The following is a 56,247-nucleotide window of genomic DNA, read 5'->3' on the forward strand; positions in this document are numbered from 1 at the left end:
ATATTGCAAAAACAAATCAAAGATATCCGACATGGCGTTAGCGGTCGGTCATTACCGCTAATGCCATGTCGGCTACATGGATCTATTTATGACCAATTCTCTCTCCCGAGTTTTTTGGTTTTAACAGTTTTGGTAACGTGCGGTAACTAACGATGTTAATAGAAACAGGGAAAAACTTGTTTCTTCATTAAGGAGACCGAGTCACGTGACTGTATTCATAATATTATAATTGGTAGGTGAATTATACTTGTTTGTATAATAGTAAGATACTAAATCCTTCCACCGGAGAGGGACAGGCAATTCAAAATTATTTCACAGTAAACAAGCCAAAAGGGGTGCAGCTTTGCCGCCAGTTTGAAACAAACCCAATTACTTGGCGCGATGAAAGATGCCGATTATTTTATTCTGTATACAAAAGAAACCCATTCAGTGTACTAGGTTTGTCCTTTATCGCTTTTGCGAAGTACGAAGTTGGTCATTATCTTATTGTTAAGGTAAAAATATAGGCTGAGGTTATAAATACTTTCAACTGTGGTTTTGAGACATGAATATTTAGTATGTACATTGTGTTCCGAATGTGTTCGGTTAGTTGTTTTTTTAAAATAAAGTATATTGAGTTCGCACGTGTTGTTAGCTCGTACATATTAAACTCTCGTATTTTTACACCAACGGCTAACTTGTAAAATATTGTGAAAATTAAAAGAGTAAATTGACAAGTATCTTTTACTAAAAGGCATTTTAAAGGTATAAAATAGGAGTTCTCTCCTTAATGTTCTCCTCTAAAGTTAAGAAACATCCAGGCTGAACATAAAATATCATTTTCAATGCAGGAATACATTTAAAAACTAGTCTGTAGCCCGTGGAGAAATCCACGTGTTCGCCTGTTCTTTTTATATTGCATGGCGTGCATCTCGCTACTTGGGTGTGAAGTAAGGGGTGAAGTATTCCCCTCTAGTCTACTTGGAATCGGAGCTTTCATAGAGAAATGCGAGATGAAGCGTCTTGGCCCGGGATGCCGAGTATTGGAGCAAAGCATATCTTCCATATCTGGCTTCAGGATCGTACTAAGGGAAAATAGTGTTCAAGCACGTACAGTTTAAAATCATAAGCATAAGGAAGCTACTGCTAAGATGTTTACGATGATCAGACTGGTTGAGAAAGAAGAGATGTATATACGCTGGCAAGGACCGACAACCCATGTCTCTGGAGATATCTGACAATAGAAAAGAGAGCTAACGTGGAAGTGGGACCTTGGTGGTAAACGACTCGTTGAAGAGATGAGAAAGGGACAGAGACTCAAGAAAGGTGTGTGAAATTAATAAACCAGGTAGGCTTCTACAGTGGAAATTACGACATTACCTTGATCAAGCAGCAATGTGACGAGCAAATTGTGAAAGATGATGATAACAAGATCATAGTGCATATAAAAGACAACAAGTACACGTTCGTGACAACAACCAAATTTAAATTTCTTGATATCAAATATTTCCTGGTCCCAGAGATGAGCTACAATAAAGGGTGCAAGTCTCTAAAATGTAGCTTGGAGAAGCTAGTGTTTTCGTACAAATAATTAACGAGCCACGACAAGCTAAACCACGTCGGGCTACCTAACAGCAGTGTTAGCGGAAAAAACACGTTATCCTCTAAAGAGTACCAGGAATCTGAGAGGAGTTTTACAAGTGGGGTTGTCGACATGATGGATTGGTTACGAGAGTACAATTTGTCAGATTAAGAGCCGTTCATCGCAGCCGTAGACAGGACAAGGTCTTAGTACTAAAACGATGATATAGACATCTTGAAAGATGCGGTGAGTATCCTGGGCGTGTCGATGCGTTATTTGCTGACTAAACCTAAGATAGACCTATACGCACCACCTGTGGACACAAGACTTTTGTTTAAACAAGACATGCAAGGATTGTAATGTACAAATGTACAAAATATCAAGCTTACATGCTTTTGCAGACAAGGATGGTTGGTAGGCCTGCTAACATCTTCTGTAGGTATCACGTGAGAGTTATCACGGGTATAAGATGTCACATCTACAACGAAAAAAACCCTGCAAAACAGTTTTGGGGCTAGACACCAACATGATGTACCCTAATACCCTGATGCACGACTTCTAGTACGACTTCCTCGACAAGTATGTAGATTGTAGAGACTTTGAGTATATTTATATAGATTCGCATAGTGTGTATTTCACGATCCTTGGGAAAGAGCTTCGAGATGTAGTGCAACCTGAACTACTAGAGGAGTACAACAAAAACGTGAAAAGCCGGCAAGTAATGAAGTCGTACAGGAGGTCTGTTTAAATTTATAGGCTCTCTGATGATTGCTCTGGCAGGCAAGTGCTAATTCGTAAAAGATAAAGATGGCACCAAGTTCTCGTGCAAAGGCATGTCAAAAAAATAGAACGCTATGATTTGGCAGCGGTACACAAAGACTTTGGAAAAGGCGAACTGGATATTGGGAAAGACACAGGCTCCCGTGTACATGAGCTGAGAACTTACGACCAAAGCAAGCTAGGCCTATCCGCGTTTCAGGATAAACGTCGTGTTCTAGATGATGGTATGCACACAGAACACTTATAGTTGTAGCGTGTCCAACAGATTTGTTAGGCTCATACCTGGAAACATGAAGATGAAGATGTCCTGCTATTGTGAACACTTTTCTGGTGGAGATTGTTCGGGGTGGAGTTTGGTAAGCCAATTCAGGGGAAAGGAAAACTAAGGGTGAAGAAAATTGTAAATATTCAGACGTTACGGCGCGACGAAAATAACACTACTTTAACGTCAATATCCTATATTAAATTAATGAAGCCATTACAGTGCACCTAAAACTTTGAGGCTAAATAACTTGGAAACCAGTTGGTGACGTCAATGATTTTTCACTGCGTGGGTAACTAGGGACCACCTGGGACCAATTTGGGTAAGTTTCCCAAACCTAGGTCCCCAAATCTGTTTTGAACTGGACGGGTTGATGACGTCATCGAAAAACCTTCAAATCCTAATATCTCTGCAACCGTTTGTCAAAAATACGCGATCCTATACATTTTCTTGATAAGCGTTTTAAGACCTATACAATGAAGGCAGCAGGTATACAAATTTCTAAAAAAAAAATTTGGGGGGTTTGACTGGCCATTGCTGACATCAGCAAAATGTTAAAACCCTTATGTCTCATTAACTGCTTATCAAAAAGATATGATCATATACATTTTCTTGGTCAGCGTTTTAACATCTGCATAGTACAGGCAACGAATAAACTAAATTTCGCCAAATATTTTTGTAATTGCACTGCTGACGTCAGCAAAAAATCTAAAACAACCTACTTTTCCATTGTCCTTCTGCCTAAGTGGATTTTTCCACGGGCCTTATCGACTAGTTTATATAATAATACGCTAAGTGTGTCTGTCTGTGTGTCTGTGACAGGCAAAGTGGATGTGTTCATTTTCCTTTGATGTTGCCGAAAAATGCATGTCTAATATGCTAAATATTCAGACGTTACGGCGCGACGAAAATAACACTACTTTAACGTCAATATCCTATATTAAATTAATGAAGCCATTACAGTGCACCTAAAACTTTGAGGCCAAATAACTTGGAAACGAGGTGGTGACGTAAATGATTGTTCACTGCGTGGGTAACTAGGGACCACCTAGGGCAAATTTGGGTTATTTTCCCAAACCTGGGTCCCCAAATCCGTTTCTGAATGGACGGGTTGATGACGTCATCAAAAAACCTTTAAACCCTAATATCTCTGCAACCGTTTGTCAAAAGTATATGATCCTATACATTTTCTTGCTCAGCGTTTCAAGATCTATACGATGAAGGCAACAGGCATACACATTTCTGAAAAAAAACATTTTGTGTTCTGACATGTCTCTGTTGACGTCATCATAATTTAAATACCGGTTGTTTTTCTCTGTTATCCTGCCTAAGTGGATTTTTCCACGGGCCTTATCGACTATCTATATAATAATACGCCAGTTCCGTGTGTCTGTAACAGGCAAAGTGGATATGTTCATTTTCCTTTGATCTTACCGAAATTTTCTCTGAAGTAACCGAAAATGCATGTCTATTATGTTAAATTTTCTGACGTTACGGCGCGACGTCAATAACACTACTTTAACGTCAATATCCTATATTAAGTTACAGTGCACTTAAAACTTTGAGGCCAAATAACTTGGAAACGAGGTGGTGACGTCAATGATTTTTCACCGCGTGGGTAACTAGGGACCACCTAGTTACCCCAAACCTGGGTCCCCAAATCCGTTTCTGAATGGACGGGTTGATGACGTCATCAAAAAACCTTTAAACCCTAATATCTCTGCAACCGTTTGTCAAAAGTACATGATCCTATACATTTTCTTGCTCAGTAGTTTAAGCTCTACACAATAGAGGCAGCGTGAAAAAAGGTTCTTTTTTTTGTGAATGGGTTGCTGACGTCATCAAAATTGGAATGACGCTTATTTTTCATATTTATCCTGCCTCAGTGGATTTTTCCACGGGCTTTATCGACTAGTTATTATTAATCGAAAGTCGGCATCCATTACAGTTTCACGGAATTGGGATATGTTTATAGCATTAAAAAAGAATGAAAACCAGGGGCAGCGCCAGTAGGGGGCTTCAGCCTCCCCCACTCCCCCCAATTCGCCCCCCCCCACTCCCCCAATTTTTTTGCTAAGTAATAATTTTTTATTTTATGCCAATAAACAAAGCTTTTCTAAAGTCCAAGGTATAGCCGTTTTACGTGTTTTAGGACTCTAAAAATGCGTTGGTCCCATCAGTGGCCTACAGCGCCCCCTGGACCCCAGTTGTTTTGGCAACTTGCTTTGCTCGTTGATTGTTAATAAATCTTAAGATCTCCCACCTAACACCCCCCCCCCCCCACTTTGGAAATTGTGGCGCCGCCTCTGAAAACACCAAATATTATAAGTTTCTACCCGCGAAAGTATAACGCAATGACAGTCATTTTGAAATAAGCGCCTCATTTGGGAATGCTTGCCGTGCATAACATTGTGTTTAAATTGAATCACGTAACCTAGGAAGAGGGTATCAGTTCTTTAGGCAAAATGAATTTATCAGCCACCGTTTCTAAAGATACGTTGTCCCAGAAAAAAAAATAACGATGTGTTTAAAGCGGATAAAATTGGTTCCATTTATTTTGTGGGAAAAGGATGCGAAACAAATATTTTCATTTATCTTAAAATATTTATATTAACTATAAGAAAATGACAGATGTTTTTTTGGAAAGAAAAAAAAAATAATAAAGAAAATAACAAAGAACCTAAAATTGATGAGTGAATTCGTTTGGGTGGAGACGTTAAATTTTTAATTTTTTCTAGATAACAACGAATTCAGAAAAACAAAAAATAATAAACTGAGAGAAGAGGAAACAGCAAAGCAATATTAAAATATTTCGTTCTCACTTTTTACCCACCATTATTCAAAATCTAAAGAATCTTATCAAGTCGTTATGTTTTGTGAAAGAAACGTGGATGAACAGATGAGTGTTGAAAGTTCATTATTATCGTTTATTAACCGCGTAAACGATGCTTACATAGCTAGTCACTCTATTCACGATTTGATAAGCGATTCTGATTACCAGAAATTGACAATAAAACATGGACAAGCACATGGACAACCACTTGGAAATCGACATATATTGCCTGGGTACTGGTTTGGCGTTTTTGTGGCGCCTTACGAGTCTTTTAAACGCGTATTGGAAGCCCTGCGTATAGAAGATGAAAAACTCAAACAAACCAAGAAGAGACTTTTTGAAGATGGCGATAAAGAAACAATAAAAGACGAAATTTCTTTAGCAACAGAAAAATTTAAACATATAGCGGGACACAATCCGTTGCATCTCTTGATTGAGAAATTTCAAGCAGATATTGAATGTTTAGTTAGTAATATAGAAAAACTTGATCGAAAGGTAGATACCTTTCAAAACAAAAAACCTTTAAAAAGTATCACGAATGCTATTTCAACGGGTAGTTACGATTTTACTGAAGAGGACAACCTAACATGTACTTTTTATGAAAACGATCTTTTCTGTGGAAAACGATTTGAAACAAAGGTAAAAGTGGCCGATTTAAATCAATTCGCTATCGATTTTATGAAGCAGCTGGTCGAACATTTGCGGCCTATCGTTGAAAGTAACAAGAGAATAAAAAAAGAAGTAGCACAGATGTTTATAGGAGAAGTATTTCTTAAAGAACTTTGAGAATGTATAACTTTTTCTTTATTTGATGGAATGGCGCCATCTGTTTAGACGCCAATAACAATGCTGTGATGCTATTACAAGTTCGTTTATCTTTAAGCCCCGCATTAAGGATTAGGTGAAATATCAATGCGTTTTGCTTGGACAAAATTTCATTCTTAAATTGAATGTCCACTTAGCTTATATTTCTTCGGAACAGGGATCGGAATTTATTAAATTTTCAACGAACTTGATTGGTTCTTTTAGTAAGTAAGTAAAATGTATTTCAGGGTATCCATATTTTACAATGGCTCTTCAACCCGTTAAAAAATATAAAATAAATTCAAATGTTATCAACAATAAAATTTATATATATATATATATATATATCACATCGCAAAGAGAAAGTGGCAGTAGCTGCGAAATATGGACTGAAAGAGAAAACAAAATGAAAATAAAAATCGAAAAGGAAATAAAATGCGTGAAAAAAAAAAAGAATTGATTCGATAAACTATGAGAATAAACTATATCGGACAAGCAACGGACTTATCTAGTAGATATGATTTAATATTTCTAGAAAAAATATTAAAGAAATCAGCAGTACGAAGGTTAGCTGGTAGACTGCTGAACACTCGCGCTGCTTTATCTTGAAAGGTACCATCGATCGAGTGATGAAGGCTGAGTTCATGTTGGTTTCGGAGATTGTTTCGCTTTATACGTATATTTACTTCACAGGAACCTGATTGAATTTCCGCGCCCGAAGGCGTAGGAAATTCTTTAAAACCGTGTTTTTTTCTTTTGGAGCATTTTTTGAGAAAAAATCGACCCTGGGATTTTACGTTCCTCTGATTTTTTGTTACCTAAAGTCATTTTAGGCCAAAATTGCTTCAAAAATTAAAACTACCTTATTTTCGGCAAAATTTGGCACAGTTAACAAAGAAAGTATGCTGAACGTGATGGTGACATCAAAATTTTGGTTTTTGGCCACCTTAAATGTCATTTTAGGCCAAAATTGGTTTAAAAATCAAAACTACTTCATTTTCAACAAAAATTGCCAAAGTTAACAAGAAAAGTATGCTGAACATGATGGTGGCATCAAAATTTTGATTTTTTGTCAACTAAATGCCGTTTAAGACCATAAACGTTTCAATCGCAAGACTTTTAACCATAAATGATAGGCTGTATTTTTTGTTAGCAATTTCTTTTATAATGTGAGTTTATTATGACACGTTTCGTTTTGTTTGCGTTTGTTGTAAGATATAATGTCACTTGTGTGCTTTATCTTCAGAGCTTCATGCACCAAACCTCTTCGAATGTTTGGCACGATAACACAACGAATTATCAGGTTGTCATCAAATATTTTAGTAGCAAGCGGAAATTCTTAGAGCCCCCAGGGCTTCTTGTTTTGTTTTCTTTGGAAAGCAATGGAAAAAATTCAATTTAACTTTTACGCGGATCAAAAAGATCATGTTTTAATGTCTCCTGTGCACGCAAAAAATATTTAATATGTAAGTAAAAATTCACTTTTACAGAAAAAAAGAATCTTCAAAAAGAAATTCAAAATGTTTGCAAAATAGTGTTTACCGCACTCCGCTTTTTTGCTTAGTGGCGATGAATGAACCCTTAAGTGAAGTATAGTATATATAAGTATACATTTACGTTGTGATAAGTAGAAGCTTTTCTAGTCCAATTCAAGAACTTGTGTCTGCAACGAATCTTCAGACTAATCCTGTACTTCACGTAGCCAATCTTTTTTCATCATTAGATGTTTGTTTCATTTTCGTCGTCGGTAAAAGAACGGCAACACGTTGTATATCTATGGATACTATGTTAAAAAGACAACTGCAAGATATGTTGTTTGTCATCCTTGCGACATAAAATAGAAAAGTCGTTAATACGTTAAGTAACCAAAATGCACGAGACAGTACGAGCTTTAGTAAAACCTTGATGCGAACAGGCAATCGACTGGTTAATCAGGTAAAACTTCCATAATGGAGTTACATTAAATAGTACATGTGACTAATATTGTAACTAGTATGGCGAGTGCTGTGATCATAAACTAACACAAAACGAAGAAGATAAGATGAAACATCGTTAAACATGAAATTGAAAAATAAATACAACTATTCATATTTTAGCATTAGTCCTGACGTACTATTTCTAACTAAAGCTATAAAAGAAACGTCGCAGTTACAGCCTACGTCAAGTCATAAACGCTGCAAATTAACGTAACATGCCAGTCTATAAAAGTTTACATTTTCTTATCACTGAAGAGGCGTATAATCTGACTTTTTGGTTCGCCTTATTATTTATCTATTTAATTTTTATTATTCGCTTTCAGAAGTTCTTTTCTCGCGTTCTCACTTTCCAACCTCGCCTTTGTTAAGGTTTGTGCCTAAAAGAAACAAGTTAGAAATCATTAACGGGATATTTTTTTTGTCTACAAGCAAAAAATAAAATAAATAATAATAAATAAATAAATAAATAAATAAATAAAAACGAAATAAGACTACAGAAGAAAAAATGTGAAATTTGCCTCAAATTAAAAAACTTAATTTTCGCATCTTTTAAAGCCATGTTTTTCGGAATATTTATACTTCAGGATTTCAAGGTTACCAAGACTTAATTCAGATTTTTAAGATTTTCAAGGTTACCTAGAATTCGCATTTCTCATAATTCTCCAGGTCGGTGAATGTAGGCAGAATTAACTGAATTAATAAATTTCGCAAATTTTGGGGTTTGTGGGTTTGGGGTTTCTTCTTCCTGTCAGTCGGTTCACCAAAGACGGACCCATCGAAAATTAAAAGTTCGAGGAATTTTCCGTTCAGGAAGGTCTCACAAATCAATTTTGAAAAATAAGTGTGTAACAAATATTATTGCGTATCTGAATAGTAAAATATGTCGTGTCTAACTTCGTAACAAAAATCCCAATTTGATAGACAGCTTTTTGTAAACTTTATTCGCGAGGTTGTTTGCGTATATTATACGTCTTGTTCGTTTAGCATTCCTTCGCTTCGTTCATTCAGAATGCGTTTGTTTACTTCCCAGCTACGTCATACAAGAAGTAATTTACCGAACAGGCAGTCCTCATCGACAATGTCATAGCGGCGACCGTAGTACCACTTTGGTCTTAATTACCTCGAAAACCAAGGCTCACAAATATAAAAAAAATACACAGTTCTTATTCACACTATAATGAACAATTTAAGTCCAACTTCTAATCAATCGTTAGTTCTACTTTAAGTGACACTGACGCCTAACTGAAAAAAAGTATTGCTTGTTAAAAACGCGAGCACTACACTTTCATACCTTACCTTTTGTACAAGTGGCAACAATTCTTCCTTCTTTGCTAGCGTTTTTAACAGTTCCATAATGAAGGGTAAATAGTTATGTCTTCTTCTAACATTCTCCATCTAGGAATAAAACTAGGCGTAAACAATGATCAATAGACTTAATTTTCTAAGAATACTTTTGAAGGGGAAGTGGGAAGAAAACGTTTGAGATGATTCACTGCTGAATAATAAGAAAAAAATTATACAAGAAGCTTACTTTGTATTGCGCCATCTTTTCTGTTTCTTGCACAATTAGCGCTTGATATTTCGAAATTTCGTCGTTAATGTTTTGCATGATACCTTCATTTTCGTTCTAAAATGGAGACATCGCTTTTTGATTGTGCCCTTTTAGTGCCAGAATAAACAATTAAATAAGTTCTTAAAATAGTATTCACAAAAATATAGTTTTGAATTAGCTGGGTGACCACCGTGGCTGTGGTTTATTACAGATACACCTTACGCTGTACATCTATTAATTATTATTCGAAAAATATTTCCGCGGTAAAATAAAAACAACCTTTATAATTTTCCAATTAGTTCAAAAAATAATTTATTCAAATCGATCTTTATCCATAAAACAGTCACCGACATTTTTTACAGAATAAGTCATCTTTGGTTTAAATAAAAACACAAGTTAACTAGCTAAAACAGTAACCTAATTTTATTTTTGGCGAAATACCTTACCGGAAGTGAAGTTGTGGCGATTTAACAATCCGATTCGCAAAAATTTATTCAGGTCAAACATACAAGCCAGTCATTCGCGAAAATTAATATTTCATGCTTCGACTGACAACATTTTGCTTGCGCGCAAGACAAAATGCAGGTATTGCAACAGAGCCAATAACAATAACAATATATAATGCATTTGCTATTTTGTATCTGTAGCATAATTTTTTCCTTCGCGTCAGAAGGGAAAGAGGTATCATTATTATTATTATTACTAGCTGTTTCCCGTGGAAGAACCACTGTATTCCATTTAATTTATGTAGCAGATATATGTCCATCAAAAAACAAACAATACAGCAGTGCGCATCTTACATCTGCATTATTATATAAATGACCAAAAAAATTAAAGGTTTTCAACAACTGCAGTATTTATGTGACGTTTAAAATCTAAATCTACTAAAATTACTTGCTCTGACCATCTGACAAATGCGAAAATTATTCGGAAAGAAGTTTCCAAAAGCATTTCAACATACATCTCACCCATAAAATTTAAATCACTTAAAACGCCACATATATACAAAAAAGCTGATCAATGTCAAACACAAATCTCTCTCATTGTATATGTTAAAATCAGTTAGTTTATTGCAAACCCTGCCAAAGGTTGACACACAATGTGAAAAATAAACAATAAATTGTGCCTCTGACAGAATTTTTTATCTAAGGTGTAAAAAAAGGGATTTGCAAGGACAAATTATAATGCAATAAAACATTATTTGATATATTGCATACAGTCCCTCCTCACCAAACTTTAGACAAAATGCCAACAAAATAACGGTGTTTAAACCTAAAATTAATAAAGTCCTTTTAGCAATTTGCATGCTGTTTTACCATCAATAAAGTAAACAAAATTTCAAATCTCACATAGTATTCTGTCACAAATTTTCATAAAATATATATATAAGTCATAATGAGTCATGTTAAACAACAGCAATCAATCTGTATATAAGTTCATTTTATGTCAATTTTTGCACCAATTTTGCAACACAAAATACAAATTCTAAATAATACTAAAATCTCTTATTTTGGTCCTTCGCATACCGACGGTCTTCAACAAAAGTTTAATCAAAATGTAAAAAATGAGAGGTAACGACAAAATCAAAGTTTGCAAAATTTAACTATTTCAGTACATATATCTGCAACACAAAATACAAATTCTAAATAATACTAAAATCTCTTATTTTGGTCCTTCGCATACCGACGGTCTCCAACAAAAGTTTAATCAAAATGTAAAAAATGAGAGGTAATGACAAAATCAAAGTTTGCAAAATTTAACTATTTCAGTACATATATCTACTGCATATGCCCTCTAAAACAATATTTTAATCCAAAATGCCAAAGAAAAACAGTTTGCAACAAAAATCAGTTATTTCGATAATATTGATACACTCTTTCCTCACAAAAGCTTCACAAACTGTAAAAAAAAGAATGGTTGTAGGGAGTGCTTCTGATTCAACAAAAAAAGTTTTTTTGACATATTGCATCTAGCCCTTACCCATTAAATCTTACACAAAATTTCCAAAACTATATACGATTTAGAACACATCAAATTTAAATCGAGAAGGATCAGTCATTTCGATATATTGCACGGAGTCCTCCCCAGTAAGAATTTATACAAAATATAGAAAAACAAAGCTTGCAAGGTGTAAAATAGAATTCTTCTTCTGTGTATATATATATGGTCCTTCCTCGCAAAATTAACATAAAATGTCAAAAAGGTTCAGATATAACATCTAACACAACAAAAATCAGTTCTATCAGTATATGTCATGCCATTGTCTTCCACCAAATGTTCCCCTTAAAGTTTCACAGACACAGCCTGTAAATTAAAAACAACTAAGATCAGGTATTTTGGTCTATTTCATACCATTCTGTTCCAAATAACTTATAAAATGTAAAAATTGAGTGGTAAAACAGAAATGTCAAAAAGAAGAAAAAAATAGCTTACAAAGAGTATAAAATTGAAATCAACAAAGTAGCTCTTTTGGTGTATTAAATATAAGCCATATGCACAAAAGTTTACACTAATTGTAAGAAAATGGTTGTGTTTAGTAATTCTAAATTAAGAAAAGTCAGTTCTTTTAGCATGCTGATTAAGGTTTTTGCCCACAATTTGAAACAAATTAAATTTACATTTTAAAAATAAGTAATTTCTGAACTTTATTTTCAGAATATTTGGAGGAAAAGAACTTCGCAAACCAAAAAAACCCCAGGAAAATGTTTAAAATTTTCAGGGTTAAAAACGTTTGATGTGTTTTGTGGGAATATATATACTGGGAATCTTTAGTTTAAAGCTAGCATTAGCTATATATATATATATATATATATATATATATATATATATATATATATATATATATATATATATATATATATATATATATATATATATATATATATATATATATATATATATATATATATATATATATATATATATATATATATATATATATATATATATATATATATATATATTCCTAGCTAGCTAGCTAGTTGTTGGTTGTGGTTGGCTTTTTATGATGCTAGCTATAAAACATGTCTGGCAACAATAATATAATCAAAACTGAAAATAAAACATGAAAAAACCTTACAGAACCTTGCTATGATTAATTTATAAAACCATGCTCTTCTTCAAATGTTTTTTTAAAGATTTATTTTGAATGAAAGAGTAGCGAATACTCAAAAAGAACAGCCATCTTTTTCGTAAACACAATTTCCGTTTTATGCTAGGAACTTCATTTAACAGTCCGTATGCTTTGTGAATATCTAATACCGTTTCATATGTAGCGATACCTATATATATATGCTAACATAGAGTTTTTTGGCATAAGGGTATATATATTTATATCGTTATTAGCAGCGGGTTATATATTTACACCTTATGTGCGATTTCTATGCAGTACATCCCTATTTTTTTTAGTTAAATTTTAGCGTACGGCCACGTCATAAGAAAGTGACCCGTGATTTCCGTGTCGTGGACTCACAGTTTTACTCACGCAAGGGAATTAATATATAAGATTATTATTATTATTATTATCATTATTATTATTATTATTATTAGGAACATAACACTATTCATCCACACTGAAGCAAACTTTATATTACTTATCTCCAACTAATTATCATATAGAACTCGTATTTTAATGCTAACAGGTACTAACAGGAACAACAAATTTTCATCAATAATATTTAACAAAACTGTATGTAAACCTACCTGTTGTTGCGAACAATCTTTTTGCTGTTTAAGATTACTGATTTTTGTATCATACAATTGCTGGCGGTCCGAGACTACTGCCATCAAGTTAAATGTGATTTCCTCAGCACAATATCTGACCAGAACAACAACAAAAGACTGCAGAAACTGCTATTTGACATTTAGAAGCGTTGTTTACGGTGTCAAAGTCTACCTACTTTTGCATACGTCGTTCAATAACTGGTTTAACTTGATTTAACCATGTTTCAAATGGTACAACACCTAATAAAATCAGTAAATTGAACTATTAAAGGGCTGACTTAACAACTGTTATGTATAAATAACTTGTAAAAAAGATTCGCATAATAACCAACCTAAATCGATTGGTCCTTCTTTTAGCCCGTCCAGCTCATATAAGCGACCATTAATTGGCATGTAGGAAACAAAATGATACGAATCTTTGTCGTCACCAGTTGTGGAGTTATCAAACTCAAACATTTGTTGCCTAAACCGAAACATCCAACTACCATCACAGAGGAAAATAAGATTTGCTTTAGAGAATTTCCTGCCGATATGTCAGAATGATATTGGCTATGCGTTTACAATACCCCTTTTCGAAAATTCAGAGTGACGTAATTGTGTAAACACGAACATAAGGCAGGAAATGTTTACTTTATTCAAAACAAAGTAAGCCAAGAAATGCGCTGCCTGGGCATGCAATAGCAGGAATAGAGTTTGAACTTCATATATAATATGAACTTCATCTTATATATTAATTCCCTTGCGTGAGTATGCAAGTCCACGACACGCAAATCACGGGTCAATTTTTTATGACGTGGCCTTACGCCAAAATCTAATTAAAAAGTTACGATTGTACTTCATAGAAATCACATATAAGTTGTAACTATATAACCACAGCTAATTCGATATAAATATATATATCCTTGTGGCAAAAAATCTATATGAGCATACATAGGTATCGCTACATATGAGACGGTATTAGATATTCACAAAACATACGGACTGTTAAACGAAGTTCCTAGCATAAAACGGAAATTGTGTTTACAAAAAAGATGGCTGTTCTTTTTGAGTATTCTCTACTCTTTCCTTTAAAATAAATTTTTAAAAAAACATTTGAAGAAGAGCATGGTTATGTAAATTAATCATAGCAAGGTGTCTGTAAGGGACATGTTTGTTAGCTAGCATCATAAAAGCCAACCACCAACAACACACAAACTAGCTAGGAATTTATATATATGTAGCCATGTTTTTTATACCTAGCTAAATCTTCAGTTTATATTTAACTGACCAGCTATTAGCTGCTGTAGCTAGCTAATGTTGGCTTTAAACTAAAGATTTCCAGCACCTAGCTAGCTGAGTTTTATGTTGCTTTTACATGAAGCTAGCTACTGTAGTTATCTTAGTGTTCTTTTCTAGGAATATGGCTGTAACTTATTTGACTTACCTTTTAAGCCTATATAAGAAGATATAAGAAGTAAGAGAGTATTTATAATATTTAAGGATAGTTTAATGACTCTTTTTTATACAAATATATAATGTATTTTTCATATTTTGTGTAACTAAACTTACATCGGTTGCATGCAATATTACAAAAGCATTTTTATTTAACATGTAGTAATTTTGGTAGCTTAAGTGTGGTGATTTTTGTTGCTCTAGATGTTCTGACTCAAATGTTTTTGTTTATGACATAACTTTTTTAAGGGGGCACTACATGTTAACACCGAAAAACCCTTTTTTTAATTCTTATTTGACAGAGGTTTTTGACATTATGAGGATAATTTACGTAGTTTTTTTCACATTTGTTGATTTTGTTGCAGTTTTAATGTGTTTTGTAATGCTTTGGTAAACTTCTATCTGAATAATTTTTGCAATTGTCAGAGGGTCAGAGCAAGTAATTTTAGTAGAAGTAAATTTGAAATGTCACATATATACTGCAGTTGTTAGACATCTTCAATTTTTTCGGTCATTTATATAATAATGCAGATTGTAAGATTCGCACTGCTGTATTGTTTGTTTTTTGATGGACGCATATCTGTTAGATGAATTAAATGAGAAATACAGTGGATTCTGCCACGGGAAACAGCTTCTTCTTCTTCTTCTTCTTCTTCTTCTGCTTCTTCTGCTTCTTCTTTCTTCTTGTTTCTTCTTCTTTCTCATTTTAACCGATTGCCGTAACGCCACGACGTTAAAGTCCGACCTGACCCCGCGACCTACGCTACGCCGGCCGTGTGCGTATCTTGATATTCGTGAAATTGGCAAAAAGTAAAGACTCCGTTACGAATTTAATCACAAATATTGTTATAGACTGTTATTTTAATATTATTTGATGAGCTATGCTAGATACTTCTTCAAATTTTCGTTTCCAGTTATGTTTTTAACGAGCTCTAGGCGTTAAGGTACGAGTCGTTTCTTTCGAGGGACCGAGTTCAAGGACGCCATATTTGTTATACTCGTCTTCTTCACCAAGCTATGAATCAAAAAATTTTTGAAGGAAGAGGAATATTTGGTTCGGTCAGTATAATTATTTAACTGCCTAAATTTCAGTTCTATCAACGTTTAAGATATTCTCTTCATTGTTTCTATGTTTTCACATATTAAGATGAAAATATCATCACGTTTTTTAGCCATGTGTTAATCTGAAACAAAACAATTTCAAGATTTTAGCTAGCTAACGTAGATTTCAAGGCAGCATCCTGCTGAAGCCAGCTATCTGTATCTAGCCATATTTATTCTTATTATTTTAAAGTTTGGTTTATTATTATTTATTTTTATGTTGGGATTGTGGCTCTCTTCTAGCTAGCTCTTTAGCTACTTCTGGCTGAAGAGTAAAAGTAGCCAAATGCAGTTTGGCTAGCTACAACAAAATTCTTAATCAATATTTCTTATGCTAAATGCAGTTATTAGGTAGCGACACCTTTTATTAGTGTCATGAAAACTTACTCCGCAAAATAGAATTGCTGAGTGATTTTTTTAGCTGGACAAGGTAACGACAGGCTGTTTTTCCCGTGTTTTTATTTAAACTGAAGTTGCAATAAAGCTTTTTTGAAAAGGGTATTACGCCTAAACGCACTGACGACACAGTTTACCTGTACTAACCGCTCAGTCCAATGCTAATGATGGCTGTTTTCTGGTTTCTGGTTATCCGAAGTTACGATAAAGTTTTTTTTTAAAAAAAGGGTATTATGCCTATATGGATATGTCTCATTGTTTGCCTGTACTAATCCCTCAGCCCAGAGTATGTTTGAACTTTTAGCGGGAACGTTCTCTAAAAAATAAAAAAGGTTGGCCAACTGTTTTTGCTATAACAGGGGAGCAATGAGTTGTAAACTGTGTTTTTATTTCAGCTAAAGTTGTGAAAAGATATTTTTTTAAAAATATATTACACTAGAAGGATCATGTTGTGCGCCTATTTTTTTTTCAAAATATATTCCACCGGAAACACCATAATGTTTTGCGCCTCGCTCAATTTATGACATACTAAATGTGTGGCACAGTTAACACTTCTTATTAATCGCTCTTTCAGACGTTTAACACAAGGTAACACAGTTACATCATCATCATCATCATCCATCATCATCATCCATCATCATCCATCATCATCCATCATCATCCATCATCATCATCCATCATCATCCATCATCATCATCCATCATCATCCATCATCATCATCATCCATCATCATCCATCATCATCCATCATCATCATCATCATCCATCATCATCCATCATCATCCATCATCCATCATCATCCATCATCATCCATCATCCATCATCATCCATCATCCATCATCATCCATCATCATCCATCATCCATCATCATCCATCATCCATCATCATCCATCATCCATCATCATCCATCATCCATCATCATCCATCATCCATCATCATCCATCATCCATCATCATCCATCATCCATCATCATCCATCATCCATCATCATCATCCATCATCATCATCCATCATCATCATCCATCATCATCATCCATCATCATCATCCATCATCATCATCATCCATCATCATCATCATCCATCATCATCCATCATCATCCATCATCCATCATCCATCATCCATCATCCATCATCCATCATCCATCATCCATCATCATCCATCATCCATCATCATCCATCATCATCCATCATCCATCATCATCCATCATCCATCATCATCCATCATCCATCATCATCCATCATCCATCATCATCCATCATCATCCATCATCATCCATCATCATCCATCATCATCCATCATCATCCATCATCATCCATCATCATCCATCATCATCCATCATCATCCATCATCATCCATCATCATCCATCATCATCCATCATCATCCATCATCATCCATCATCATCCATCATCATCCATCATCCATCATCCATCATCCATCATCCATCATCCATCATCCATCATCCATCATCCATCATCCATCATCCATCATCCATCATCCATCATCCATCATCATCCATCATCCATCATCCATCATCCATCATCATCCATCATCATCCATCATCATCATCATCATCATCATCATCATCATCATCATCATCATCATCATCATCATCATCATCATCATCATCATATGCTAGCATGGGTTGGACAGGGTATATTAATGACCCTCTTCCAATCTGATCTAGACTGTGTTAGATCTAAACTCAACTTCCTCTGTATCAAGTCTGTCCTTATAACCTCCTGCCAAGTCTTTCTCGGTCTGCCTCTGGGCTTTGCCCCAGGAACTATCAAGTCTCTACACTTTCTTACCCAATTATCCTCCTCCATTCTTTCCAAGTGCCCCAGCCAATTCAATCTTCTTATCTGGATACCATCTTTAATTCTACGGATACTTAGCCTGCTTCTTAGCTCATCTGAACTCTTTCTGTCTCTCAGACTTGCGTTACACATCCACCTAACCATTCTCATATCATTCCTTTTGAAAACGGTCAAGATCTTCCTGCTTCACTGCCCATGTCTCACTACCGTACAACATAACACTTCTTACACAGGTCTCATACAACCTACCTATTACCTCAATTGACAAGACCCTGCTAGTCAACAAAAGAAATAACTCTATGGACTTTTTCCAAGCAGAACCTATCCTGCAAGTAACAATTCTTGCAACACCCCCTTCACTGCCCAACATATCACCTAAGTAACAGAAGTTCTCAACTATCTCTAACGAGCCACTGTTGTACATCATTAAAGCTGGAAATACTTTATTCTCTATAATCTCACCTTTGCAACGCTTGCATACAAACTGAATGTCAGCTCTTAACCTTCCACTAATACTAATGCACTTCTCATGTACCCAATGCTTGCAAGTCTGACAAAAAATTGAGTTACTACCAACCCCTATCCTGCAAACTCCACAAGGCCACTTTCCAACTACAAGGTCACATATGGCTGCAATGCTACTAATCATGACTTTAGACTTTGCTGTGTTCACCCTAGTCTAAGTATTAATACCACGGAATCACATTTTGGATTTAGTCTCTATTGTTAATTCTAAACCGGTGAACATAGTCTTACCCTTTTTATTTCTTTCGTCTACTTCTATTTCATTTTTTGTGTTTAAACTTGTAGGATCCAACTTTATGGTCAAATCTTAGATATCTTAAACTTGATAAAGATTTTAGTCATGTCACAGGTATAATAAAACATTTCCAAAAAATCGCTACACCACAAGCAATGATATTTAATAAATGGATATACTAAAACGTCTTCGTTTCTTTTTTATGAATAATGTTAAGTGTAGTATGTTAAGTGTAGTGCTGTATTGTTACAGTATTAATTTTCACAAATCACGTTTTGGACATTTTTACTACATGAAACGTTTTGCAAGTTCAAGATAATACCACGAGATAATACCTATTTATTTCAAATAATGGAACAACACTGTAGAAGTTCTGTACAAAACAGGCTACTGGCTACCTAGGTATAGGGAACAAAATTACACACGAACAAGAATCTGAAATCTTTTAGCCTGCAAGGGCTTTTCATTTGTTGTTTATTTTGAAAGCTGTAGGGGGGTCGTTATCGATAGAATAATTTAATTTTATTCCCGGTTTACCGTTTGCACGCCGTATCTCACAGAAACAAGTTGTTTATCAACTGAAAAAAGAAAACCGGAGCAAAGAAGGTTGTCTTTTTTTTAAATTAATCCTGAAAAAAGTTATTTAGACAATGTTTACTCATCATGAGGTTAGATTAAAGCTTATTTGTTCTTCTATATTTTCCATTTTTGCTGGGACCGAGGTTGCTTCCTTTTATAGAAAACCTATCGGATTCAAATATGAATGTAATTCGAAACCGAAATGTAAAAGGCAAACTGTTGTTGTCAAACGAAGTTGGTGTTGTTAGTTAGAAATATTTCTAATGCACCGATGATATATGTTTTATCATCGTATATTAGAAGAACTGATTGGAAATGTATCAGGCGATCGTAGCTATACATTTTCAATACGTTCTCTTTAGAATGAAGTTTAGTATTCGAAGTAAAAACTGATTGGAGTTTTATTGAGAGAACGTTAGCAAGCTTCCTACTGAGAAGCGAAAAAAAGCAGGTGTGTTATTTAGATTATTTGGTAGAGAAATGAATTTGGGTGTATAACGATTTTTTAGCCGTTTATTTCAAAGCTAAATTTACCATTTAAGGGTCCATTTTTTTAACTTAAAAAAAATACCACATGTGCAAACAACACTTACCAGGACTGAAAAAAACGATTGATATCTGGCCACGAAAACCAGCACATTAGTTCGCCATTTTGAAAATAGATAGGTCGAAAATAAAATAATTATTTCGTTGTCATTTGCATAAATTATCCGAATACATTAGTTTGTAAACAAACAATGGCCGAGTCACGCGCGAAAAAAGTCCAGGTTAGTTTAGCTATATGAGTACCACCACTACTATGTTTGCCTTGCTTCCCGAGGAAGGCAAAGAAATTCAGATACAAGTACCACAAAAGACTGAAAAAAATGAAAATTTCTGAAAATGATGGGATTTGTGGTATATATTTGTAGCCAGATATTTTTTTGAAGAAAATGGGCCCTAAGTTTCTTGTCGTGTTTTGAGCCGAAAAATATTTTCTTTAGGCACTCATTTTGTAAGAATATACTCTGAAACATGGGTCAGAAGTTTAGAATATTGTAAGAATATGTCTAAGCTTGATTGTTTGTTTAAATATGAACATTTTTATGACGCACAAAATTGATTAGAAGTTTACTTTTTTTATTGTATATCAAACGAACTAAACTTTTCTGTCCAAGCAATGGGCCGTTACATGTAGTAGAAATTGCCATTAGCTAGCTATAGTAACTTATAGCAGGATTTATTTTATTAAGGCATTATATATTTTTAGGATATAGTCATGCTAAGAATATATTGAGAGTAATAAGGATAGCATCAAAAAAGTTAAGAACACAGAGGCTGAAACTAAAACACACTATTCTTATAAAAACAGCGTGTATATCCTAGAGAAGAATTTACATAAACTGTAAAAAGTAATTTTTCGTTGTTACTGTTTTTAACACTTCAGACTGTGTAATTCAGTGTTGATATCGTTTTGAAAAACATAAGCATAAAACCTAAACTTGAATCAAAGTTTACATCTGTTACGTTACGATCGTTTGAAATATATTCGATTCTTAAATTCGAAAACGCTGCATTGTTATCTTCTTTGATTTTATGCGTGATTTTCTTAACTATAAGTTTGGGTCTGTTCTTTTAATATTTTGGATTGAAATATTTCGGTAGATATACAATATATCAAATTATTCAAGTTTTTATATTTCTCTTTTATGTGTTGTGAACTATTAATTTCTCATATTTTAAGTATAACTTTGAAAGAGTTGTCATATGCAATAGACTGAATAGCTGATTTTGTACGACTTAACGAAAAAAGTTGAATTTTGTTTTTAATGTTTGGTATACTTTTTTCCCCTGGTGCACTTCTGGCATGGCAAAGCAAGTATATAGTTTTAGCAGATTTAGCTTTTTACATAACCGTTGTTAGACACCTTCGATTTTGTTTGACATTTTGCATTTTTATTTTATTTTGTTGTTGCTTATATTCATATTTATAGTAAGGTTTGTTTCAGCAGGTATAAATATTGAATAATGCAGATTGTCAGCAACCTCAATCCCAGGGCTTTTTGCCGTCCTGTTATAAAAAAAAGTCAAGGAGCCCGGAGGTCAAGGTTGGATTATGCGTAATAAAAATTCAAATTACTGTATTGTATGTTTTTGTTTGGCATTCCTTACATGGATTCAATGAGAGATTCAGTGGATTTTTCCACGGAAATTCGGCAAGTCATATTTATTTACTAGTTTTTTTAAGTTTCTAAAAGATCCTGCTATGAGAAAGAAATAGTGTACTACAAAAAAAAGGGTGGATGGAAAGGACAGCATTCGTGTGACAAGCCATATAAATTATGTAAAAAACATTTTGCACCCTTTAGTGGAATTCTGAGGAGGTTAAAAAATTGCAAAGCCTGCATTATTCAAAAGTATATTAGTGGACGAATGAAGAAAGAGAAAGACGCCAATGGATAGAATCTCCCCAAGAAAAAAACATATAAATAATTTTTTAAAAGAAGAGCAACAACCTGTGGAAGTATTCGATGTGGAATTTTTGGTGATAAATATGCATCTAATGCAATTTGGAAAGAAAACAAGAAACTAAAAATTAATGTGTTTTCTACAAAGTGTAAATTTATCGAGCACGTACTGGTTGCCAATGTACTACCAACTGATTTTGTTTTAACAAGAATACTGACAATTTTAAATCCTTGTAATACTGGTGAAAATTTCATTTTGTACAACAATCAAAAAATTAAAGGGGTTCTTTAAGATGTAGACGATGTAGACTGTTGTTAACACTTTTGAGACAAGGAGAAACTTTTCAAGTTCCAGAAGTAATTCCACAAATACATACTAGCTTGGGTGAATTTTATGTATATAACCTTATTGTATGTTGCCCACTTACTAGCAAGTTATACTTAAACTTATGTATTCTGATTATAAAAAGTCACAGAACTGTTAAAATTTTGGTTTGGACTGCACAAGGTAATTGTTTCACATTTTTTGGTCAGCTTTTCCCTGGAAGCGTACGTGACAAAAAAATTGTAATTAAAAGTGGTCTTTTATATCCGGAATTATGGGAACCTAGAGATAAAATTATGGCAGATCGTCGTTTTTTAATTGCCGATTATGGTTAGCCGTTAGGTGTAGAACTTATCACACCATCTTTTCGACAGGACGTGAACAATTTACTGAAAGTTGGTTGCAGTCAATAGATAGCAGTCAAAAGGAATACATGTGTACAAAGTATATAAAGTAAATACATGTGTACATATACTACAAAGAGGATAGAGTGATTCCTGTGAATTTATAAGGATCACTGAATCAAATAATTTCAATATGTGCAATCTTGACTAATTTTTAAACAAAATCCCTAAAATCCCAAAATCAAAACAATTTCTGATGGTAAAAAATTGTGCCTTTAATTATTCAAAAATAAAATACTGAAAAAATAAATAATAAAAATGTCTACACCATTTTTTACAACTTTTTAAAAGAAGTAAATGTCAGTAATTTTTTGATGAAAAGTTTTTGATGTTGGGCGATTATGTATATATTACAGAGTTTATTAGTCATGATTTATCTCCAGAAATAATGTTGCAAGATTTCCCAAATTTATTGCATAGTAAGGCAGTGCATTTTTTTGGTGCCAAAAAAATTTGTGTGCTAGCTTCAATTGAAACCATGTCACAATATTACAAAAATTATCTGTTAAAAACAAGTTTATAAAGTTATTGACAATTCCCTTTTTTTCTCCTGATTTAAAATTTTGTTTGATCTCTTTTCCTGGTTGTCTCTTTGTTTATTTTCAACGGTGAATATTACAGACAGGTTGACGGTGCGGCCATGGGCTTTCCATTGGGACCGCCCCTTGCTAACGTATTTTTATGTCCCCACGAGCCAACCTGTCCATCTACATACAAGCCATCGCTATACAAGAGTCTTTTAGTTGTTTTTTTTGAACTCTAAACACTGTAACATATATTTTACCTTTGAGAGGAACATGATTCTTCTTTTTCCTTTTTGGATAACAAAATCGACAGGACTTGTGATACATTTTGTACTAGTGTTTATAGAAAGCCCACTTTTAGTGGCGTGTATACTAATTTTACTAGCTTCATACCGCTGTCATACAAATATAGTTTGGTATATTCTTTATTGTTCCTTTGTTTCCGTATCACTTCGGATTTTTCTAGATTTCACCTCGAAGTTAAGTTTCTTAAGGATACACTATCTAAGAATGGTTATTCTGTTATTTTCGTTGATACGTGTGTCAAAAGATTTCTTAACAAGCTATACGTTCCTCCTGCTCCTGCCTACTGTTTCGATATGCCTAAGAAAAAGGTTCTTATTGTTTTGCCTTACTTTGGTACAGTTTCCTTACAAGCTACAACACGCCTTACTTTTTCGTAAACAGCTACAATGCTGTTCATTACAGGTTGTTTTTAAGTCATCATTAGGTTTTCGTCTGTGTTTCGCTTCAAATATAAATTTCTTAGGTCTTTCCTTTCAAGTGTTGTATACAAATCTTCGTGTAGTGGCTGCAACGCTACTTATATTGGTAAGACAATACGGCACTTGAAAGTAAGATCTTGTGAACATCTAGGATTTTCGCATCTCACTGGTAAGAGGGTTGCTACGCAACAACCATCTGCGGTTAGCGAAAACTTACTTATGTCGTCACACAAGGCTGACGGCAATAATTTTACTGTTTTGTCATCTGATACACACCATTATTTACTTGAGATAAAGGAGAGCCTCTTTATACTTAAAGAGAAGCCTGTAATTAATGATTACATCTGCGCCTTTATATTTATTTAATTAATTTATCAGCAAGGGGATTGTCAATAACTTTATAAACTTGTTTTATACAGAAATTTTTGTAATATTGTGATCATGGCTCCAGAAGACCTGAAAGCTCAATATGTGAAGGAATATGTGAAGAAAATAATATTGTTATTTTTCTCAATGTTTGTTACATATTTAACGTTTCCATCACTTAGTTTTATTGAAACCATGTCATTTAAGTTTTTAGTTCTTCTGAATTTAAATTTTTTTAATTTCAATTATACGAATCTCTTTGGTATATCGGGTATTGCTGGAAATAAGAAGTATCTCTGCATGCTGATGGTGCATTAAAATCAAAAATACTACAATAAACAATAAATTCAGGAGGCGAATGATATGGAAGTTAACTAATTAAATTATTATTGAGAGTGCCTATCTCCACTATAATTCAACACACTTTTTGATATAAAGCCACACCGAGAGAAAATGTTTTAAAAAATTTAACAACTTCTGCCCCATTTTCATTTTTTTAAAAATTATTGGATCATAATTTTATAAAAAAGAATATTAATACAAAATGCAAGCCATACAAACCTTGCAAAACTGTTATGAACTTCTTTGATCGTATCGGAATTCGATAAACTTAAACCTTTCAGCTGTAAAAACAACAACAAATAAGTTAGAAGAGAGTCAGTACTTCCTACTATGACAATAGCACACATTGCAAGCTGGATTAAAAAAGCAGACTAATAAACGTTCTGCACCACATTATACACATATGCTGCCGGTACTTACTGCTGGGTCGAACTGCTTAGAGAATTCTTTAAATGATGACAAATTCTCGCCCAACTGCACATCAGCATGATTGGTGTTTAAAAGAATGCTAATAATGGCTTGTGTTGCACACGCATTGTTTATCACCTGAAGTGAAATTTATTTTAAACGTTAAATTACATTTTGGAAAGAAAAGTTGAGTGGAAATGTCATCATCTATATAATAATACGCCAATTCTGTCTGTCTGTCTGTCTGTGACTTTTGCAAAGTGGATTATATTCTTCACAATTTTCTTTAACAAATTTTATAAAACATCGCCTAAAAATTGTTCTGTAATTTACCAAACTTTAACGTTAGAATAGTACTGACGTCAAAGGAAAGTTAATTAGGATTAGTGAAGCCATTGCATTGCACTTTTAAAGTTAAGGCTAAATAACTTGGAAACGGGTGGAAATAACTTACGTCATCTCCTTACTGGGTAACTAGGGACTTACTGGAACCAACTTGGGTACGTTTTCCAAACCTGGGTCACCAAATCCGTTTCGGAATGGACGGGTTAATGACGTCAGCAAAAAACCTTCAAACTCTAATATATCTGCAACTGTTTGTCAAAAGTACATGATCCTATACATTTTCTTGACCAGCATTTCAAGATCTATACGAAGAATTTAAATGACGGTTGTTTTTCTCTGTTATCCTGCCTAAGTGGATTTTTCCACGGGCCTTATCGACTAGTCTCTGTAATAATACGCCAGTTCCGTCTGTCTGTCTGTCACTTTTGCAAACGCGATATTTTTTACCACCCGAATGCGCGAGTTTGTCAAGTTTTTTTTTTGTTTGCATTTGTCTCGCAATCGTTAGAAACCACTTGTTAGAAAATAAGCAATATGATTCGCTTGAATACGTACTTTCAAACGGAACGGAATTCGAATAGAAAGTTCCCTTGGCGTAAAAACAAACAAACATAAACATTTCTTGACAAAAGGCGAACTAAAGAATGGGATAAAAAATGTATGTCTGTATGTATAAGAGTGGATTAAAAAACAAATTTGGAACAGGGTTACCATCGACACACAAAACAGCAACAAAAGAACGGTCCCTTCGTCTTCAAAAAAGTGCAAAAAGTGATTCAGAGAAAGAAAAGTCTAAGTGAAAAAGCAGAAGTACAAAAGTAAAGTTAGAAGCCACGAGAAGTTACTTCGAAAGTAAAGAGTGGAGCTAGAAGTAGTAAAGAAAAGTTAGAAGTAGAAAATGAAAGCTTGGGTTTAAAGTCGATTTGGATTCACAAATAGTAAGAACTTTGATATTTTTAGACGTTATGTTGTATGTCGCTAGAGCTACGTGTCAGGCAGACTCGCATTTGCCAGGAAAAAGTCACTTAAAAGCTTCTTTATATTTTATATTTTACCGCGTTTTTTATAAAAAAGCTAGCATATCTTTTATACTTTTTTGCATAATTAATGTATCCCCTGGTGCGTAACTAACGTATTTGTCCTAAAATTCAAAATGCTACATAAAGCTGTTAGCTGGCTATCAAACAAATGTGCTAGCGAAACTTTTGGTTTGTTGACTTACTGCAAATGTCATAATTTTTATATTGACATTGTTTCTTTTTATATGTGTTTTACTAAGCATAAATAGGTAGCTGACTATATGTGTCTTCCCAGTTTAACTATATTTAACTGGATATCTGTTTTATCTAATGTTACCTTGAAGCTCCATAGCTAAACCTAGCTAGCTAACTGATGATTAATGTTGTTATTCCTCTTTTAGCTATTTATATCCACCTTAGTAGTCAAACTTAGGAATCTTATTTGAACACGATTTATGATGTAACAAGCCACAAAATCTTTTTCTCACGTTTTCTGCAAACATTACTTTAGGAGGAATGATTTTGTAAAACTAAAGTGTGTGCGTTATTGGGAGTAAGTTTTATTGTTGACATCCTGTTAAACTTCTGTTAACCCGCATGTAAAAACCAGGTTATATATTTTTACAAGGGTGGTGGTTGACATTTTTACAAAGTTTGTTGTCATTTTAGGGGACATTTACCTGGGGTTTTGACATTTGTGATTAAAATTTCTCAGCAGAGAAGAGTATGGTGTCTGTTTATATTGTTTGTGTTGCAAACTGCTGTTTTTTAAATGCTGTGTAAACTTTTGTGGAAAAAGACCACATGCAAAATACTGAAAGAATTGCACTGTTGACGTCAGCAAAAAATCTAAAACAACGTATTTTTCCATTGTCCTTCTGCCTAAGTGATTTCTCCACAGACCTTATCAACTAGTCTTTATAATAATACGCCAGTTCCGTCTGTCTGTCTGTGACTTTTACAAAGGCGATATTTTTCATCACTCGAATGCGCGAATTTTCTGAGTTTTTTTTGTTGTGTTCACATTTGTCTCGCAACCGATAGAAACCACATGATAGAAAATAAACAGTATGATTCGCTCAAATACGTACTTTCGAACAGGACGGAATTCGAATAGAAAGTTTCCTTCGTGCAAAAACAGACAAACACAAAAAATCTCTCGAGAAAGTTCTCGCCAAAAGTCGAACTAAAGAAGCGGATAAAAAATGTCTTATTTTCGACGATCCCTTAGTCATAAAAAAGTGCAGATATTAAGAGCAAGGAATGTCAAAGTAATGAAGTGAAGTGGATTAAAAAAGCATATAATTTGGAACAGGGTTAACATTGACACACAAAACAACAAAAGAACGGTCCCTTCGTCTTTAAAAAAGTGATTCAGAAAAAGAAAATGTTCAAGTAAAGAAGTAGAAGTAGAAAAATAAAGTTGAAAGCCACAAGGAGTTAAGAAAATGCATGTTAGAGTTTAAAGTGGATTGGAATTCAGAAAAAGTAAGAAATTTAATATATTTAGACGTTCTGTTTTTATGTCGCTGAAGCTACGTGTTTTTTATGTAGTACACTTAAAATTGTCAAGCAGAATCGCATTCTCAAAAAAATCCATTAAAGCTCCAAATTCTTAAAGTTAAAGTTTACCGCGTTTAAAAATAAAAAAGCTAGCCATATATGTTTACAATATTTTTGCATAATTAATGTGTCCCCTGGTAACTAATGTATTTGTCCTAAAATTCAAAATGCTACATAAAGCTGTTAGCTGGCTAACAAACTAATTTGCTACTTTGGTTTGTTGAACTCACTGTTATCATATTTACATTACTATTGTTTCTCTTTATAATGTCTTTTACTAAGCATGGATAGCTAGCTATAGACCCAGTTAAGTCTTCCCAATTTAAGCATATTTAACTGGGTGTCTTAGCTACTGTTATCTGATAGCTAATGTTAGCTTTAAGGCTCCATCCCAAGCTTAGCTAGCTCTTCTATCCTATCTCTTCTATCCTATCTCTTCTTTTTTGAACACGAATTATGATGTAACAAGCTAGCTACAAAATCTTTCTTGGACTTTTAGGATAGTGTGATACTAAAAAAACAAATTTTTGTAGAATCGGACTTCACTGTAAGCTGTTGTATAAGTTGATGTCTTTATATTTCGTAATATAAACTATTGTTGGAGAGAACTAACTGTATGTGATGTCATTTTTGTTGGAAGAAAATTCCATGGTTTCACGGTTTTGTTTTTCTTGAGAATTTTACAAAATTTTGTAGGGATAAATGTTTGCTGATGATAAAAAAATACTTGTATTATGTTCTGACTGAAACTGTTTTTGTTTTTTATATTTTGTAATCTAATGGACGATGACTGTATACACTAAAATGACCGATTTTTCTAAATTTTGATGTTTTATAACCTTTTCGTGGAAGATTAATGGGTAATGGCAATGTACGACATGCTGAATGAAATTATTTTTGTTGATTTATATGTGTTTCTCAAAAACCAATCTGTTTTACATTTTGTGTAACCGTATACAATGTTTCCAAAATAATGATCTTTTTTTACTCAAGCTTATTCTTTGCTTATTGATTTTTTGACATTTAGGTTAAAAATTGTTGGTAAAGGGCAGTATGGATCATCATAATAAAAAAGAAAATTTTTTGTGTTCTTAACTGGTCGATTTTTATATTTTGTGTAAATTTTTGTGGGAGAGGATATGAAACCGAAATGACTGATTTTTATATATTTAAATTTTATGTTTTCCAAACTATGGCTTTTTCATATTTTTGTATAAGTTTTTAAGGGAAAGACAATATTTAAAATGTGTAAAGAACTTATACACCTTTCCCGAAACCATGAGTCATACTTTTTTTAAACTCGTAAAATATGAATACCATATTTGAATTCAGCATAGTTTGTTTAATTTATGTGTAAAAGTTTACCTTGATACGCCAACAGAAAGTGCTATTTTGAGGAGATATATCACAGTTAAAGTCTTCTTAATGCTCAAGTTACCATGTCCCGCCTCGTTTTCAAAAAGAGGTTGGACATGCCACAAATCTTTAAATTAGAATAGCAGGTTGTTTACTTGCTGCATTGTTTCGAAATTTTCTTTGTTTATGACATTTTTGATAAGGAATTCAAATCTGTTGTCCGTTTTTCATAAAACTCAACAGAAAAAGTTGCGCCACATCAAAAGAATAAGTCTCGGGAAAGGTGTATTCTTGTTGATTTGTGTTAACTCTTGTGGGCCAACTTTTTGACATTTCATAATAAAATACTGAGGGTTTTCAACATAATCAATTATAAGATGTACATATTTGAGATGCGTTATTTCTGACATTGTTATTATCCGTGTTGTGACTGTCGGTGTTGTAACTTTCCTTGTTCTTACTGTCGGTTTTGTGAGTATTGATTTTGCACCTTTCAAGCTGTTCTTTTTCTATTTTGTGTAAGATTTGAAGAACATTTTTTTTTGTGTATGCACTGCTGAAGTTAGCAAAACATCTAAAGCAACCTATTTTTCAATAGCCTTTTGCCTAAGTGGATTTTTCCACGGGCCTTATCGACTAGTCTATATAATAATACGCCAGTTCCGTGTGTCTGTCTGTCACTTTTGCAAAGTGGATTATATTCTTCACAATTTTCTTTAACAAATTCTCTAAAACATCGCCTATAAAATTTTTCTGTAATTTACCAATTTTACCCTTAAAATAGTATTGACGTCAAAGGAAATATAATTAAGATTAGTGAAGCCATTACAGTGCGCTCAAAACTTTGAGGTCAAATAACTTGGAAAGGAGGTGGTGACGTCAATGATTTTTCACCGCGTATACGAGGAAGGCAACAGGTATATAAATTTCTAAAAATTTTTTTTCTGTTTTTACAGGCCTTTGCTGACGTCAGCAAAATCTTTAAACCTCTATATCTCATTAACCGTTCATCAAAAGCACATAATCATATATATTTTCTTGATCAGCGCTTTAGGCTCTACACAATAGAGGCATTGTGAAAAAAAGGTTCCTAAATTTCTTTTGGTGATGGGTTGCTGACAATTCATCAGAATTCAAACGACGCTTTTTTTTTCATTTCTAATCCTGCATCAGTGGATTTCTTCACGGGCTTTATCGGCTAGTCTCTATAATAATACACCAGTTCAGTGTGTCTGTCTGTCACTTTTGCAAAGTGGATAATTAAAGTCTGTAAAACATCACTTATAAATTTGTTCTGTAATTTACCAAACTTTAATGTTAAACTAATATTAACATCAAAGGAAAGTATATTAAATTAATGAAGCCATTACAGTGCACCTAAAACTTTGAGGCCAAATAACTTAGAAACGGGGTGGACGTCAATGATTTTTCACCGCCTGGGTAACTAGGGACCACCTAGGACCAATTTGGGCAATTTTCCCAAACCTGGGTCCCCAAATCCGTTTCGGAATGGACTGGTTGACGATGTCATCAAAAAACATTTAAACCCTAATATCTCTGCAACCGTTTGTCAAAAGTACATGATCCTATACATTTTCTTGATCAGCGTTTCAAGACCTATACGATTAAGGCAACGGTTATACAAATCTTTAAATAATTTTTTTAAGTTTTGACGGGCCATTGCTGATGTCAGCAAAATTTTTAAATCTTTATATCTTCTTAAACATTTGTCAATATCACATGATACTATACATTTTTCACATCAGCGTTTCCAGCTCTGCACATTACAGGCAACGAAAGAACTAATTTTTACCAAATGTTTTTTGTAATTGTACTGCTGACATCATAAAAAAGTATAAAATACCCAGACCTATCAATAGGGGGCAAGCGATTGATCTTGGGCACGCAAAGACTCGCCCAATTCTGAGAAATGGGATATTAGCTGAGTGATTTTAATATCCGTCTTGGTACTCTGAAATTTTTTTGTAATAATTTTTTTTTTATTTAGATAAACAAGAAAAATATTTTAGTTTCAAAATTAAAAAATAATGGCAACAATATATCTGCTCTGTTTGTAAGTACAATTATACAGATTTGATTAGATAGATCGAGTCGGTGGAATAGATAGAATGCACAGGTTGACATTGAATAAACTTTCATTAGTTAATTTCTTGACAACAGAAAAAAAAGATCTTAATAATGATCTTTGGTATATTCGCAATGATTTTGAAAGTAACAATCTTACAATCTTCAGGTTTAAAAACGTGATTTGGAGCGCTGGTACGATTGTCTTTTTGAAGAAAAAATAAATAAAAGTAAAAGATAAAAAAATCTTTGACAATAATAGAATATTATTTTAAATAATGATTTTCATGATCCATCGTCAGTGTTGTCATCATTAGCTGCCATTCAACTTTCCGTAAATAAATTTACATAATAAATATTGTAGTCTCAAAGTTTATTTAATTACTCGACTTACAACTTTTCGATGTCTGTGTTAAATATCCCAGCTGTGAACATTGCTTGAGCCTGCACTACGCTTGTTCCCCACACTAAAACAGCAACTCCCCTTGTGTCAACTTTTTTCGTAATTTTATATTTTAGGATCGCTCGCTTGGGGCTAAGGATTTATCGCGTGGATGCCTTCCTCCTATTCATAGGGTTGAATACTCTGTATAAACATTTTAAGAACTATGTACCTGTTTAGCGAAAAATATTTCGTCTAGCCGATTGTCTCTCACAATGGAACCATCATTCTCTTCTCCAGATCTCCATTTAAACAGAAATATCAAGCCATGCACTGGACTATTAATAAAGTAAATAAATTTTTCCTGTACTTTGCGTGTCAATATAACAGTAGAACTAAATCAAAATAGAAGTTGTTAAAATCAGTAGTAGTAGAAATATCATCTTTGTGGTGTATTCAAAAAAATTTATGACTTTTTATGTAAGGAAGTCTTCTACGCTCTACTACAGCTAGCGGTTTCTTTTGCATAATATATATTCTGGACCTAATGTAAGCTAAAACTATTTTCTCTGGGAGTTGCAAAAACTGTTTTGAGAAGACTTTTTTGTATGACTTTTTTGTATGTATTTTTCTGATTAAAATTTATGTTATTGATCTGAAAGTGATTTTATTTTCTCCCATTAATCAGTCACAGTGTTTACATTTTTGTTTTGTACTCCTTTTTAAAAAGAGTATTATTTTCTTTTTGTTATAATTCCTAAAACATGTGCTAAATATGATAAATTTCTATGCTATGACTTTTAAGTCAATGACTTTCAGCCTTTTTAGGTTGGTTAATTAAAAATTTTTGCTCCTTTATGTGTATATACATATACCACCAACTGAAATTTGCTCTCAAAGGTGGGTAAAAAAAATCATGCTTTTTTTTAAAAATGGATATTGGGAGAAGTAAACAAAATTAGAATACAGCAAGTATTACTAAAACAATGATTTACTTTCACACCTCCAAAGGATTTTCTCTAACAATAAACCATTACTAAGGTAAAATAATACCAGGACCTGTTCCTACATGTTGGATTTGATATTATAAAGTTCCTAAATCCCTAGAAATAAGACATATAATATCTTACATAATTATTTTGTCTGTCAGCATAAAAGTTGGACCTTTTCTCTGGTTGAAAAGATGAGTGAAAGTAAATTTAAATGGAGCCACAAATTTGTTGATAACCTCTTGAAATGCATGAAAGAATTTAAAACTTCTATAGAATACAAGGGCAAAGATTTCAATGCTAACAAGCCACGCCAATACGAGGAAGTAAGGAAGCTTATGGTTAAGTTAAATGAAGACTATTGCAATATTTTTGATCCAGTAGAAATTTCATTGATACCCAGTGAAGTAGCTGATGAAGATGCAATTCACTTGTTCACTTGTTAATGAACGAAAAATGTCTTGACTTAGAAGTGGTCTAGAGAAAAATAATGTTGGAACATTATGATGCCCTAACAAATTTTTTCACTGGTTCCGTATTAGTTGAACCATTAAATTTTGGTTTGGAAAGCACAGTGAGCTCCAAATCCTTGGAGATACATAAAAATAAAAGTAGTTTAGCTGATGTCAATAGAAGTGATTTGGTAATGTCACCTGATTCAGAAAGATCTAGAGAAGGCCTACACCATGTAATAGCAACAGAGTGTTTAGTAATGATAAAAATTGTGTACCAAAACTAATAGACAAAACAGGAAACATCTTGAGAAAAGGTAATGCCAATCTAAAAGAGATGAGATTTTATTTAAAGAAGCCATGGATAATGGTATGTTTAGGCAAGAGTTATGTCAGGCCATAAAAGAGTCAAGTAAAATATTTGCAGATGCAATGTCCAATGTGAGCGAATCTTTCAAAATAATGGCAGAAAGCATACAAATGTCCATGCAGCAAATAAATATACCTCAGAAACATCCTGCTACGTCTTACAACCTTCCATAAGAAAGTTTTCATCAATATCAGACAACAAGCACACATTTCTACCCCATAACACAAAGACCAAACTTACAAAATATAAACACGTCACAGCAACAACAACAACAACAAAACAATGTCTAAAAATTGACTTTTATGAGGTCATAAACTTTTTAAACTTTCTATATTTACAGGTTTGTTGTAGACTTTTTAAACTTTATATATTTGCGGGTTTGTTTGTATCTTTGTTTTTACTTTATTAAACATAAAATTTCTATTTATAGCAAATGTGAATGTTGCTAGTCACAGTCTGGTGAACGACTAATATATTCTGTTAGCAAATCCCTGATCGCATTTCCTTTCACAATGTTCCAGAATATATTACCAGGAAGGTTAAACATTTCTCTGAACATTTTGTTGACTATGAAGTAATTCTTCATCAACATTTTTTGTGTGTCTCTCACATAAATTATGCAACACAAAACATGTCATAACAATCGCAGGAATGATGTCAAGCTTGAGTCGATTTTCTTTGTCAAAATACCCTATCAAGCTTTCAGTCTTCCATATAGGCGCTTTCAATAGGGTTTCTCAAAATATGAATGAAAATAGTTTGAGCATTCTGAACTTGCAATATTCATTTTATTTTATACAGAACAGAGTCAAAGGATATCCAGGATCTCCAATCAGGTAGTTAAGTATTTTTCTACACCTGGAATTAAAAATTTGCATAAACCTTTTTTTTTTACTGACCATGCTCTGTGATTTAGATAGAGTATATTAGAAGCTATGTAGTGTCTTAAATCTTTACAAAATTCCCCAAACTCCACACAAGAAAGTCTGAACAGCTTTTCTTTAGAAACCATGAAATTGATGACGTTTTTGAGTATCATTTACTTTTGTATGCATGACAGTAAAATGTTTGTTGATAATTGAAAAAAAGTGTTCTCTAAAACCAAAATATTGCTGGTACACCATGCGTTGTTTACTTTCGATTTTCCCCGGGCTGTTAACAAGTTGGGTTGGCTGTAGCTAGTTCGAATTTTCCCATATAATAGCTAGCTTGTGCCAGGTTGGAAACGAGCAAGCACTGACCCAATCCGTCTCATATCTTCAGCCCTAATTCTTACTTCATAGAAATAATTCTGGGATTGTGAAATCAAACAGTTTAGTTTTGCAATTTTTAAACCAATCAGGTTTTTTCAGTATCATTGCTTTTTTTTGTAAAAACATACCACAGTAAATTTTGTTATTAAAAATGACATTGATTGGTTTCGACGCGTTTTGGATGCCACACCCATTATCAAGACATAACTAATGATTTACAATTTTAAACCAATTAGATGTAAAATTTTAAGTCATTAGTTATGTTTTAATAATGGATGTTGACACCCGAAATGCATTGAAACCAATGTCATTTTAATTTTGTTATCAAGATCTTCACAAAATAAGCAACCTCATGTTTGTTTAAAGGTCATCATAAAATATTATTCTAGGTAGGTTATTATTCAAAGTCTGTGATAACATATGGAAGCAAACAATATTGAGATGCAAAACAAAAAACAATTGAATAGGTGATTGTATTATCTGGTTATGATGTACAGAAATGTTCCAGATAGAGATTAATTTCATTGAATATAACTTTGCATCGAGTTGAAGAATGTCCGAATTCCAACTGTTATTTTCAGGACTGGGCTTATATAATTTATGGTAATATTAGTATATACAGAAAAAAAATTGTTATTGATTTGTTACTGGTCAAAATTACCTTAGCCTTTGTAAAGTTTCGTCATCCAGCGACCATAACTCCTCAACTTGAACTCCTGTGCAGCCTAAAACAAAAGAATTTCAGTAATTTAATGATGAAAAATGTGGCTATCAAGTCAAATGAAAGATATTCAATTGATGCTTGGACATTTATATTTAATTTAACGTTGGAATTCTTGGAAGGATGTACAGTACAGTATGAATGCAAGCTTCCCAAAATGCGTTTTAAAACACCTTTCCTTGCAACTCCAAATTCCTTTTATTTTTAGTTTTACAATTACTTTGATGATCTTTGTGGAACTTCTGTTGCAAGTGATTTAACAATAAAACAATACCATAATTAGGTCAGTTGCAGTTGATTCTTTGTTCATAGTAATTTGTTTCGATAAAACTAAAATGCGTTATATGCTCATTATTCATTATTTTTGAAAATCGTAGCAATTATTCTTTTTGTAGTAAAATAGTTACATGGTTAAACAAAACAGAAGTTTAATTTTTTACGTGATTTAAAACAAAAATTAGTTTTACTTTCTCTCCATTAGTTATAATACAAGTGAAAAACAAGAGAGACTATTGTCTACCACCCTCCTTTGTTATAATTATTACATATGTTTGATCATACACTAGCTAAAATGAAATAGAGTACGTAGAATACGCTTTTCATAACACCCTCCTCTGTTATGAATTTAAAAATATAAATAGTCAGATAAGGTAATCGTTACGCACTTATCACAAAATTGCTTTTTCACGGCTTCTGCTTGCCATTTCCTTTTGTTTACTATCGCAAAAGCGGCGCCATTATTAATTCCACGTTTGTCAATAATAAACAATTTTCTGAAATAAGTCTGGCGAGTTTTTTTTCAATATTTCGACTGCGTAATAATAATAATGTAGAAATGTCAATCATTACGCATTTTTTTACATTTATTTCGCACCTGCGTAATAAGAGTGCCTTGCGTAACAAAAATAAACTGTCTTTACGCACTTCAGCTTTAATTATTATGCGTCTACAGCAACATCCTCTTTCGTCCATTGTGAAGGAATACGGGCGTAAAAGGAGTTCTAAAACAACCACCGATGTTAGCCTACTAAAGTCCATACCGGTGGATCTGGAAGTTATCCCGTAAGTTCAAGACACGCATGTCTAAAACGTGGTCTTTGGCCATGACAAATTGTTGAACAAATCAATACTCGTGAAGACAAATGGGCTTGTGTTGTAATGAAGTTTGGTGGATATGTAGAATAGAATTATTAACTTTTAGTTTATTTTTCTAAATAAAACTTGTTACATAGGTAGGCCCTATGACATGCTTCTCGATCTTCTTTCTTTGCCTGTTCGAATATTTTCCGAATTTCGGCGTATTGTGGAAAGTTCCATTTTTTAGCGCCAAGAAAAGTAGCAGCTAATGGGCCACAGCTTACATCGAAACGTCGCTTCCCGGAATATCGTATTCCCGAAAGATGCAATCTGTGACCCCAAAATTCTATTGCAAACACTCGATTTCAACAGCACACGGGTATCCATTGCTATCATTGGATAGAAATCTCTTTAACAACCTTCCAATGAAAAGATTTGGCCTGTTCTTTGATGTAAAGATACAAGCAAACCACTTCCCCAATAGATCATTTTCTGGCACTGGTGGTTTGAGTGCAGCCCAACATCCCTCCGAATATAAAGCCATATTTTCAAACATTACATCTTCTTCCGACTCAGAAGACTCATCTTCAACCTTTTCCTCGTCATCATCCTCACTGCTTTCTTCCTCACTGCTTGTTTCTTCTTTTTTTTTTTTGATGGGTGGTTTGATAGGCTTCTTTGTCATGTTTGCATTTTTGTTGGCCCTTAGGTTGGCTCTTTCAATTTTTTTTCTTCCTCTGGAGCTCTTCAAATAAGTCTACTTGAGTAATGACATTCCAGCGTAGATCAAGTTTCATCCTTTTTACCTTAGGCTTGGTCCAGTTGCAATCCATCCTAATTTGCGTCTAAACTTTTTGACAGTGGGAACAGAAACATCAATATTAAAAGTGTTTTTAAGTTTTTTCTGTATGTCAACTGCCGAATATTCATCATTCTCGTTGTAACATTTGTTGATAAAATTAAAGTGTTCTACCGATAGCTAAGGTTTTCTACCTGGTTTTCCGAAATATGAAATTTTACCAGTAGAATTATATCTTTTTAGCAAACATAAAAGCGTTTGTCTGGTGGTAGTAATTCCTTCCTTGGAGAGCTTTTTTAATAATTTCTTTCCCATAAATCCTTGATGATGCAGTGTTATGATTCGCGCCTTGGTCGATGAACTTATTTGAGGCATTCTCCGTTTTGTACAAAATTGTTATGATTATTTTGATAACGTTGAACTAACTCTTTTATAACGTTATCTTTTATTACGACACTCTCTGATGTACAAAGTACCATCGGAAGAATGTTGACACCCACTAATGGACTTTTTTTTAAATATCCGAAAAAAACCATTTTCACACTTTTCGTTTCTGGTTTTTCCGACAATAGACAAATAAAGGTTTAGCAATTACTTTTTTCACAATAAAAGTTACATTTTTCATATTTTCATCAGTTTTTAAAACTTCAACTTTGTGTAGAGATGGCAGATCGTGTTAAAACTAAAGATATTCGAATTCCGAAATTTATATTAACGTATTTTCCTTCCGAAAGAACAACATGGATATTAAAGAAAGAAAAAATTGCGAACATTCAAGATATTCAAAATTTTTTAAAAAATCCTGAAATACCACCGCAAATATCAGATGGAGTGAAAATTGAGGTACATTTAAAAAACGTTGCTGCGAAGAATAATGAACTCCTTGAAGCTATAATTATAGCAGCGAGCGATGCGTTCTTAATTTATTATGTTAATAAAGCGAAGCAATGTGTGAAAATTTATTAGTATATTTTTATTTTTTATTTTATGTACTAGATAAGGAAAAGGAATTGGATGAGATAGACTATAAATTTCAAAATGACAAGAAGTTTGCTGCCTATTTTACGTTGGAAGAAATTGGCGATGAGTGCATGGATTATAAAACAAAAAAAGGACGACGTTAATGGACCCACACAGGCCGATAAACATAAAAAAATGATTAAAAAAAGGAAAGGAAATGCAAACCCTGAACACGTTAAAAAAAAAAACTTGAGGTTCAAAAAAATGTGGTAGGTTGAAAAAATTTACTGTGGTACTAAATTATAGCTTTTACTGCATTTAATATTTTTTGTAATTGATGCATTTTTATTTATAGGCCGCTGTCGTTACTTCTGTTAAAGGTGAAGGTGATATGGTAGAGTTTAGAGAGGAAGTTATTAGGGACGTGGCAGAGAGTAAATGCGATAGTTGTAAAGAAATGCTTGTTCATTTAAAACTTGTTCTGGAAAACATGAAACAAATGAGAGAAATGCAAGAGGTAGTTATATATATTTTATCATGTGATTATATATAAACTGATACAGTATATTAACTTTTTTAATATATTAATTTTTCTATGCTTCTTTTTTTAGCTTTTCGGATGGATGAGCTACAGAAAGACATTAGGAAAATGATGATAAGAGCTCCTGATAGAGGTGCCTACAAAGCAGCTCCCAACCACCATCTGCGCCTGTTAACAGTACGCCAATTAACACTAGCACAATTCAGACTAACTAACGAACAAAGAAAATAACATTGTAAAAATAGTGTTTTTCAATAAATCCAACACCAACATAAAAGCATATTGGCCGCAAGCGCATTCTCCGCCAGTTTCTCGATTAATTATATCGTTTTTCTTTCAAGCACGCTAGCGAGTACTGTGTGAGTACAGTAGCAAAAATGTGCGAGTATTTTTGACGTACTCGTACGCGCATTATACTCGTCGCGTACTTGTGGAATACCCACGGAAGAAATTACTCGTACCCGTAGTTTAATACTCGTGTATAGTTACTCGCGATCGGTACTGTAGAAATGTTTTTTTAAATCGCATTTAAAAGTTTAAAAACAAATAGCGGCGATAGAAATGTGTTTTAGATCGCATTTTCAAAGTTTAAAATCGAAAAGAGGCGATAGAAAGGTTTTTTAAATCGCATTTTAAAAGTTTAAAAACGAAAAGCGGCATTTAATAGTTGTGAACAATGCTTCTTAAATTAACCGCGCTGTAATCTTTTTAAGCAATTAAATCAACAATACGTTCTCGCGCAATGTATTATAAAACTTCGCGAAAGATTTTTATTATTTAATTACTTCACGCTAATACTTAAGGGAATAGCTTATCAATACATTTACACAATGTATCTCGCTATTACAAGAAATATAATTGCTCCAATATTTCTTTGCGAGCGCATTGTTTTTTGACACGCAAATATAAACTCGCAAAACCCTTAAGGGATTTAATTATAACAAAACACAAACGACTGCCGTCCTCCACGCAAAGGTGTGATATTAGCGTGTACGCGGTAGATTACATACAGACTGTATTGTAGTTAACATGAAACTAGAGAAATATACTCCTTTACATAGCATGTTGTTATTTTTGTTGTTGCTTTACAACCATACCAATACACCTTTACGATAATTCAATTGTACATGCGTTCCTACAGCGCTCCATCGTTTTACAATATCGAAAAAAGGAGGTAAAAATCGTGTTTTTATGAGAGTTTGTTAGAGACAAAAGCGTGTTTTCTCCAGTTTCTTAACTTCTGTCAAATCAATTTCTTTCAAATTTTCAGGAAACGTTAATAATAATAAGATACAACTTATGTGTTAAATTAAAAACAAAACGCGGCAAGAAAAGTTATCACGAAAGAACCTGTTTTCTCCTTAATAAACTCTTATAAAAGTTGATGTTTACCTCCTCTGATCGCAAAATAAGCTGCATTGGAGTGTTAGTTTTCCCGAATTATCGTAAAGGTGTATTAACTCTAGCTAGTTTATTGTGTCTGTTTAAAAACAGACACAATCAGTTCAGGAGTTGAGTCAAAAAGGGAAACCACTACCCGTCTGGGAAACGGTTTCCCATTTGGGAAACTTCACGGTTTTCCATTTGGGAAACCGTTACCCTAAACAGGTCAGAAATACGACAATGGTTTCCCTAATGGGAAACCACCAAAATAAAAAGGAATCTGCGCACAAGCTGGTTAAGAAGCGCACTACAAATTTTTAGCCAATAGAAAGGGAATATTTTCCCGCAAATTTTCACTGAAGGAAAAAAAAATTATCGTAGCCTCTTTCCGCATTTTCGTAAAATGGTGCTGAGAATGGGTAACGGTTTCCCAAAAGGAAAACCCAAATTAAAATCAAAAAAATTAGTTTAGGAAACAGTTTCCTATATGGGAAACCATTTCCCTATATGACATGGGAATTTCCCTATAAAACATGGGAAACTGTTTCCCTTATCTCCCGAACTGACAATACGATGAAGTGCATCACTTTACGGTTGGCCTCGACTGAGAGTGAGAGCAGCTTATATAGTTAGGGAGAAAGGAAGGAGATCTATGTGCACATAATAAATACTTATAGAAATTCAATTTACCAAAGCCCCGGATTAATTCAGTAAAAACACCAGGATCACTTTCTATCAAACACCAATCACCGTGCGGAGACGCCATTTTTAGGCGTAGTAAAAATCCGGAACTGAGCTGTTCTGCCCGGATAATGAACATTGGCCTGATTAAGTACGACAGCTTGCCCCGGTTAAGAACAGCGCAGAAAATACATAATCAGGGCAACATAATCAGGCCAGGCCAGCTATTACTCAAAAAAATATTATTTGGCACTTATAAAAGGAACATAATCAGGGCAGGCCAGTTTATATACGACAGTCAAATATTATTCGAGACTTATAGAACAAATATAATCCGGGCCGACCGCTTTTATATCATTCGTCATCAATTCTGACAAGCAAATAGCCCTGGTGACAAAGTTGTTGTTGTTCTCAAATGAAACGAAATTTCGTGGCAAATACTAAATTTTGGGATTCGCAAGTTTAATAACTTTTCACCAAACAACCTCTATGGTGGCCGAGGAGTGTCAACGCATAAAATGAATTGGAGAAGGAAAAATGTAAAGTGAAATATATTCTATAACGCAACTGATGACATTTGTCGGCCAACATCGTGGCCGATTAGTGTCACAATTTTTTTTCGTTACCGTCAAATTTGATTTTAAAGTAAAAACAACATTTGAAATGATTTTAATTTAAAACTTGAAACGCAACTGATGACACTTCTCGGCCAACTGCGTGAACTAGTAATTAGTAATTTTTTATTGTTTTGTTTTTAAAAAATATTTTAGTGCATGTTAAGTACAATATTATGTTCCATAGATTTTACAAAACGTTCAACTAGTTCGTTTTCACTTGAAAAAATAACCCATTCTTCTTCGTTTATTTTTTGTATATAAACGTTGTATTATTGATTTGTTATGTTTTATTTTTAAAAATCTTTTGTTTTGTTTGATAAATATTTTGACACATGATGTATTTTTAGCTACTGTAATATATTTTTTATTCAGATAATTGTTACTTCAACTAACTTTTCTTCGGTTCAAAGTGCTTACTCGGGTTCTTTAAACTCTATTAAAAAGACGAAAAAAAGATGGTCCTCCAAAGTGTACAACTCTATGAAATGAAATGAAAAATGAAAAATTTGAAGGATTATCTAGCTTAATTCATCAAATAATAAAAAATAGCAATATTTGTGATCAAATTTGTAACGCAGTCTTCTTTTTTCCGAATTTTACAAACATTGAGATACGCACACAAGCGGCGTAGAACTACGACGCGGGGCGATGCTGGAATTTAAAAGTTGTGACGTTACGGCAATAAGAAGGAAAAGAAAAAGACCGCTCGTTTTAATAAGATCTCGGATGTAATCAAAAGTCTTAATAATTTAAACTCGTCAGAGAAGACAAAACTTAATACTTTAAGACTTGGGTGTTGGGCCGACAAAGAAGTCATCGTACTGCCCTCCTGCTGCTTCTATAATATAATAAAAAAATCCTCAAATCTTCTCAAAATAGCATGATTCAGTTTAAGGTTTGCTAGTGGGTATACTCCACAGTTACAACAGTTGAAATTGGATAGTTAAACCTAAACCTTCAGCATCTTCACGTATATTCTCCAAGACTCGACTTTAATACCAAGGTTTTTGTAATATTTTTTGAATTTACGGTAACGACAAATTATATTATTGCGAACTTATTAGACGATAAATTTGTATTTTCACTTTTTTTGAACCATGACACTGTTAGGCCACGTCGCTGGCCGAATAGAAATACTTTATAATGACTTCTACTTTGAACTTAAGTTTGAATTTTGTTTTCATTTTTAACTTAACTTTGACTTTGACATTTATTTTAGATTTTAATTCGTCTTTGCAAAATTTATTTCACGCGTTGACACTCCTCGGCCACCATAAACCTCGTTCCCAGGGCAATTTTTCGCTTTTTTGATATCCGAGACGGCGCGAAGAAATGACCCTGGGCCAGTCTGGTTAAAATCAGCACGATTCGTGCTGATTTTTAATTTATTCAAAATTTGGTCATTTTGTTAAGAATGGATGCGGACCGCCGAGAACACCGTATTGCTATAATTTATGCAAAGCAATCTTGAATCAAAATCATGGATAGAGTTTTATTTTTAATCAGAAACAAGTTAGTTAAAGTGTTTTGAGTTTTTGCTTCGAGAAAACATGATTGCAGTGTTGCCCCCGCTTTTGTTGGCTACATACAAATTTTAAATATATATTTTATAGTCTCTGACATGACTTGGCTGGGGTTTGAACCCAAGACCTTCCGCACTGCAAGCAAACGCTTTACCACAAGGCTAGCTAGTTAAGTTTTTAGTATTTTTTTAGACACATGCAGTCTTTCTAATTCCATTTTTGTCTTGCGGGCGACTTACTGCTGACATGAACTTCTATAAACCTAAGTTGAGGCTTTATCATGCCGGCATTATAGTGGCGTGGTGTAGCTATATATTATACTAGTATTGAGTCATCAACGTAACCATGTGTCAGATATAGATCAGATATACGTTTTGACATATATAATAACTGGCTTCTTTTGTCTGTTATTGTCGTAACGTGCATATACACCTAAATAAAATTGTATTGTCTAAAAAAAAATACAATTGTTAGGTCAAAATTTAAATGCCTAAACTCGAAAAGTATAGCTATTACAGAATCATTTTTTTGCTAATCCCATCAGACCAGCCTAAAAGCATCTCCTAACAAGTTTCAACTCAATATCTTTCTTTTTCATCCTTCTTTTTTATCATATTACAGTTTCAGTTTTCACGAAACGAGTCTCTGGAAACTCATTTACAACTAACTGGCCACTATGGACAAACCAATTGACTTTTTTCAATAAATTTATGTTTGTTGCTTTACTAAGAGATTAAAAGTCATAAAACTTAGGATGTTGCATTTCATGCAGTCAGAAAAAATTGTTATTTAATCTGTAAAATCGATTTAATTAAGCGTATAACTATTTAGTTAATTAAATGGTATGAACTTCTTAATCCAGTTTTTTAATCTTTTTCAACCAAATCAACAGCATATGATCTTTTTTGTTATGTATTCTGCCTCGAAAGAATAATAGTTAGCTAGCTAGAGTGTAAAAGAAGGTCTGTTCAGGAGAAATAGGATTAGTTGTGTATACCTGTATATATCTGGTGTTGTATTTGAGCTAGCTAGATAGCTGCTAAACATGTCTTCAAAGAAACCTTCATTGTGTTTTTTACTACACTCTGTGCACAAAAGCTAGCATGGCTAGCTTTCTAGTTTTGTGGCGCCGTAGATTAGTGGTTATAGCTCTCGTACTCTGTGCGGGAGACCGGGGTTCGATTCCTCTTGACGGCGATTCAACATGGGCGAGTGAATGTTACCGTAGCCCCGGGTTAACCCAAGCCATGTGAGGGAAATTGGGAAGATTGCACACTGTGTGGGCCGTTGGATGTTGCCGGGAGTTGTCTAGTAGAGCGCGGGCTCTAATTGGGTCTGCGTAGCTCAAAATGAGCATTAAATACTCTAGGACTCTCCATGTACGCCATGGCCCCTCCTGGAAATAATAGACAGGGTATATCCCTCGATATTTGTGAGGCTAGCCATGTAAAATATGCACATCTATCTATCTATCTATCTAGTCTAGTAGCTACCTCCTCAACTGCACTGCAAAAAAAACAGAAGCTTACTTTAACATCCTCTGAGTACAACTAAAAGCTATTTAATTTTGTTTGCACGTTAAGCTATACTAACAATGCCAAATATTTTATTTTTCACAAAAATAAATTCAGTCCAGCAGAACATAAACATTCCAGCGTCCCTTTCGCACATAAACTTAGCCGCCATTTTTGTTGTTCTGTTATTATTCAATTTTTTACGCATAAATTAATTTATCTTCATAATTAACGGAAACTTGAGAAACCAATCAGATCTCGGAACTGACCAGTGTGGCCCAGGGTCATTTCTTCTCGCCGTCGAGATTTGTAGAAAGAGAAAAATGGGCCTAGGGACGAGGTTGCTCACCAAACTTAATTCCCATAAAAAGAAAAATTTAGGTTCCGTGAAATTTAGTTACTTCAAAGTATATTATGTTGAAATGTATTTACTATCTACAAGAGTAGTTTATACTAAGAATTACGTCGAGACTTTTTTCTTTCGCCATGTCTAGTTTTTAGGGGTGTTCTATCTTCCAGAGAATGTTAAATTCACAAAAGTTCGAGGAAAATGCCAATCACAGCCTGCCTGCCAACCATTATTTACAGCATTCATAATCCGGTCACCACGACATAACCAGTGCAAAAAAAACATAATCGGACCAGGCGTACATAATCCGGCTGTCCCGGTTGTAAACACGCCGTTTTCGCAGGCAGAATAGAGCTAGCCCAGTTAACTAAGCTTCTTCTTCCAGGTTAATAAAATGAGTTTTTCTCAAATAATATAATTTTTCCCACCTTAACTCCGATTTCCCAGTGGTAAAAAAAATTATGCTGTGTCTGTTCCGCCCAGATTGTAGCCAAAGAGACCCAGCGTAATTTTACCTAGTTTGCGAACAAAACGACCGGATTACGTACGCGTGGTCTGATTATACTTTTTAACCCTGAATTATGTCATAGTGACCGGATTACAAACGCTGATATAATGGCTGGCCAGGCAGGCTGTGGTCGGCATTTTCTTCGAACTTTTGTAAATGAAACATTAACAAATTATTGTCATTAGGCCTAGCGAAAAAAAAACAAAAAAACTCGACGTAATTCTTAGTATAATCTCCTCTTGTGAATACATTTTTCAACATACAGCAGACGTCCGTTAATTCGAATGCCGCTTAATTTGAACTTTCCGTTATTTCAAACAAATTGCCAAGTCCCTTGAGTTTGGTTAAAGTCTTAAAGCGGGGCAAACCAGTCCAACATTTCATCCAACATTTTTTTCCCATGTTGGATGAAAAAATGCATGTTGGATGAAGCAAAATTTTAGGTTTGTGGGACTGCTTTTAAAAACACTCGAACGACAAAGAGTTCATTCCTTTATGAAAAACAAAATGGCGGACGAAAGGAATTCTGCAGTGCTGCTTATGTAGCTGAATGAACTCGTCGATTCAGACGATGAAAAACCAACCCGCAGAAAAACAAGAGAGTGGATAAAGAGAAGGGAACAAAATAGATATGTTAGTCATTTAATCATTAAAGAATTGAAGATCGAAGACAGATTCGGATTTAGGGAAATGTTTCGGATGGACGTGGGAGATTTCGATATTTCCTCCTTAATGAAATATCCTATCTGATATCACCTGGTCAGATGAACAACTGTGGTGGCCACAGACCAATCTTGACAGAAGAAAGGCTCGCCCTTACTCTTCGTAATGTTTTTATTGAAACGCATCAAATTAAAATCATTCCATTAAAAAATTCAACGTTTGAAATTCGCGGGATTTTTATATGTTGGATGAAAAGTACCACTAAACCAATCCAACATGAAAATCTTCGCAACTCAGTAGAGACTTCCTTTGATCTTGCCGAAAATGTTGGATGAAATGTTTGACGGCGATCAAACTTCATCCAACATCGTTCAACACGATTTTTTTCTTCTTTTTTGAAAGTTTTAAGTTTTTTCAAAATTTTGAAATGACTCAAACACCAGTCCTATATTTCTTCTAACATCACAAAAATTGCATGTTGGATGAAATGTTGGACTGGTTTGCCCCCGCCTTTATATTTGAGCTGCTTAATCCGGACTCCGCTAATTCGAACATTTCGCTAATTCGAACATTTCGCTAATTCGAACAATTTTTTAGTCCCAAGGCTACATTATGCTCGTTATATCGAACTTTTGTGTATCGATAAATAAAATCTTATGGGAAAATAAAAAAAGTTTTCATATTTATTCATTTTTATTGCGTCATGGTAGCAAAATTTCTTTCCATTTATCAGTTAAATTGGCATTTCCAATAAAATAAAGTGTTCACTAGGAATTTGGAGGTCCTGCCCATCGCCAAGCAAGCAACGTTAAAATATTTTTATAAAAATTTGTAGTAAAGTTGTAATAAAGTTATATTAGCATAAAACCTTAAAACGTTTACTGAAATTCTTGTTTTTTTTGAACTTCTGATTGATTGAACTTAATTCGAACAAATAATTCAGTCCATTCGCGTGTTCGAATTAACGGACGTCTACTAACATACTTGAACTAATTAAATTTCACGGAACTAGATTTTGCGCATGTGTAGGCTCATTTTTTAATTTTCGTGTAAAATGAATTTTGGGCATGACCTAAACTGTTCGTTTTGCGGGAATTAAATTTGGTAAACTAAAAAGTTAATAAACTTGCAAATCCCAAAATTTAGTTTCGTTTAAAAACAACAACAACTTTGCCACCTAAGGCTATTTGCTTGAAAAAAGTTATGAAGATTCATATAAAAGCCGGACGGCCCTGATTATGTTCGTTGTATAGGTGAGAAATAACGTAAAAGTGTCGCACATAAGCCGGCCTGCCCCGATTATGTTCGTAAGTCTCAAATAATATATTAGACTAGTCGTAAAACTAGTCGAAAAATCCACGGGTTCGCCCGTCCTTTATATTTACCCGTGGCAACAAAGTGGATAAAAATATATCGCATCTGATATTCGTGCGCATTTTAAAAATTTTGTGTTTCCGTTACGGGACGCCGCTCTCGACGGACACACAGACAGACGACGGACTGTCCTACGTAAGCCGGCCTGCCCCGATTAAGTTTGTATAATAAGTGCCAAGTAATTTTTTGAAACTGTCGCACATTAAGGCCGACCAGTCCTGATTATGTTGCCCCAATTATGTATTTTCTGCCCTGTTTATAAAAGGGGCAAGCGACTATTCTGTTTCTAAACAGGCCGTTTTCGCAATCTGGGCAGAACAAATACCCTGCATTCATCCCAACAGAATGGTTCTCCCTGGATAGATCTGGGCTTGCTGTAAAACGCTGACTCGGCTCCGGAACAAGTAAGTTGGAACAACCCGAAACACCGAAATTCAAAGTGTTATACTTGCCCAAAACCCAATATTAGAGGGATGTGCACGTTATTTCATGTACGCTTTTATTAGGTTCACGTGCAAATTACATACACATACACGTGATTTTCTAAGAAACACGATAGCAATTAATAACATGTCTGCTATATTGCTGAAAGCATTTTTAAGAGGAGGAGAAACAGTAAAGAACTTATATTTCCGGTGTTCTGGGTTATTTCGTGTTTTGCCGTTCGGCGTTTTACGGTAAGCCATATATATCTGGGGGTTTATCTGTTTATCAAAAGATTAGGTTCGGTAAAACATCCAAACAAAACTGCCGTAAATAAATGGCGGCCAAATTTAAACAGGTAATAAGTATTTTGCAAAGTTTTGTTTAATAAAATTTTTGCTGTTTTTATTGTGATGCTACTATATATGTTTAGCTTAGCTAGGTATAGCTAGCTAGCTACTAGTGCATAATGCAGCACATATCGTGGGGCAGAACCATTCGGCGATTGGGTTCGACGTCATAACAAATTTTTTGGAGCTGAAAAGTTACCGTATTTTAGGTGAAGATAGTGCAGAGCTAGACACATTTTGGAGTTTTTAGAACAATGTTATAAAGTTTAAGCAGAGATAATTTTTTGAAGCATCATTTCTGGACAGATTTTTATTCTGGTTACCTTTCGTTATTCTTCCATTTCCACATTTTTTAGCATTCTTCCCCCTCCTACGAACTAGGTTTGTTTTCACCCTGCAAAATTTTAAAAATTGCGAATGTAGCACAAATGTGATTCGTCAATTAAGCAAAATGTCAATCATTACTACGGCAACAAAGCTGAACCGAATTGCCGAATAGCGTCCATACTTTGGAGCAACTATAAAATACCCCCCGTAAAAAAACTAAAGCTATGTAACTCAGCAACGCAACATTGCACCTACTCAGCAATACAGCAACGTAGATGCACAGCTACGCAGCAACGCATCTACTCAGCAATACAGCAACGTAGATGCTCAGATACGCAGCAACGCAGCTAGTCAACAATACAGCAACGTAGATGCTCAGCTACGCAGCAACGTAGCTACTCAGCAACGTAGCTACTCAGCAACGTAGCTACTCAGCAACGCAGCTATTCAGCAATACAACAACGTAGATGCTCAGCTACGCAGCTAAGCAGCAACGCAGCTACTCAGCAATACAGCAACGTAGATGCTCAGCTATGCAGCAACGCAACTACTCAGAAAATAATTAAAAATGGTTTAAATAGTTCAGAGGGATCTGAGCAAAAGCTTCGTTTTTAAAATTAAACCAGTTTAAAAAAACATTATATAACATATAAATGTTTTTTAATAACTAAAAATATTAAATGAATAAAGAAACTATTTAAAGAACGAAAAATTTGTCATTACGAATGTATACACTATGAGGCTAAACTATAGAATCATGAAAGCGAAGTCATTATATTGCGAAATATTTAGTGTAACAAACCAACTTGGTATGTTTGTTGATATTTTACTTCAGTTTAACTGACCAACTGTGTGTTAATCAAGAAATAGTGAGCTTTGCGTAGCTGCGTTGCTGCTGCTATATTTGTTCGTTTATTTTTTTTATTATTGCGTTGCAGAGTTTTATAGTCTCAATTTTTTTACGGGGGTATTCTATAGTTTAGCCCATACTTTAGCTAATGCAATTTTTTAACTCAAAAAAACACAAAAAATGTTTTAGCTATAACCTTCTGCATACTCGCTATACAACACTTTTTCCTGCAAGTCGAAAGCCCTTTTATCTTTGAGAACTATGTTGTGAGTGATTTAACAAACATCATCATCATCATCATTCTCGGCTTAACAACCGTTTTCCATGCTAGCATGGGTTGGACGGGGTATATTAATGACCCTTTTCCAATCTGATACAGACTGTGTTAAATCTAAACTCAACTTCCTCCTTATCTAGTCTGTCCTTATAATCTCTTGCCAAGTCTTTCTCGGTCTGCCTCTGGGCTTTGCCTCAGGAACTATCAAGTCTCTGCACTTTCTTACCCAATTATCCTCCTCCATTCTTTCCAAGTGTCCCAGCCAGTTCAATATTCTTATCTGGATAACATCTTTAATTCTACAGAGACTTAGCCTGCTTCTTATCTTATCTGAACTCTTTCTGTCTCTCAGACTTGCGTTACACATCCACCTAACCATTCTCATATCATTCCTTTCTAAACGATCAAGATCTTCCTGCTTCACTGCCCATGTCTCACTACCGTACAACATAACACTTCTTACACAGGCCTCATACAACCTACCTTTTACCTCAATTGACAGGACTCTGCTAGTCAACAAAGGAAGTAACTCTCTGAACTTTTTCCAAGCAGAACCTATCCTGCAAGTAACACTTCTTCCAATACCCCCTTCACTGCCCAACATATCACCTAAGTAACAGAAGTTCTCAACTATCTCTAACGAGCCACTGTTGTACATCATTAAAGCTGGAAATACTTCATTCTGTATAATCTCACCTTTGCAACGCTTGCATACAAACTGAATGTCAGCTCTTAACCTTCCACTAATACTACTGCACTTCTCATGTACCCAATGCTTGCAAGTCTGACAAAAAATTGAGTTACTACCAACCCCAATCCTGCAAACTCCACAAGGCCACTTTCCAACTACAAGGTCACATATGGCTGCAATGCTACTAATCATGACTTTAGACTTTGCTGTGTTCACCCTAGTCTAAGTATTAATACCACGGAATCGCATTTTGGATTTAGTCTCTATTGTTAATTCTAAACCGGTGAACATAGTCTTAACCTTTTTATTTCTTTCGTCTACTTCTATTTCAGGAAAAATATTGCTGAATTGTAAAATAAAAATAAATTGTCTTGTGAAAGTTTTTTTACTGAAGCAAATGATAAAGTTTTTTGACGAAAAGAATGTTAAAAAAGTGATTAAATATATTTTCTTTTTTTTAAAAAAATATTTTGCTAAGAACGTTACTTTGAGTCAGTAAAAGACACCTCGTCACTTTGCATCATTATTAATTTCTCCCTTGTAATTGCTGAAGTATTAGCAGTTATAAGGCTTCCGCTTCGGGAATTATATTGCCGAAGAAAAAATCGATCGTCGAATGTTGTAGTTTCCCTTTTTTATGAATATTCATATTATCCATACTCCTAGGTTTCATCAAACAGATATCGCCACAATGACACAAAGAACTTTCTACTGCCCACTAAATAAAAAACATTTAGTCTTGATGCCCCCAGCTATCGAATTCTTTTTTAAGGGAGAATGTTGTAAAACCCTTAAACGACGTGAAGGTAGACGACACGATCCCTTCAACCAATTTACTGCAATGTGTTGACAAACTTAATGTCGGCCCCGTAGTTTTATTCAGTTCGGCCTGCGGTTCAAAATGGTGGAGTGACCAAGTAAGGTTGTATTATCGTTCCCAAGAAAAACAAAAACATCAGGATTACCTCAGTTGAATTTGTTGATGTTTGATACTCGTCAAGGCCTGGCATCATATTGATATTTTTTTCATTTTAAAAAGTGGCGAAGAAAGTGCCGAAGTCTGCCAAGGCAATTGCCGAAGGTTTTCAGTGCTTTTGACCATTGTCTTTGGCATTTTTTCTGCTGAAGGACTGCCGAAGTGATTTTGAAAAATTGCGAAGTTACTTCGGTAATTATTTGCCGAAGCAAATATATCTGAAATTTGAAGACTGCAGACCCGATTAAGGTATAAATAAAGATTTTTAACGATTGTAAAAGGTTTATTTTGACATATTTATGTATTGTCTTCTTAAAATAACATTTTTTTCAAAAATTTTTTTTTACTGGAGTGCCCCTTTAAAGAATATGCATATTTTTTTAAATAAAAATTTGTATTTTTAAAACTACGAAATAGGATTAAAAAAAAGCGTACTTTCGTCAAAACATAGGAATGTACTCAGCCCGATTTCCCAGCTGACATTACAAAAAAAAGGAATCAAGAAGCTTTTTGTAGTGGATTGATTTCAAATTCTTTAATAAATTTATAATTTGTTGAAGTTTGTTATTTTAGCTCTCATTCTAAGGTCTAATTTCGTGTTGATTTAGTTTTCAGAAAAATGAAAAACAACATTGTGCATGCAGCATTTAATATTTTTCAAGTTGCACATAATTACATTACAGTCCCGATCGCGAGTAACTATGCACGAGTATACGAGTACAGGTACATTAAATGCCAAGTAAAGTGCAAGACGAGTACGAGTAATCGGCGAGTATACTACTCCATACCCTCGAGTATAACCTCTTGCGCATGCGAGTACAGCAAGTAAATGATTTGTGAGTACGTGTGCGAGTATAAGATAAAAAACGGGAATTCGACGTAGAGTAATTTTTATCGATAGCTCACATTTGTTTGCTACCTTACACATTGTGAAAACTTTTACTTCCTATTCGCGTCGTAGGAAATAACATTTTATTTTACATAATTTTTTTATGTTGCAACAAATTTTCTTTAGTTTACATAAAAATGTATACGTTGCTGTAATGGCTCTTTCTCACCAAGGAGGAAACCCTTTGCTATTTACATCTGTTATCTAAATGCTTTTTTTCTCCTAGCTAAATGCTTTGTTGCTACATTCAAACATTATTCCTTTTTCTTCCCAAGCATGAATTAAACAATGAACTCTGGAGACTAAATTAAGCGAATCGCATTTAATTTTATTGTTTTGTAAGTAACCAAAAGTAATAACGTGCCCAGCAGGGAAATCTTAGATCCAGTGAGAATGATGTGCACCCGAATTTTGAGTGAGTTCCCTAATTACTTTAAAATGGGTTGTCATAAATTATAAGTGGCTTTCAAGTCTATCGTGTAGCTATCAGCATTTCGCCATTTTGAAAGATTAAAGGAGCATTTTAGCACTAAATTTTAGCACTAAATTTCGTTTCTATGAAGCTTTATGTTCTTATATGAAAAATATTATATTAAAAAATAACGTGTATCAAGGATATGCGTCTTAGTTAAATGCATAAAAATAAACAAAAATAGTGAATTATTACAGATCGTCTGTAACAACGATGTACGGAAAATTCTTTCTCATGTTTTTATAATTTTATTATCCATTCTCATCTTATCATAGTGTGCATAATAAAATGAGCGGCAGTAATGGGAGGACAAAGTTTCACGTGTTTTATTAATTGTATTTTTAATTTTTTTCACATATTTTGTGGGCACCTGTTGTTTAAAAGTAGCGAATATAAAAAAGAAAAGAAAGAATGAATATCATTCAAACTAAATTGTTAAATTTTTTACTGTTTTTTAATAGCATTTATCAATTTATTATCAATTTAGATTACCAGAAGCAAATCATTTCAATATTCTCAATGTGGTTGCAAAGATATAAATAGATTAGAATAACATTCAACACAAAAGAAAAATTTATCTCCAGAATCGTGTTTTAGAGCGAGTGAGGAGATCTTTATAACGCAGACAACTGAAGTTCATTCGGTATTTTTAGACTTATCATTTTTCAGAAGTGACATTGGTTTGTTTGTTTGTTCAGAAACAAAAGAGTTTGCTTGAAAGTTACGACTCCGTTGTAAGGCAATTGAGGTTCTCCCTCGTTCTGGCTATCATATATAGCTTGCGTTGGTGCGCACTTTCCCGCAGTTGAGTTGAATATAACGCAAATCAGTTTAGACTCTTCTGGCTTTTCGGAGTGTCAGGTCCCTGTGGCATCGTTCCAAATGGGACTGCTGATTCGATCGTAAATCAACAAAACGGCAGGGTTTAAAGTGTTAATGTAATCTCAATGCCAGCTTCAACTCACTATTGAACATAGAAAACTAACGAACGAAGAAAATAACACTGTAAAAATAGTGTTTTTCAATAAATCCAACACCAACATAAAAGCATATTGGCCGCAAGTGCATTCTCCGCCAGTTTCTCAATTAATTATATCGTTTGACTTTCGAGCACGCTAGCGAGTACTGTGTGAGTACAGTAGCAAAAATGTGCAAGTATTTTTGACGTACTCGTACGCGCATTATACTCGTCGCGTACTCGTGGAATACCCACGGAAGAAATTACTCGTACCCGTAGTTTAATACTTGTGTATAGTTACTCGCGATCGGTACTGTATTTCAATGTGTTTGACATATTCGTCACATAATTAAGTCAGTGTTGTGTTTCACAAATGTTGTTGTATAAAAACATTCTATGTGATGCATAAAAACAAAATAATGTGGATTTAGAATACTAAAAACAATTATTTTTAAAAATCTTTTTTGCTTTCTGCATTAGGCATAAATATAATATTGAAATGTTTAAACACGAAAAATCATTTTTTGCAAAAACGAAATTAAGGCAAATAAACCAGCCGTTTGGCAGGGAGTTCTACGGTGATTTTTTTCCACTTCTCAACGAAAGAGGAGTAATTGCTTTAGTTCTCTGATTGTGGAGAAAAGGTGCTCGCGTTATATATGGACTTGATACTATGCAGTCTTGGTCACGAATGGCGTGTGATCGCCTGTGCACGCCTCCGCACACGCCTTGTTCTACCTCATACTCACGCGAAGCAAATTTGAGCTATTGTAGAGTAATCCCTTACCCAAACTTTACCCAATACATAATTGTTCTTCCGCGTTAAAATGTATCTCTAAAATGTATTTCTATTAAATACCCACCTTCATTGAAATGCTCATCAACCTTGTATTGATCTCCTTAAGACGATGACCAATGGAAATGAAAGTCCTATTGTCCTTCCCGATGGTTTAATTCTTAAGTTAATAGTTCTGTTCCAACTAGCTCTCTATGTTTTAATCCTATTCTTGTTTAATAACTTTTAATAAAATTCAAAATTAGTGCTTTTTTTTCTATATGTCACCGAATTTTATGATGTCATCACCAAAAAATGCTAGCGTCATCCATTTTTTTCACCAAATTATTTATTAATACGTAAACAACACTTGTGGTAAGTTTCAAGTCCAACGGACAACAATTGTAAAAATTACGCAGGGGGGGGGGGGGGGGGGTTGAATCAGACCCCCCCCCCCAGCATTGAGGACCCCCTAAAAGACCCAGCAGGAATAGGGTTAAGATAAACTCATTAGGAAGTAAGTTGAACACGTGCTATTTATGACCTGGGGTCAGGGCATCATTAAGTTAAATGTCGCAGAAGTCGCCGGTGACATGATTCGAAAATGCTTGTCACAGGCACAGTTCAGTGTAAAGCAGAACTGTAAAGGAAACTCAATTGAGAGTCTCTGTAGATCATCTCTCCTCACAAAACCGAGGGCAGGGCTTACTTACTGCTTGCTGTCTCGTGTGGGAGAGAGAACTTCTGGACTTCTTTTTAATACGATATACATTCTTGTTGATCATTATTACGAATCAAAAAGGCACCACAATTTTTCTGCTGCTTGAAAGCCAGCAGGAATAGGGTTAAGATAAACTCATTAGGAAGTAAGTTAAACACGTGCTATTTATGACCTGGGGTCAGGGCATCATTAAGTTAAATGTCGCAGAAGTCGCCGGTGACATGATTCGAAAATGCTTGTCACAGGCACAGTTCAGTGTAAAGCAGAACTGTAAAGGAAACTCAATTGAGAGTCTCTGTAGATCATCTCTCCTCACAAAACCGAGGGCAGGGCTTACTTACTGCTTGCTGTCTCGTGTGGGAGAGAGAACTTCTGGACTTCTTTTTAATACGATATACATTCTTGTTGATCATTATTACGAATCAAAAAGGCACCACAATTTTTCTGCTGCTTGAAAGGTTTTAGTTAATGACATGTTTTTTTTATGCTTACTTTCTTTCTTTTATTTTTTTTTTCGTGAGTTGAATTTATGAATTTATTTGATCCATCAGTTTCGAATGAAACAAACCACCCGCGATCAAAGATCAAGAACCTAACCTTTTTGTGTGAAGTAAAAAAAATGCACCATAACATGTTTACTTCAATCGAACGAAAGACGTTCTAATTGAATGTTTAATCGAACAAACAGCGTTTTAAGTATCCACAGGGGAGCGTTCATCTTTATTTAAAAATCACAGTAAAATTAGCTGCATGCGGCATTTCATTGAAAGATGGCCTCTGCTTCGAAAAAATCAAAAAATATTTCCGGAGAAGTATCTACATTCTTATCTTGGAAAAAAGAAAATATTATAGGCCATGAAGTTGAGAACATAGACGGAAACTCAATGATAACAAAAATT

The 56,247-nt window shown here is 34.1% G+C and overlaps 1 protein-coding gene across 1 annotated transcript; it reads right to left on the minus strand.

The window, feature by feature from the left end:
* Positions 1 to 8,277: 8,277 nt before the first annotated feature.
* Positions 8,278 to 41,258, minus strand: LOC130612301 (ubiquitin carboxyl-terminal hydrolase isozyme L5-like). Its single transcript, XM_057433613.1, has 11 exons — positions 41,101 to 41,258; positions 35,591 to 35,654; positions 32,098 to 32,203; positions 25,128 to 25,253; positions 24,927 to 24,988; positions 13,824 to 13,954; positions 13,668 to 13,731; positions 13,471 to 13,585; positions 9,748 to 9,843; positions 9,513 to 9,611; positions 8,278 to 8,593 (listed from the first exon to the last, which is right to left on the minus strand). Exons 1-11 carry the CDS (start codon positions 41,228 to 41,230, stop codon positions 8,516 to 8,518), a joined length of 1,071 nt encoding a protein of 356 aa, XP_057289596.1. The 5' UTR covers positions 41,231 to 41,258; the 3' UTR covers positions 8,278 to 8,515.
* Positions 41,259 to 56,247: the final 14,989 nt, after the last annotated feature.

Source organism: Hydractinia symbiolongicarpus, chromosome 10 (assembly GCF_029227915.1).
Source record: "Hydractinia symbiolongicarpus strain clone_291-10 chromosome 10, HSymV2.1, whole genome shotgun sequence".
Taxonomy (NCBI): domain Eukaryota; kingdom Metazoa; phylum Cnidaria; class Hydrozoa; order Anthoathecata; family Hydractiniidae; genus Hydractinia; species Hydractinia symbiolongicarpus.

Bases quoted from the DNA above. Each gene is read 5' to 3' on its own strand.
- LOC130612301 (XM_057433613.1), bottom strand. From the start codon at position 41,230: ATGTTCATTATCCGGGCAGAACAGCTCAGTTCCGGATTTTTACTACGC. The intron at 9,844-13,470 runs GTAGGTTTACAT...TCTCCATTTTAG, and splicing joins AAGATTGTTCGCAACAACAG to AACGAAAATGAAGGTATCAT. The intron at 8,594-9,512 runs GTAAGGTATGAA...TGTTTCTTTTAG, and splicing joins TGTTGCCACTTGTACAAAAG to GCACAAACCTTAACAAAGGC.